Source organism: Sylvia atricapilla, chromosome 6, assembly GCF_009819655.1.
Source record: "Sylvia atricapilla isolate bSylAtr1 chromosome 6, bSylAtr1.pri, whole genome shotgun sequence".
NCBI lineage: Eukaryota > Metazoa > Chordata > Aves > Passeriformes > Sylviidae > Sylvia > Sylvia atricapilla.
The window spans coordinates 25,519,181-25,588,142 of NC_089145.1; the positions used below are offsets into that span (position 1 = coordinate 25,519,181).

Below are 68,962 nucleotides of genomic sequence, written 5' to 3' on the forward strand. Positions count from 1 at the left end.
AGAAATCCCATACAAGATTGCTGACCATCTCAAGTGAGAGTCAACGTTTTGAAAGCTTACAGTTCATATGCAGCATCCCTGGAACTTTCTGCATCTGACTGTGGCCTGCAGAACTATTTGGGATCCGTTATTTTCCTTCTCTCCACTGCAGATACTTGCATCATAATTACAAATACCATCTGTGGACAGTCTTCTCACCTGGCGCATGTGTCAAATCACATCATACCATCCTGCACCTTCCCCAACTACACACAGCATTTGGTGCCCTGTGTTACTGATCCATCACACAAGCAGGATGTAATTTTTGGCTTGAGGCATTTTCTTACAGAGCTCCAAAATTTAGTAGAATTCTTTAAGGCAGCAGCTGTCCCAAGACATTGATAAACTGCAAACAGAACTATCCAAATTCAAGAAAGACTCAAACAAAGCATTCTCATAGTTCAAAAAAACTCCTGCAGAGCTATCAAAATATTTATTTACATTCTGTACACATTACAAAATTCAACTCTGCATTCCACAAAGGACTGGAAGACTTCATAACTGGACGTCTGAAAAACAAAAGGTAAAGTCCTTGATGAAGGCTGCTCTTAAATGGGAAGCTAAGAGTCCTTGCTCTGAAAGACAACTGCTGGGCTCTCATCATCTAGACAGATTAAAACTTTAATGACTTTGACTAAACTTTAATCACATCAAATGCTTTCAAAATAATTAACAACAATTAAAAAATTCCTGTTAGAGCACTGTGCTTTTGTTATTTTACATAATATTGATCTGCTGTAGATAGAAACCACAGATCAAAAGGGAAGAAAAAAAAAAAAAAAAAGAGTGATTGTAAGGAAACACCAGTTCTGCCCATTTCCTCCCTGAAATAAGGGGAAAAACGATGAAACGTACTATTTTCTAGCAACCTAAGAGGAAGGGGACTGGTACACTTAGAAAACTGCCAATACAAAGATAGCATCAGTCACAAATGCCCTAAGCTCTATGTGATTATGCAGGCATTTGAGGGTGCAGAAACACTTGACTGTCAGGTGAAAGAAAGATACTGTATTATGGCTGGACACAAGCTCTTTTCTTTTTGAAGTGCAATGATTCTTTGACTCTGTTAAGTTGCTGTCTGGAATTTGTTTCTTGTATGAACAACTGCAATCATTACAAGTGTGCCAATTAACAGTGATTCACACTCCTGTTGGGACATTCACTGGAGCAAGGTTAGTTACAGGCATGGTTGCTTCAGAGGGAAGCTAGCTTGGCCTCTTTGATAGGTAAAAATAGAGGCTGAGCTCTTCAAATCAGGCATCACCAATAGGAATTTATTCATAAAAACAAAACATCAGAAATCTCTTTAAAAAGTTTTGTTCATATAAATCAGGTTCTCTAAACAAAAGCCTGCCTGAGTGACCATGCAAAAGTATAAAGAAAACATCCAGTGAGATCATATGCCTAGAGTAAATTCCGGACTTGATGTGGCACTTATGGTGAGCCTTTTAGGATTCTGTATTTGCAGCCCTTGTGTCTAAGACTCAATTCAGAATTTGGACGTAGAAATGGGATCAAATTAGACATTTTTAAAATTAGGTTTGAGCTAGGAAACTCCACTTCAAAATTAAAATTGCATTCTCCTCAGAGGGCAACCAATACATATTTTAATTAAACAAGCAGATACTTTTTTTTCCTCTAATGAGGGGTGGTTACTGCCAAGCATTCTGGCCTGCAAAGAAATTATTTTTGATCTTGTTATACATGTAACCAAATTAAGGGAGAAAAACAAGCAGTTTAGAGACCATCCAAAAGACAGCCAAGGGAGGGTATTCAGTGGTTGTACCACTGCACTAGGAACTCATATTTCTTAGAGATCTAACACAATACATCTGTGTTACTGAGTGTATGCATGAAACACTATCTTGGAGAAACTGCTTGTATGTATATGTTAAAAAAACCCTCTCAGGATCAGATTCCTGTGTCACACTGCCACTCTGTTTGCAGGGTATAGTATGGGGGAAGGACCACTCAAAATCCAAGGTACAGAGAAAAGCAATGGAAAGATCTGGAGAAAACAGATATTATCTTGACAACCCAGTTTCCAGCCTGATGGAACAAAACAGCTTTTCCAGTTCCTTCAGTTTATTCAACAGTCCTGTGCCTTTCAGACATATTCTCACCTCCTCTGGGAAGAAGCAGAACAACTTGAAGAAGAATGGAGGAAAACACTCCAACATCCATCACGGAGAGGCCACACACATACATGCTGTCATATCTTGACAACACGTATGTTGTTCTGCAGGGCTGGGAGCATTCTACTAGTGCTTCACTAGGCAAAGATGACAAGAGTGTCCAGGTAAGACACTAAAACCATCTGAACTGCAAGTAGTTTCATCAGTGAAGTATAAACTGAGCCTTTCCACTCTTCACCTTGACCCTCTTCTTGCACAAGTGCTTTGCTATGAGTCTGTTGCTGGTGCATTCTCTGTAATTCCTTTCTGTGTCACTATCTGCAGGTACTTCAGTCGCATGGGAGGAAGATGCTCATAAAGGTCAAATCCCAAAGGACTCTCTGCATTCAGCAGTCTGTAGTACAGCAGGTGCTTTTTCAAGTTCTGAAGAAAGAAAGAAAAAGGTATATAATCTTTTCCACCATCTCCATTACAACACAGTAAATCTGCAAATAGTACAATACCATCATGTCCAAGATATTTAATTACATCATCTTCAATAGAAAAGCTATAAAAGGCAAATGTCTTCCAATAAAATGCACTTCTTTTTGCATGAGAATTCCTCTTCTAAACACAACTCCACCATCTCCTCAACAACCCCTCACAATGACTTCTTGCCAGAAACCCAAGTGGATTTCTAATCTAATAATTTAAAAATAATCACAGAGGCCCAAACAACCCAGCTCTGTTCCACAAAGGACAGATTTTGGCAAGCTCTTTGAAAAAAAGAGAAACCTTACATCTGTCCTCATCTTTTCAGGGGAACCATCAAACTAAGAAATAGGACAGATTATTGCTGACCCCCTATTCATAACTGTGCTACAATTATTCCTCTAGCATCTCTAGCTATCCCAATATAATGCTGCTTGGACAAGAGGCATGGAAATACAGTACAGGAGATTCATCTGGGTTCCAATGGGCTCAGTATTTTGAGGTCAATTACTACAAGATCTAGTTAAACGTATTTACAAATATTTCAGGCCAAAATCTTGCTGCTGATCTCCTCTCATTCTCAAATTAGCAAGATAATTAAACACAAATTTCAAAAGCCAAACACAAGTCTGTAAGAGTTTCCATGTATGGAAAACTTAATTCCCAGCAGCACAAGCTGAATCTTACAAATCCTACCTCATCCACCAACAGCCACGTCTTCCGCAGCATGCTTTTCCGAGCAGCATCTGTCTCCTGGGAAAACATATACTTTCCTTAGTATGGTGCAGTAATACCTTTGCCCAGGGGCATACAGCATTCCAGGATGATTTGTTCATTATAATGATGAGCAGCCTGTTCCAGCAGAAAGTGCTTGAGATGTCTTATCACTTAAATCCTGCCTCTCTGCTCCTTTCCCTGATCTGAATCTCACTGACTTCTCAACCTTCAGGTAGTACTGCAGATCAGAGGTGAAGTGTTGTTAGCACAACTATTCACTGATAGAGGCCTCAAGGCCATAGGAGGCCTTCTGCTTGGTTACTCAAGTGAAGTCAAATAAAAGAGTACTTTGCACCTTAAGACTGCTAAGGCAGAGGCCAAATCCATTACAAGCTCTCTCTGCCTGATCACCTTCGGTATTCTTTCTCCTTATTCTTCCCCCCACACCACAGAACACATAATTGCTGACCTCAAAGATTTAGGTAGGACTAGCTACAATTAATGCAAGTACATTTGGGTATAATGAACAAAAGCTGCTGCCTCGAATGTGGATTCTCAAAAAGCCGACCAGTTCTCAACACATTTGCTTACAATTTTTGTTTGCAAGCCCCAAAGGTCTTTGCAAGCCACAATGGAGTTATAGGGAGAGCAAATGCAAAACCCAAAGACTGCAGCCCTGAAACTCTGCTATCCATTACCCACCTGTGTTGTGCTTTCTTGGGAGAAAATAAAACTGTTCACATGAGCCACAGCCACCACGTAGAGAACAGGGCACCAGGTGTGGCGCAGGGCACCAGTGACCAGTGTTCGGAAGTAGAGTCGCAGGAGGTTCAGGTTATCCTCAGGAGGGGAAGTGTAGCGCTCAAGAGGCACAGGAAACTGTAACAAACCCATCCAGGCAACATTACAATTTTTGTCGGGGTCTAAGTAGTGAAAGGAAGTTCATGATTTCTAGGGTGCTCTTCCTTGTACACGCCCTCCTATAATGCGATGTACCCCAGTGGCATAACCCCATTTGCAGCTGAGCTGTTACAGCCCACCCTGACTAATGTGACTAGTGTTGTCAAGACATCTTGAGCTTTATGGAGAGATGTTTTACTGATCTTATCCCTGCAACTGATTCTTGGCACAGATAAGATGGGTGCTTATAAAATAAGAAGACAGAATTTAGTGATGCTGTCAAAAATATTCAATCTCTTCTGCTCACTCAAAAGAAATGCAGTCTTACACTTGACAGACCAAATTTTCTTGCTGTTACCCAGCAGAGCTCAACTCCAGTATAACTATATGTGGAAAAATGGTTGAGAGGGAAAATTATTATTTGTCTATGCACGGGCAAAGAAAAAGTTCTCACCAAGTTGTGAGAACACTTATTTAAGGGAAAGGTAATTGCTAGCAGAACACAGGGTGCCACCAGCTCTTCCTAGGTACAACCTAAAAATTACAAGTTCTCAATGGTTAAATCAAGCAAGGTTTGGGACAGTTTCCACTTAAGACTGAGCAACTTCACAGCTCCTGCCCTCCACATATACACACAAATCAAGGTTAGAAATTCACAGGCAAGAGCCCAGTAACACAGAAATACAGAGTGACAGGCAATTGGCAATTACCAAAGCCAGGATTACCTGCTGTAATGATACTCCCAGCGCCCGCAGGATATTTGTGTGCTCCCCAAAAACAGAGAGACGCAGGTGAACACTGAAACGCTTCTGTAGAGGTAGAAGAACAAAGACTCCAAAGAGTGGATCTCCAAATGAGACGCCCTCAAATTGCTCCAGGAGATTTATATAGAGATCATGGAAGGATGCTAAACCAGGGAGAGGAGCATCCAAGTTCAGGGAGTCGAGGGCCTTGGGTTGGCAATACACAGAGAGAAGGGCAGCTGTGTAGCGGTGGATTGGTGCTTCTAGAAAGAGGTCACTGCCAGTGAGGAAGACACACATAAGCCGTGCAAGTTTAGCAGCAGTCGGGATGCTCTGAAGGATTTTAGAACGCCAAGTTTCCAGCAACAAGACCCACTGCAGGTTCCAGGTCACAGTATTGATGAGATCGAGTGGGAGAGAGTTCAGTATAGCCCCACGTGTCTCTGCATTAGTCACTTTGTTGTAGAGGCTGATAAGTGGAAAGAATGGCCAGTCTGAAGGCAGGATGGGCCCTTTGACCTCAGGAAGCAGCATTGACTGGATGAGGTAATTCCGCCCTTGGTATGATGCCTGAGAACGCATAAGAGTGGGCTGCAAGTGGACAAAGTGAGAGAGGTAGCAGGAACGAATGGAAGGCAGATTCTGGTATGATTCTTTCAGCAGGGCACCACGAGTAACCTTTGGAAGAAACGCTGCTGCAGAGCCAGGCTGTGCCACTTTGGCACTGGTGCCCAGATGCAGAATATCAGAGAAGTCAGCTGCTTCTGGCCCTCCAGCTTTCCCTTCACTGTAAGGTAAAGACAAACAACAGTTAAAGAAACAAACAAACAAAAACCTGAAATGCCAAACAAACAACACACCACATAAATTCATCTCTACAGTCTTCCTGGAACAGAGCACTCAACACTTTCTACACCATTGAGCTATTCTAATATAGAGGGTCTGTAAAGTATCGGCTGCCTTGGTATTTACAGCAAATTCACAGAACCACATTTGGTTGCTGACTAGCAACACTGAGGCTGTGCCATAAAAACACAATGCCAGTCTAGTGTGAAGGCTGAAACCCCTTGTCCAGAGAGGCAGCCTACTTACCAACACAGCCATGAGAGTGCTGAGATGAAATACTGTGTATTAGATAAGGCCTCAAGAAACCAGTAAGACAATTCTCGGAACAGTAGCTTTGCAGCTGGTAGTGGCAAGCTCAGAGGAACTACACAGACTGATAGAAACTGTGCGTATGGATGGTGTCAAATCCATATGCCACAATCTCAGACCAAAGACTCACCATTCTGCTGGCCCAACAAAAGAACCAAAACACCACCACACAAACAAATCCACTAATAAATTTTCCTTCTTTGAAAGCACAGAGTATCTCCTTAGAGCCCTTCAGTACAACCAGAGATGCATCATGCCTAATTTGAAATGGATTGAGATGAACAGGATAAACTGCTACCATCTTCTTGCCCAGATATGAGAGGATTCATATTTGAGATGCTCACAATTTCTTCCAGTGTGAAGAGACAGGTGGGAGACATGGCATTTGTCAAATCAGCAAATATTTGTGTAAGAACCTGATTAATAAGGGTTTGAGGAAGATTCATTAGGCTTTTCAGGCGATGTCAAATTCTCATTTTCTAGACTCCCTACTCTCAGGATGACAAATACTAGGCCTAAGGGACATTCAGTTCTATCAGAAGTCACACAAGCCTTGTCACAGAGGAAATCAAAAGAAACTGGTCACGTTTCTCAACACTGGTACATCAGAGAAAAATACGCAACCACATCGCTTGCCTGATTAGACGACTCCATGCCTGGAGAATATGCCAATGAGTAAGTAAAATTTAACTACAGGCCCTGTTAAAGGCCAAAAAATTGTAACAAAACTGCACTGTCAAAGTGGTTTTTCCATTTTCCTCATGTTTTCCCACATATCAGACTAGAGAAAGGAAAAAATGCAAAGCTTACGGAAGGAACTCTGGATTAAAGGCAAGATCCAGTAGGACCTCGTGAGCCAGATGCTCACTCCCTGGCAACAGACGGCTTAGCAATGCCATGGCAACACAGTGATGGAGTGAGGCATGCTGGGTGTAATCCGGACAAGTGCCTGCCTGTACAGGAAGGAAAACAACAGATAAAAGCACTCTATCATTTGTCAACAAGACAATCAACAAGAACAGAAGGGTCGAACAAGACACAGATCCTGTTGCAAACTGAAAGACCGAGGCAAGACTGCAAGAGCTGTCAGCATTCCCACCAAGAGATATTTCTACTTCCCCTGACTGCCTTAGATAGTCAGATTTTTTTTAGCAACACAGTTGAAAACTTTGTTCTTACTCTATCTCAAAGAAAGGCAAAAATAGAGTTTTTCTATTCAAAATATTTTGGAACTAAATCCCCACATCAGTAACTGGAAAGGTGTTTTTGCTAATAGGTCATAAAAGTCAGTAGAGTCACCAGACCTAAGTCAGATAAAAGAAAGAACAAGGAAATGAAGACCAGCTGCCAGTGAAGTCAGTTCCTTGAGAGAAAGAAATGAAAGGACTAATAACAATACCATTCTCCGAGCCAACGCTAACACAAAGTACTGCAGGTGATACTCATGGCGTAGGATCCATGCAGATGAGGGAGTCACAGAGGGAGGTCCAGTCTGCCAGCTTTGATGCAGATAATCCTTCAAGCCTCTGAAGCCCAGCACAGAGCTGTACTATAAAGGAATCACAAGTGGAGACAAATAATATTACAATGGTGTTTGGAGGAAAGCAAAACACAGCCCTCTCCAAGGCCCAGCCCTTACCTCCTCTCACATTCTCACATGAGAATTCCTGGTGACTACTCCAAAAGCCATATTTAAGAATAACCTTAAAAATATCTGCTTTTCTCCTCAGGGCACACCCGCATCTATCATGACCATCCTTACCACAGATAGCCAACAGTCACTGCCTACAATTTCCATAGTGTTCTATAAGGCAGAAATCTGGCCAGTGGTTTAAAATGTTTTTCCCTCATCTGGCCAGATATTTCCCTTAGTAGCCAATCAGCTAATACAACACAAGGTGACAAAGGAACACTTTGAGAAAGGTTATGGTAGGTGCTCCATCTTTCTAGGGCTCAGACATTTTCTCTTTACGGTCTGCAATCTTCCATGCTTCACTCATTCTAAAAATTCAGAACAAACCAAAGTAGGAAGGACCCTCTTCAGAAGCACTGTAGCACTCATCTTCCTCTTTAATATTACCCCATTTTTCTTTGTTATATATACTTCAACCATGCTTTTCCTCCAATGACACTCAAGTTTTATATTTTGCTTAGCCAAACAACAGTTATTCAACTCTTCTCAACATTCTTTATAAATCCATCCTTCAAGCATCACCTGCTCTGTAATTCCAGCTTTCTGGTGTCAACTGAATACTGGAATTCAAAGACAAGATACTTTTCTGATCCTTATCCCACTTGTTCAGGAAGTCGGGCTGTTTCTCTCCATAGTACTTCAATATTTTGAAAATAAAAATGCACAACAATTTGATTTTAACAGTCCTTGTAACATCTCTTTTATGCCTGGAAAGGTACAAATACTAATCTACCTCACAAGTATATTACCATTCACCTAGAATTTAAGTGAAAAGGTTGATTCTCACCTTGCTGGTCAGGCCCTTGTGAATGTGAGTGACATTATTGATGAGAAATAGGAGGGCAGTGAGGAAGGGGAAAGGTGACTTGGAGCCAACCAGGCTCAAAGGAGGTTTGCCTCCAGTGCAACTCAGAGATGCAATGCTGCCAACAGATTCCGGCGCCGGGGAACAGGACAGAGGGTTGCACAAAGCAGAACATGGCCTGTGTGAACAAATAAAGAGAGAGGGGTCAAAAGCATTCATAGTGCTGAGGCATTATCTTGTAGCTATCTATCTGAACTGTACCACACACTGCAGCAAAATGGAAGCCCTGAAGACAGTGAAAGCAAAAAGCCAGTCTCTCAGCCAGTACACCAAGCACTACTGCCATAAAAGCTAATGCCAGTGAGCTGTCAGAAACTCTTCAGCTAAATTGGTCATGATGAGCAGAAATACTGATGCAGTGACGCATTTCTGATGTCAAATACTTGAAAGTGTTGGACCTTTGATTTTAAAAAAATACACTGCTCCCCACATACATATGCACACCAGGCTAATAAGGCTGCCCACCCACTCAAGACATTTCAATAATAAACTTGTAGGCAAAAACCAAAAAGATTATACCTAAAACTGACATTGCAAAAATGCTGCCCTTTATGCACTAATGAAATGCGTATTTTTAAATTGTATTCAGAAAGGATGTAGCTTTACTGTACATGAATATGACTGTGCAGACCACTCTCAGCGTGTGTGTTCTCTGTAGGTGGAACTACAAATTCCCACACCAGCAGTGCTTGTGGGACCCAGAGTAGATACATCATGCCTGTATAGGTAAGACCACCACAAAGAAGAGTGACCACAAGCAAGCTGCACAATGGTAATGGGGTAATAGGGCAAACTCTGTCAAAGATTCATATCATTACTCTGTGGCAGAAAACGAATTGCTTAACCGCACTGCTCTTTCTACTGCTGGTATTACATGTAGGAGATGCATAAACACATGGGGGCTCACAAAGTATCCTGAACTCCTGGACCTAAACTGCCCAGAGAGTTTAGACAAAATTGTAAAATTATTAGGGCAGAGATCAGCCAGTATTGAGAAGAATGAAAATTCTTGTGGATGAGCTTTGATAGCCTGACCAAATCCATTGTCTTCAGATCACAAGGACAGGCAGAAAAGGGTCTAATGAGTGCTCTTGTGCTGGAAGCTTTGGTGCCAAGAGCTTCAGATCTCAGTTTCAGTCATGAAAGAACATGGGCCAAACTGTTTGGTGACCATTCAAATACTACTTGAAAACAAAAATTTCAAGTGCCCTTTATATCAGACCTTCTCAGAGGTGGATGGATGCCTCTCTGACTGCAAGTCAGGTGTTTTAGATTCTCCACTCCAGAAGATTAATCACAGCCTAGTAAGGAGGCTCCCTCTACAGCAGAAAGACAGAATATCTGCAGTGCTTAACTGTTCCAGAGCAGAACTTATGTTATTCAAATGTCTGGAAGAACAGTTTGGTATCTGTTCTTGCACTTCTCTGCAGGGGTTTTCAAAGCCATAGTGAAGCTCTGCAGGAGCTTAAAGATGTGAATCTAGTTAAATTCTTTTATATAAGCAGCACCATACAGAGCACATGAACAGTACATGAACTCACACACTCACCTCATGACGTAAGAGGGACTCAACTAACGCTACTGGTACTATTTCTTTTAGACTGGTGAAAAGAAGAATCAAAGCCAAGAGTGACTAAAATAATCTGAAATTGATATGAAAACCCTAGCTACATGGCAAAGCAGAGATGCAGCACCACCAGTAGGAAAGGAGGAGCTGGAAACCTCTGATCCATCACGCCTTTTCTGTGAGGAAAGAGAGGACAAAGCAGGGTGTAGACACAGCCCTACTGCACTCCAATCCCATAGCTGGGGTATATTGCACAGAGAAAAGAGGACAGAAGGTGGGAGAGCTGTCACATGGTACAGTATAGAAATGGGGTTCTCTCAGCTTCTGACAACAGCATCTTAGCAGTGGAATGGTTTTACCTGAGCAAGTCCCACATGCTGTCTATGGCCGGCTGGCTGAGAAGGGGCTGCAGCATCTCCGATGTCAAAACTTCCAGTTCCTCTAAGCAGTCAACTGGATTGACTGATGGCTGTAGAAGCCGTGGAGAATGACAGGAAAAGAGAGTGAATGACCATAGCATCTAGTGATAGCAAAAAAGGTGACAGATTCATTTACTTCCTCTGTTTATTACCCTTTCGCCAGACCCCATCACCCAGTACAAACAGCGGTACTGCTCTAGGCTAGAGCTGGCCTCACTGCTCATAGTGTGGAAGCTGAGAGCTGACACCTCAAAGTGTTCTCACACTCAAGTATTAAAGCGCATCGTAGAGATTCTTAATTGGCTGGAAGCAAGATATGGGATCCTTGGAATCAAGATTCCCTAAATAAAAACTTGGCTAGACCCCCTTCCCCCTACCATCTACATGTTTCTATTTAAATTGCAGATGACACAAAGATGATCAGAACCACCTTGAGAAATCTGAGTGGCACCATTGAGGGTCTCCAAAAAAAAACCCCCAAAAAAATCAGCTGCATAAAGTGTGAGTGACCTACCCATCAAAGCATGACTGTGGATGAACACTGCACAGAGGAGGAACTGTGGCTTTTAGAGAATCATCCAAAATCTTCTGACCCTAGTAACAATATTCCAGGTTGAAGGAATATGCTGGCAAATTTTAACACTTTTATCTTCATTAGAGTGCTGCTTTGGGATACAGAAATACTCATTTCCATTACATAAAATTTGATTTTCATCCAGGTAAAATCCATCTCCAGATATCAGTAAAACCTTTCTGAAGATGTTAACCTTAGTTTTTAATAGTCTAACAAAAATATTCCAAGAAGGTCCCAGTATACACTAATCTAATTACTATAAGAGGGGGTTTTTGGCACTAATCTATTCAGATAATGCTATGTACAATTTTTGTAAAAAATTCAGCTAGCATCTTTTTAAGTGGAAATTCAAAAACCCAGCACACTTCAAGGACTTAAAAAAATGTTTCCTCAATCACTCTTCTAGAATACCTGTAAAGGTTAAAAAGGCGTGTTAACCTCTTGGCTGTCCTGGTTCTCTAATGCTCAGGACATAATCACAGCCTATGAAAGTTATACCAACCTTCAGGACCCTGAAGACATCTTTGAGAGCTACTGCAGTTTCCGCAACTGCAACTCAGTTGCTTTTGGCAAGTTTCAGAGGAGTTGCACAAGTGTGAATAACTACAGCCACTAAATTACCCCCACACCTTCAACACAGATCTCCCAAGTAGGAACTCAGACATGTCAGTTGGGCAGTAAAGAGGAAAATTGCATTCATCTTTAGAACATGAATCTTTAAGGTAGCTAAAGCGTAAGACATTATTTTTCAACAGCATCACACTGACATGTCACCTTCAGAAAACTCACTTTAAAAGATGATCACATACAACAACTGTGTGTTACAGAATTTGACCTTCAATGTCAGTGGGGCAACAAATAAATTTATCTTTACTATTTCCTATCCAAATTCATACGGCATGACCCTTAATGCTCCATCTTCCAGTGAGATGATTGCAGCCTAGGTGTCCACATGTAAGCTCTCAGACCAAAGCAAATGCAAAAATGTATGACTTGAGTTATCCCACTAGGAAAAACGACTGCCAAATAAAATTACATTGCATTTGCTTCATGCTTTGGAGCTCTGTAGTAAATCAGAACAATTGCAGCACTACCAAATACCTTGATTGAGATTCTGATCCCAAAGGATGAAAGGACAAAATAGGAAGACCGATATTTGGCACTGCTAACACATAAGGTTAGCAAACTTAAGTGACCCTGAATGTCATGCAGCCTAGATATGAGGTGTGGTAACAAAATCAGTGCTCAGCTAGATGCCTCAATACCTGTCTTTTTCAGTACTGCCTGTAAGTTCCAGTTTTCAGAGGTAATACACAAGCTGGTGCTGGTGAGATGTGAAGACAGCCTGTGTTTTCAGGCGTTACCTGCTGGCTGTAAGCACTGTAATAAACTCCCAAGAAGATCACACAAGCTGTGGTCAGAGGCTGGAGAGCTTGCCAAGTTTCTGTCTGGGATATCTGCTGAAGGATTTTTTTCAGACTTGTCTCAAGGAAGGGCTGTAAGCCTGACACTTGACTCCATGCTACTGGAGGAGGTGGAATTGGTTCACTATCTTCTGAGTTATTGCTGAAACACAATGGAAGAATGGCACAGGACAGCAAATAAATATCAAACAACTGTCTCTCTAAATCTTCAATTTTAATAGAAAGATGTCTAGAAGATTATATCCAACAGCATAACTAGGAGGAAAGTCTTTGCATAGTCCCACAACCCAGACCACATAATTTAGGCAGAAAGGAAAAATGCAGAATGTACTTACTAAAGCTGAAGTTTCTTCTCCTGCACTACTCTGCCCCTGAGCTATGCTCTAGCTTTACCAGAAATGCTACCTCAGTACTCAGCCTTAGCTAAAAGAGTTTCTTGCTTTCTACCAGAAAAAGTAGTTCTGTCTGCAGCAAATCCTACTGTTTTGATGTCTGTCAAAACCTAACCATCTCTTAATCCTGGACTCATCTTGGTTTCTGCAGAGAGGTTCTCTCCAAACCTCAAGACATTTTCTTTCTTTACTCCCAAGAGAAGTTCAAAGCAGCATCCTAACTCCTCTCAGCAGGGCATTTGACTAACAGTGCCCTTTGTGCCACCTAGCTTAATGTAGGCTTTGACTCCTGCCCCTGGCCATGCTAGCAGGCATACAGTTTTCAGACCACACACTACTTTTGATCTTGTGTCAGAGGGAATACACCTCACCATGCAGGGGCTCACATGTGGGACAGTAAACAACTGAAATGAGGGGGGAAAAAAGTGACAACCAGGTCTCCAAACCAAAGAAAGGGAAGATGGGATGCCAGCTACTGAGATGCACAGAATGGTGACTTAGACAGCCTACCTGCTCAACTTGGCCTGCAGCTCTGCCGTGTATCCTGCTGTTTGTGTCACATGTGTCAACAGAGTAATCACTGCTGCAGCTCGCTGCACAGACAACTCAGCCACGGGGCTCTTCCCACTGAGCAACTCGGGCAGGGACTGCAGTATCCTCACCAGCACAGGGTAGAGATCACTGTAGTATGAATTACGGAAGAGACATCATTGGAAAAGACCTCTGGAGATAATTTGTACTTCAATTCCCTGTTCGAGACAGGCCAGCAAGAGCAAGATTGCACAGGATTATGTCCAGTCATATTTTTAATATCTTCAAGAATGGAGAGTTTAGTATCTTGCTGTGCAACAATGCTCCAGTGTTTGATCACCTTTACAGTAAAGTTAGTAAAGATCACAGTAAAAACACTTCAGTGGAATTTCCTGTATTTTAATTTGTGCCCATTGGCTCTTCATTTTCCACTGGAAGAATCTGGCTTTATCTTCTTTACACTCCCAAATAATTTATTTATAAAGATCTCTAAAATGTGATTATGAGAACCATCACCACAATAACAAAAATAAACTGACATAGAAAAAAGATGACAAAGACTACTGCTATTCCAATTTCATCTGAATGGGATCTAATTATTCCCTGCCTCCAAGCACCCTGATTATCTCTTGAAAAAACAACTCTGATTTTATTCTTGCTGGGGAATACTCAGATTCTCAGCCACACTTACAATCTTGCAACTTTAAGGAATCTTCTGCTGTTTCTTTCCTCAACATTATTTATAATGTTAAAATAGTATACACAGGGTTTGCTCTTTTAAAATCATACATCAGATTGTGCCAAAGAACACAAAATGCTGCTGTAGATGAGAAGCTCCTTTCTGAAACTAAATACTGGCCTCCCTTTTACTCCACCGCAGAGCAACTCCATAGCCGTCTCTCTTCTTCCAATTCAATGTAATTACAGGAAGAAGACTTCATGCTTGAGGTAGGTCAGACCTACACCAGGTGCAGACCTTGGTGGTCAAGCACAAGAACTTGTCCTGACCTGAAAGTTGATGCATCAGGCACTTTGTGTGCATCAGTCTGCCCCACTCAGTGTGGTGACTGCTGCCCACAGACTACCCCCAGGTCAAGCAGATTCAGTCCTGGATCCACTGCAGACCACATGTTTTCATGTCATACAAGCACAGATTATTCAACCCCTCAAGGGGAAAATAAGCAGCCCTAAAAAGCTACAGTGGTTTCCCACTGTAAAGGAGAAACAACAAAATAGCAGTGCTTAAACACAGGAAATAGTGAATAACCAGAAAAAGGCAATACACAGCATGAATACCCTTGGAAACTGAGTTTCCCTGCAGGAGGCAAGAGAAAGTGAGGTAAGACACCCTGAAGAGAACTGAGACTGAGCCTGAAGACCCCCCTGGAGCAGGATGTCTGTTGCCCCTGCGGTGCCCTCCAGCTCTGAGCTGTACCTGTAGAGGTCGCAGGCCTGCCCGTAGCCAGCGGCCACAGCCCACAGCCGGAAGGCTTCGGTGCTCAGCCTCACGGCTTCCTCCCTCGGCAGCTGCACGTCCAGAGGGGCTTCAGCGATAAAGCGACTTAGCCGACTCTTCATTTCAAATTTGTTAAGCTGCAAAACAAACCAAGGGAAAAGGATGAAGAACAAAAAAAGACAAAGGGATAAGGGGCATCAGCTGCATGCAGCATCACCTCTGCTCTGACATGCACGAAGAGCTGCAGATTTCAATTCAGCTCATTCTGAACCCTTCTTGCACTGCTCAAATCTGCTTTTATTTTCTGCAGTCTTAAGGAGCACACGACAAAGGATCACTAAATGGTCAATGGCTGTTAAGAGAGAAGTATTCCTGGAAGGGATGACATGGGATAACTAATCCACTCCTAACACAAACCAACGACACCTAAATAATTTCTGATGGAGGTGTGTCTGCCCTATACACACTCCTGTTTTGGATGCTCTCTGCAGCATTTAACTGATTTTTAAAGATACATATATATATATATATATATAAAACTATCCTTCTTTAAATAGTCATAAATACAACTCTCTTAGTCAAGCTTACATTGAAAGATACACTTTGTGAAAAAAGATGTCTACAAAAGTACTGAACTGATGCTGACTTTCTCCTGGGGAGGTCACACTAGACAGGTTTCAGAAGTTCTACACTCTAATTCAGTGTTTATTTTATGCAAACGGTACCTCCTGCCTATTACTTTCATAAGGTTATGGAATTCTGATGCCTTGGAAATGTTCTGAGGTTATTTTGGTATTGAATTAAGCATGACATGACTCATTTGCAGTTCTCTAGAAATAATTTTTATCCTCCCCTACATCTGGGTATTTTTACTTAACCATAAAAAAGAGCTTCTCTTTCCTTCTCCCACACATACAAAAGCTTCTATGTGCTCTGTCTAAACAAATGAGGCAACAATGTCTTTTTCACAGCACAAGGACATATTATAGGTAATTTAAATTTCAAATGCCTTAGAGGCATCTGGTAGGGAAATCAATGCACACCAGCAAGAAAGCAAAGGTGGTGATGAGTCAAAACTATAAATTCTGACACCTCTCCTACAGAACAGAGGACAAAGTCAAATTTACTTCCAGGTGGAAGATGGAAGAACTTTGTTGTTAGCTAAAATAAATTCCTACATTGATGGTTTTGATTTAGTTTTTTATTATCTTTCACTCCCACATTTAAGTGCATGTAACAGAACATGTAAGAGTGTAACAGTAGCAAAGCCTGAGTGTCAAGAACCTTCAAAGCAGTTTTTGCATGCCTCGAAATACCTGGAGTACACAAAGCCTGAAGTAGAAAAACATTTGAATTTTACTCTGTTATCTTCCTAGTAACACTTACAGTCTTTAAATACCCCACTATCCATCATTATTCTCTATATTTTACAGTACAGACTGGTGTTCTGTTGACAGTAGCAATTTCCTGGGTAGCAATTTGTTAGGTGTTAACAGTGAACCAAACAGCCTAAGAAGTGCTCTTTGCACTGCAATGGGTGCTGCTCTTGGTAGATTTCATGCATTTATAGCACCAGCATGACCAACTATGTGAGGGAATGCAATTATCTCTGAAGTGGAAAACCTGTCCAGAAGTTAAGAGGAGTTGAAAACTCTGATGAATTATCACAGTGTTATTAAGACAAATTAATGGCAGAAAAATTCAGCCAGGGTTGTAAAAGATAAGGATAGTGAATATGTCTCTGGACTTATATAGTCTTCTATGTCTCTGGACTTTATACAGTCTTATGCTGCCTATCTCTGAAAAATGGGAGTGTACAGAGCATTACACACCAATGCATACTCTAAACATCTGTTCCTGGTCAGTATCACCCTGCTCTGCTCTGTGACTTTCACATGAGTGCACTACACAAACCATAAAAAAGCAGAGTAAAGCTTGAGACAGCTCTTTTACCATTATGCAGGAGAAGCATCATTATTATGACGCTGTCAACAATTCCTTCAAAACACACTAATGCACCTTCCTCACCCTGGTTTCTTCAGCTTCAGCTCACAGTCACCTCCAGTTAGCTGTCTTTATTTAGGAAGTAAGGTATAGAGAACAAAGGCCTTTGCAATCAGAAAAGCTCTTCCAGGAATCACTCACCAGCCTGGCTGTTGCATTTCGGCCTCCAGATGCCAATACCCTGATGAACTTCATAGCATTAGCACAAGCAACTCCGTGGAGACTGGTAAGTAAAAACCCTGGTTCAGCCACTTTGGGATCCCATTGAGTAGGGAGAAATTCCCTGACAATGGTCTCAATCAATCGAGGACAGTCAAGCAGCTGCAGAGAAATAGCAGGGAGTACAAATAACTAAAGGTATGCAGTCAGGCAAACAAGCAGAAGACATGCAAAACAGACAAGTTTGTCTCATCTCCTTGCCATAACTGCACCTGATCTTTCTTCTCTTTTCCCAACCTTTCTCTACTGTTCCCAAGCTCTTATACAATGGGAGATTTACCTGGCTGCAAGCTTCAGAGGAGTGCCTTGCGATATGGGTGAGGATGTGCAGTATATCCAGGACTACTGTCGGAACAGGTCGCACCACCTCTAAGATGTACCTCAGCCGGTGCTGGATCCTTGTCTTCAAAAGTCCCTGAAAGGTGTTAAAGAAAAAATTTTAAAAAGGAGAATACATCTTCTTCAGAGACTGTTGCAAATTTAGCAGTCATGAAACAACTAAGTTTCTGTGTATTTGGAACTATGCTGGCAAATGAGCAAGAGTTATCTGAACAGAGCAGAAACAACTTTAGTTTTGTTCTGAATCAGACCACTGGAGGGGTTTGGATACTTGCGTTTACCAGAGTTTAAAACTCTAAGTGACAGGGAAATAACCTTCCATACAAAAGACTGTTAAAACCTACTGCTGGTGAAGAAGGTTCTTGTGGACCTTGAATAATTTTGGCTACACACCACCTCCAGCTAATGCAGCACTCTGTCTGAGAGTACTTGTCACATCAGAGAATATTGACAGAAACAGAGAACAGACAAATTCCAATTTTGCAGTTAGAAAAGAGATGTATAGGGATGATGTGATTTTTTTAATGATCAGTATGGTGCCAGGAAACAAATCATCAGTTTATGTAACAGTGTGATGTATTCCTGGTTCTGAGAAAAGGCAAATCCTCAATACCTGAATTCATATAACTGATACTTTTTAAAAACTGCAGCCGAGCAAGTTGTAGCTCTGGGCTTGACCAAGTTCAGCAGTTAGTTTAAATACTCCTTTTCCAACTATGTGGAACAACTGGGTAACAGACTTACAATAAGCAAGTGTGAAATGGAACTGCACAGCAATGGGAACAGAGGGGAATTTCATCACAAATACCTTCTGAGTTCAGGCTACTCAGATCAAGCTGAATTACGCTGAACACGACACAGTTTACAGAATCACAAACTGATCTCCTGTCTATCTATCACTCTTTTCTGTGTTTTTTCAACAGTGCCACACACCTAGCAGAACACATCTGAAATCATGAAGCCTCTAAACAAGACCAAATATCCAAGTACAGTAATTCATTCACCCAATGATGCTTTTAGACCAAGTGCTGTTTAAACACAAGCTCAAGGATTAAGTGATGTGATCACAGGTTTTAACAACTGCAGCGGCCAAGAGGGGTGCATTGGCTCCACCAAGGCTGAGTTTGAGATAAAGTTTGCTATTTTTAGATCTCATATCCAAAATACAGGATTAGGTTTAAAATGAGGGAGGAATTCCTTCTGAATGCTGTAAAAATCTTAATCTGAGAAATGCAATATGACATTTGGAGAAATAGTAAATAGCCACCTTGTGTCAAATAAAAAAAGATATCACTGTACAAATCTACTAGTTCTGAACTATCGAGCTGTAATATTCTTGTTTAACTTAAAAAGTGCATATAGACATTTTAATAATGGTTGGAATCTTTCCATTTTTAATTCAAGTAAGTGAGCTTGAAAGTCATGTCTGTATGCAGTCTTTGACGAAGTCTTATCAGGTCATCAGTGTGTTTGCTGTTGAATTCCCTAGAGGAAGTTAAGAGATATTAATGATACTGAAACCACATAAGTCAAGTCTCAACATTTTTAGAGACCAATATAATTATCCTTCTCATAATATATGACAGAAACAAAACAACCAACAGCCAGGAAAGAGTTCTAATTCTTGTTCAGAATGTGCTTGTCCAGTATGCACAAGGAAGGTGGATGTTTCAACAGCACACATAGCACTGCGCAGAGCCTATTTTCCTAAGACGATTCTGTGTCTAACTTTGTGATTACCTTTACAACATCATATCGGGCCACATCTGGGTCTGGCTTGTTTTCATCCTTTAATTTTTTATCTTGAGATTTCTCTGCTCCATTTAACTCTTCCTCTTCCTCCTCTTCTTCCTCCTCATTGTTAGGGACAAAGGGGAATGCAGCCATCCCTTGGTACCATGAGAAAGTCCAATCGAGATAGTTCTATAAGGAGAGTTAAGGCATACAGAATAAAATTCTCATAAACACAAAAAGAGACAAAAACTTTCTGGGGATGCTTTAAAATATGGAATGCTTTATTGATTTATTGATTCCTACATAATCCCAAGAAAACATGAAGACAATAAAAGCTATTTTAAACATATACAAGTAGAATTCAATGCTTTTTCAGGGAAATTATTTTGGCCTGAGACACATACAGACTTGGAAAAACCATTAAAAAGAATTACTGTGATGTGAATTAAATTCACTACACAGCTAACAGAAATTCAGTTTAACCGGAAAAAAAAATAGGATTCTAAATAAGTAAATAAATAAATAAAACAACCACCAAGGCTCTAGGCATTAAACGGAAATTTGGTATTTATTGGCTTCCTATTTTTGGACCTGTGTGGAACTTAGGTCACAAATAACAGAGAAAGATCATGCAAAAGTAGTATGATAAAATAAAGACTGGTTAGTCTATTTGTTCATGTTTGCTACATCCCTCAGCCTAAGCAAACAGAAAAGCCTGGGTTGTTTGTTTTTTTTGTCCACAGCTGATGACAGTGTCAGGTAGTCTCCAGTTCTAGGGTAATAGCCCAACTAGGGTAATAGTTTCAATTCTTCAAGAGGGGATTGCTCCCATAACATACCTACTTCCCCCAAAATGTTTTAGAATATGAAAGACAGCCAAATCAAATGCTTGCACTGCCTAATAACTACTAAAATTTTCCATTTCCTGCTCCCACAATCAGAAACACACACCAATTAGTCAGTGGTAGACTTCAATTGCCAAGTACCAAGGAAGCACAAGCTATTACCAGACATTAAATAAACCCCAATGCAATATGAACTAAAGATGGTGAGTGAATGGCATGGTCAGAAGAGGCCTGACTTGAGTGGATGAAGCCATGAGTCCACCTGGAACACAGAGCTTGGGACTATAGTCTTCCTTCCACCAAGAGGAGGAAAAGCATTAAGAAGAGGTAGCTGGGTCATCAAAGGAAATGAAAAGAAAGTTGCTTCCTTCTCATAGCCATTGAAGGATGAACAAAACCTTCAAACAGCATGATTTTCATGTGTGCTGACCTGTGTTTACAGTGCAGATAAATCCTATTTGCCCTACAAATCCTGGAGCAGAGGACCAGGCTTCCAACCCTGTCCCCTTCTCAGAGACATTCTGAAATTCAGTAACACGAGATTCTAGGAAGGACTCTAAGTTAGAAAATATACTGACACAGCATTCACAGTACTGCTTCTGGCAAGAGTCAGCAATCCCTGCTTACACAAGACATCACACCATAAGCTTTGATCTGAAAAATCAAGAGCACTGCAGACACTTTATAAACCAGAGTAACACCAGAAGAGTGAAAAAGCACAATAAGAAGCTGATTCATAGTACTAATTACCTACCATGGGTGGGCAGGACTCATCTAGCAGAACTCCATTAGGCTCATATATAGAAAAGTAGCAAAACATAGAGAAAGCTACCTACTCCTTCATTTCTCTTGCCTCCCACTAAGGAAAGCTCTACAGGCCTGGTGGAAGGCGCAGGTAACTTCTACCCCATCTCTTCTATCACCAGCCCCTTTGCAGTCAAACAGAAAAGCAGCTCTCAAGGAAGGAATTTGTAACACAGTCAACAGCATGCTCTGCCTATAACAGACTGCTTCTGTCCAACCACGAATACATCTTAATCTCGGTGCTCTAGGCTGTCTAGTAGCCCTGAAAATCTAAAAGGAGTGTCAACCTTCTAACAGGCGAAAAATCATCACTGAGAAAATAAACACATGAACAAGCAAAATTAGGTATGTATCAGTGATACAAAAATACACGGGAACAGCAGAAAATGGACAATGAGAGAAAAAGAAAACAGCATTATTACAAGGCATAGGAGAAAGAACGGAGAATATTGAATCTGTTATGAAGCAGAAAAACTATGAAATAAGAAAACAATGTAAGAGGTCATATTAAAAAGATAAATTTTACATATACATTAGTAGTGGCCTGATGTAAATTGCAAAGATATCAAAAGAAGAAGAAACTCAGCAGCATGCACTGAATTTAATCATAGGACAGAGCTAATTCAAACAGGAGGAAAGAAAGATAGCTGAATCTCTCAAATTGGGATAACACACTCCATTGTTTGTCTCAAAGCACAGCAATGACATTCTATCACCATTAAGCTAACACATCCAATAAACCTTTTTTCAAGCTACTTACCATGTCTCCTCATTCTGATCCCTGTAAGCAGCTCAGCATAAAATCAAACCCTGAATGATTATCTTACCTCATCATCAAGTGACACCAGCAGAGCCCGGAGAGCACCAACAGATGCTGCCATGACATTTTCCACTGCATCATCCAGTGAGAAGCGCAGCAAGAAGAGAAAGCCAGCATCAAGCAGCAGACGCAGAACGCTGCCCTTCAATGAGGAAGCAAACTCTCCAGCCCTGGCCTGCAAAATGCCAGACAGAGCCAAGGTTAAGGCTGTCTCATCTCAGCTGGGCATATCTTTGGGCTGTCACATCTCAACATTTTGTGTCTTTGCTTCTTTCCACTTCTACTGCAAACCTGCTACCTGTGTGGAGGTTATTCTTCCTTTATTTTATCCCCCATTCATTCTACAGAAGAACACAACTTCAATTCCTTAGTGCAAGAAACTCTTCTTTCTAAAGTCTGCACTCATCTTTTGACTTCATCCTGTTCTGTCCCATCACTCTTCTCAAAACCACCATGTTTCTTGTTCTCTGTTCCAGGGCCATTAGGGGGAATGTCAGCACTTTCCCCAAAAGTTAGGTGGAAATGTGCACTGAAGTATTCATTTTGGTTTCTCCTCTTGGCACATTGCTCTATGAGTAGGCTTAGCTCTTTCTCACCTCCTACAGAAAATGCATATCATGAAGCTGGCTCAGACAACAGGAGTGAAAGGGTCAATGCCAAGAATAGGTTTGTCACAAAAGTAACACTAAAAAAATCAACTTGCATCCAAATTAACAAGAGAACTGAAATTACACCACTGCCGCTGAACAGCACTTGAAACAACCTGTTGGAAGAATAATACTCTTGAACCATCCAGAGAAATCTGCATCTCAGTGTGTTATATCCCAACACTTAGCTTACCTAACAGTAAGGATCCTCAGTGAAACGGAATGCCCTCTTGGTGACTTTGCTCACCTTCACTGAACAGCAGAAAACAAACAACTAGAACCAGAGAATCCAGACCCTGATCCACCAAAAACCTGAATTATGGGGGAGAAAGTCCTTAAAGTGACTTACCCTTTGAACAATACGACCTAAGACCTGTAGAGCCAGTGTCCTCTGTTGTGTAACTTGGCTGCGAGACAGATGAAAGAGCTCTTGCAGAGAATAACCAGCTCTCTAAATTGCAGAGGGAAACAAAACAAAGAAACCAAAAAACACCCTCAGCTACAGCTAAAAACAGGCCTCTTAAAATAAAATCACCTGTAACATACTGCGTATCAGAAGTTAAACTGCAAGCCAATGCTGTTTGCCACTTCGTGGCAATTGCAGAAGAGATTCTAATCTTAGATGTCACAATAGAAAATTGAACTTCTTAAGCAAAGGAAGTATGTGCACCTTTTCCCAACACCACAGAACTTTAACAGCATTAAAGAGAAAAACCATCGACAGTTTTCTGGAAGTAATGCAGTTCATGCATGCAGACATAATTTGTCTTCAGGAGTTTGTTTCTAAAGAAAAATTGCTGCACTTTTTAAAGGTGCACTAAAAAGATTGACACAAAAGGAATCCACCAAATCAAACACAGAAAACAGAAATGTGTGTACCCTTTCTATTATATTACACCCACCTACCTCTGCCTCTTCTCCATGGTGGTGCAAGCCTAGATGTGTTGGCAAATCAGCATCTGCAGGAATCAATTCTCCTTTTAAACTGAATCGAGCTTGCATTCCCTACAGCAAAAGGGTGGAGGGAGAAAACTATTATTTCTGTTACTGTCCACTCAATTCATTTCTTAAAATAACACTTTTTACATCATCTGCTGGAAGACAACAGTTTAAAAACTCTTCAGGCCTCAACTTCTTAAAAAAACCCAACCTCCTATCTTTCCTTTTTTCTCAGTTTTACACCTGTTTCATCCCAGATTACAATGCCTAGACTCTCACTTCCTAGCTCTCTTGAGTGCTACAGACTGAACTGATCCTCTATCATCCCATCCTGTGAAAGAAAATCGAGAATCTTTCAACCTGATGAAATCCCACAGACTGAGTAGCCAGAGGACTCATTTTTAAAGCCTTCAAAACTGTTACTGCTGAGAAGCATGATCCAGACACAAACATGCTAAGTATAGCTTCTGCTTTCAAACCTTTTTGGTTTTCTTCTGCCGAGGTGATGGCAAATCTTTCATCCATTCCAGCTTCTCAAACTCTACATTGTCCATGTGAATCCACTCCTTCCTGGGCTTCACAGGCAAATCATCATCTTTGTATGTGGAGAAAGAAATGTCAGTCTTACTTTCCAAGTCAGCAATGAAGGAAATACTAGTCCCTCTTTGCCAAGCTGTTTGTCTTAAAGACTGTATTAAATAGAAGATTACGTAAAATAAAAAGAAAACAATTTTCAAACTGACTGTTGTCTGATGCACAAACATCAAAGGTTTAAAGCTAAAAGGTTTAAAGCTTTGAAATTCATCTTTCATGAGAGCAAGAAGAGGAAGTAAACAGCACTGTAATGAAATTCAGACAAGGCTAATTTAGGAGAAGTTGAACAGAAGTCAGGACACGAGTAAGGCAAAATTATCAGCACCAGTGAAGGAAAAACAATATCAGCCCTACTTCTGAGAAAGTAAACTAATATCCATGGAAGAGTGTGTTTGGGGGGACATGAAATTGAAAAGTGTTAATGCAGCATACCAGCAAATTATCGGAATCCAGTAAGATTTTAGCCTAGATACACTGAAGGCAGCACAATATTTGTGCTTTGGTTGCATTTGTGATGCTGCTCTTCAGTATCCCTCCCTTAAGGCTTGAGGAGATCAGCTTGGGAAGAAAAGATCAAAACAGCTGAAAATTTGCACAGCTTTCCAGATACAGCTCAGTGGGAAAACTGGACAGTTAAACAAGAATTTCAAAGGTGCAAGTCCTCAAGGAAGAAATTACTAATTTAACTTTATAAAGAGCTTTGAGCACAAGAATTTGAGAAACAAGACATTTGTACCTGACATCACAAGAGTTGCCTAAGGAAAGAGACAGCTGAGTATGTGGAAGAATCTCACAAGTGAAGAGACCAGAGATATATAATCAGGAAAGGTAAGGCTTTGCTACTAGCATACTACCCCAAATCAGAATGAGCTAAGAAGTCTTTGCTATCTCAAAAGAAGGCACATGTAAGGAAAGTAACAGGCAGTTTAAGGGCATGGAAAGCATTAGCATTACTCCTGCTGGAGCAGCCCAGAACTCATCTGCATTGCAGCTATTAATCCCAGTACTTCAGTCTTCTCTTGCAAGGAATGATGAGTCCCACTGAGATGCTCTTCTTTCATCAGATCTTTTCCTGCTGATAACTGGCCTGAAACCTAACCTTTTACTTTCTTTCAATTAGCCGATAAACTTGCAAGAAGGGCACTCAGCCCCTCCAGAATGAAGCTTCACCCTTATGATCAACGTGGTATTGAATGAGGCAAGGAACCAAGCACAGTTATCTTGCTCAGCCAGAAAGCTGTTCTGCAGAATTTCAGCCAAAGGCTCAGCATGCATTTTAACTGAAGCAAAGGAAAAAGCATCTGAAATGTACGAAAGTGGAATGTTTGTGGGTGGTAGATGCAACATGAGAGGAAATAAAATCAGCAGAAAAATAAAATATATCGACATTCGTAATTTAACAAAATGTTTTCTCCATTAATCACTAAATTGACAGGGTTGAGCTAATCATTCTATTAGTTAGTTATTAGTTATTATGCATGTAACTTGCAGCCCTGAGTACAATGATCTTGTCAACAAGAAAAGATGGATATATATTTCAAGGCATCACCAGTCTGTTACTGAGAAATCCCTTTACAAAAGCACAAGCTGGCAGTGTGAATGTAACACTTGTACTGAACTTTTTCAGACTTGGGTTACATTAAAGGCTACCACTCAACCTCTTCACTTTTTGCTTTGCTTCCCATTTTCTTTCAGTGTCAGGATTAACTTTTCCATTTCACAAGTTTCTGGATAAAGGTTTCGCTATCTTGTTCCTAATAAACAGCAGCCTTTCATGTCATTAGAGAGGCAGGTTTGACTCTTGAGCAATCTTATTGCTTTGTGTCATCACCGGAAATTCAGCATGACCATTTCTGCTGGGCTATTCATGATGCATTTACTTCTGAGTATAAACAGATGCTAAAATTCCAACAATAAGTGCTAATGGCAAATTAATTTTTACATCTCCTATTGGCCAAGATGGGCTGCAGTCATAAACTAAGGTACTGGAAAGGCTTCCCTTGCTTTTTTAACTGTGTTGCAGCTCACCCTTTCTTTATGTTTCAAACATAATGAGAAAACTCCTCTTTTTTCTGCGCTGTCTTCTATAGGAGGCAAAAGATGTCAGCACACAATGTTTTAAACTGAGCAATTCCCAAGAGCATTATTATTACCATTACTATTATTACCATTACAGGCTGAACAACATGCTTCTATGGCTCTCAGGAATGAAAAGATGTCACTTGACCTGGTGTTACTTGTGCACTCAGTCATTCTGGGACTAAAAAGAACTAAAAATAGTCCCTTTGATTAAGATGGATTTGCGGAAAAAGTAAAACTTGGGGAGAAACTGCAAAAGGACTGTTCAGTGAAGTATCTTCCTCAAAGAGGCTGAGCTTTACTTCTGCACATGTACACACACAGATACACACTGAGACACTCATCCCTCTCAGCAAGAAAATGGTAAATGCTTGTTATCTCTTGCAAACATCAAGCTGAAATCCCAAAGTGATTCAGAGACTTCTTTAATCAGTCTGCAGGTTACACTGGAACACAAAGGATGCATTAGGAGAGGATCAAGAGATGGAGAAAGGCAAAACTGTCATGAAATTGTGGGACAAGTATGTTAGGAACGAAAGTGTGAGGAAAATGACAACAGAAGTTAAAAATCACAACAGAGGAAAAGAAAGTGCTAAAGAAAAAATGCAGTGAGAAAAGCAAAAATAAGAGCAGAAGGCTAAGGGGAAAACTCTTCCTTTCTCTGCCATGAGAATGTATGGGGTTCTTCCTAGCTACTGGAGATACAGCAGCTTTCTCCTCATACAGGCATATATTGAGCATTTAAGGGTTGTCATAAGAGGCAATAGATCTGTAGCACTCCACAAAAAGCAGGATATTCTACACCTTAATACCTCTATCCTGTGAAAATCACTGGGTGGCTTCTGAGATACAAGACACAGAGTGGGGCCATCAGGAGCAGTGTCACACTAAGACATAGATGCTCTATATGAGCAATTTGCCTGAAGTGAAAGTGATTGTCATCCCTGTACTATCATGTGAACAAACTGTTAACCCTACCCACCCAACACTCTCTTGTCCCCAACCAGTACCAGTTAAAAGAAATTATTCAGGCACCAGCTGAATCTCACTACTACACTCTTCTGTTTCCTTCTTCACATGACAGAATGAAGAGAAATGATGCCTAGTTTTCCCTTCAGAGGCCTTAGAAAAAATTTCAGAAAGCAAGACCTCCCAATGAACAGGTCACTTCCATTACATAGTGTACCACCTTTCTTATCTGTGGAGCCCATGTAGAGATGTTCTTTTTTGAACCCAAAATACGTATTTTTAAAATATCATGATAAAATTCAGATTTGGATCACTACAAAGTAGCACAACAATCCAATGCAGATTGATGCAAACACCATACTAATCTTGTATTTCTGTTCAGAAAATTAACAATATGCACTTTGTTTCTTACCCGTGATTTCTACCTTCATATTTTCTTCCTTCCTTACATGTTCTTCCAGACCTGACTCCTGCATGGAAAGAGATGATCTTACACCATGCTGAGCCACAGGCAAAGATTCCACAAACTCCTCTGGTCTGTTCAATTCCATTTTTAATTCCTTTTTCTGGCCTTCATTGTTACCACGTTGTGATTTCAAGAAAGCAACTAAACTGGGATCTGCAAGTATTGACAAAGAGACAGACAGAGATGTGACAGAAAGTCTCAAAATACTTCATATGCCTATAGCTCCTGCTATTTATGTTTCAGTCTTTTCTACATGTCCTCTTTCTCTTACCAGCTGTCACTTCTCTTTAAACTGAGCCACTCCACTGCTTTACGACCTCTTAGGCACACTAAGTGGGAGTAACTGACTGGTGAGGAGACAACCAGAGACAGAACTGACAAATGTCTTTCAGGGTAAAGCAACCAGAAAAATTCTATTTTCCCAGCTTACAAATAAAAATGATTGCTTCTTTTCCCCTCACTGCCACTTGAACGGGACATCTAAAAAGGACTATTAACCGTGGAGAGAATTCTGGTGTGTGGTCCCTGCCTGTGGATCACTCAGTAGCATCAATCTGAACACTAGAAGAATACACAGGACAGACACCACAAAAAGAATTACCTGATCTTGCAGTAGAACTGCAAGTCATAGCTCAGGTACTATGTTACAAGGTGACTTTTTTTTTTAACTGACTCCCCCTTCCAATTATGGTCTGACAACACCCAGTAAAAAGACAAAGCCATTCTCTTCACGCTTTGAAAAGAAACATTTGGGAGGTAGACATGTTTTGAAGGATAGATAATGTTCATATGGCTCTAGGATAATCATTTTTCTTTCAGATCTGCTACAGATATCCCACATCCTTTTGGATGGAGTGCGCTGTCTCTGAATACTCTTCTCTAGAAGACTGCGTTTGGGATGCTTATGCCAGAGGTGAACAGTGAGAGATTCTGCATTGTGCCTCAACAGCATACACAAATGCTCCAATAAGCAGTGTCAGAGATACATAAAGTAGAACATAACACCTACAATGGTTATTTATTCTTTGGAGGACAAAGGACAAGCAGTTGAGAAATGCTCTGTACCTGAGATAAGTCATCTCAAAAATTACTCCCATGTCTCTGAAACATCTATCCCACACTCATGACTGCTACACATTCTCCTCAATGATGCAGTTTAAACCATCCTTAGTGAACAACAGGCATTCAGCCCACTCTCATTAAAGTATTCCTATTTTTTCTGAATGCAAGCAGAGCTCTCCCTTTCTTACACTTCACTTTCACAGGAAGGAAATACTGTACTCAATTATTTCATCATTTCACACAGTGACAAAAAAGTCACTGATGTCAATCTGTGCACAGCATGTCACAAACTAAGCCTACTTCTGTCTAGAGTCTCCATGAACAAAACCAGCACAGTTTTAATAATAAGACACTGCCCAACACAGAACTGGAATACCATCTGCTTCATAACTAAGAATTCAGGGACTGGACAGCATTTAAGACACACAAATCATTCACACTCCCAAACAGGGAGAAAAAGTCTCCTTAATTCACAACTCTGTACCTGTCCAGTTCCAAAATCCACCTGTAAGTCAGCAATTTAGTTTAGGAGTTGCTTCATCATGTTTAATTCTCTACTCATAGATATTCTGGGAATTCCAAAATTACTCCCAGTTTATTTAAGGCGTCAAAAGACTAAAATATCTACAGTTGTAATCTACTAGGCATATAAAAAATACACTGCTTCAGAAAACATTGTTCAAAAATACTTAAATACATCCCATCATTTTTAAACTCCTTAAGTAATCTCTTCACTAATATCCCAAAGGATGCAGTGGTGGGGACAAGAAGCAAAGATCACAAATCACCAGAAGCAAATCAGTAATCAGGGTATTTTTCATATACATGCCATTGTTATAAGCAGTGAAGCCAAATAAAATACTCGGGTCTCTGAATGAAAGATGTACCTAAACAATCTGGCTGCAATTATTTTGTGTAGTTCTTTCACCATCTTTCCAGTTATACCCATGTTGCTTGCAATGAAGTCAAGATAATTAATATGATCTTTAAGACGAACCCAGAAGAGACTTACGCATCTAAAATGCCACTCACATCTAAATTCGATGCTAGAGGACCTGAAATCATGAGCATTTAAAAAATCCTTGTCTGCCACCTACATCTGCTCTTCCTGAGCATATAAATTCATCAAATCAATGCCAACAAGGGTTGCAGTGCCCCAGATCACACAAAGTCTTATCAAACACACCATATTCAGTGTTCTCCTCTACCTTGTCATCAGCTGCCAGTGACAGGCATTCCCAGAGCAGCACTGTGGACAGGGCTCCAAACCAGAGACCAGACCCCTGCCAGAATATGCCTGTACCCAACAGCCTGATAATTAAAACACTTTTTCAAAAAGTCAAGGCTAATTGCAAGTTTTTCTGCTTTACAAGTATGGGTTTGAACTGCAATCTCCCACATGCCCATATGTTCTCCTAATCCGGGTATTGACAGTTCTGGCCTGAGTTTTAGGTATTTTGGAGGGGAAGATCAAGGGTTCTCTCTCACCTAAGCATTGCTATGACACTGCTTTCTTATTAGCTTCAGAGAATCACATTTTAGGACCTTAAACATTTATGTGCAACCATGTATTTAGAGTGCAAGGCAATGAAGCACATGAATCATCTTAAACCACAGCAGAGGGGTGACAAGAAAAACAAACCAAATCAACCCTCACTGAAAAATAAACACTCTTGAATTTCTTCACACTTAGCCCTTACTCATAAGCTACTGACATGACATGGAAGTAAGATTTTCCACATATGGAATGAGCAAGAATTCCAAGTTTCCATCATTTATCTGTGAATCTGTTAAGACTTAACTTCTGTTAAGACCTACACATTCAGTAATTGCCTCAGCTCTAGAGGTGACCCTGGGAAGCACATACCCAGCTGAGCCAGAAGCCTCGCTTGCTCCTGCAGGATCTCTTCCTCAGACATGGACTGCAGCTTCTCCAAGTTCTCTTTGTGAATAGCTTGAGCTTCCTGCTCACTCTTTAGGCTTCCAAGACCCTCTCCCGTTATGAGACAAGGACGCTGAGAGATCAAAAAGTCACCATCTTTATCTATAAAAAGCAGCAGAGAAAGCAGTTAGTGATCTGTGTCTACAGCATCATCAATCAATCTCAATTCTGTATTAACAGGCTTGCACAATTTCTCCTTTTGTTTTTTCTTTTACCTTGGTAGTAAAGTTAGAATAGGAGTAAAGAAGTTTAGTTTAGGTTCAAACAAAACTAAAACATTTGTGCTTTCATCCCATGTCACAACAAACATGTTGACATCATTTCCAGCTTTGTTTCTTTGGGAGCTTGAGGAGGGATGGTGGAGGAAAGGAATTCTGTTTCATTAAAGCAAAGCAACAGCACTAAAGGTAAACTGGAGCATAATTCACAACTGATGCATCAGAACATTCTTCCAAGCTAGTGAGTACTAGATTCTTTCTCCACCCAAGAATGCCTGAACCCACATTCATAAGTCAGCTGAACCATTACCTAGTAAGTGTCTGCTGAGTAACACAGAAAATTAGATCAGGTAAACCATCTTTCAGAGTGATACAGGATCAATTCTCAACACAGGCATGTTTGCTTCTAACAATGTCCTGCACTCATCCTCAAGGGTTAAACATATTAGAAATTACAGCAAGTGGCATTCTTCCTATTCTGAATAAAACTGAGTCCCCTTTACAATCTGATCTAAATGTATTTTAAATGCTCATTTCATTTAACCATAGCACCAGGTAACATGCTCTTTTGGTCAGTGTGAGACCCTCTAGCTCTCTGTGACCCACTATACAAGGACCTGACTTGGTGACTTTACTGCTTATGTTTTATTCATATGCTCCATATACTGACTTGGACCATCCCTATGCTCTAAACCAGCCAGCCCTGAAAGCATCCAATCCCTGTTCAAACAGCAGCAATGACTCTCAACATAACACCAGGAAGATTTGATGCCGTTTCCACAGTTGTTTTGCATATTGAGCAGAAAGAGATAATACAGAGTGACCTGGCAAAAGCTTCAGTAAGCTTCCCACCACCAGCAATTAAACTAAGGGCTACAACGGAAAAACACGTTGTTACTACAAGAAATTAAGCTCCTCTTCTCTTGCTTCTAGTGATCCTGCCACAACAGTCTGGCTGGAGAGCCCAAGCCATTTTGTAATCTCTCTGTCATGCTATCACATTTTAGAAGCATTCATGTTCAAAAGGATGACAGCTATAAGGTTACTGTATTTCCCTTTCAGCTTTCTCAGACATAATTATGCTTGTCCAGTTGTAATAGGACATACAGTAAGCACAGTATAGTGACCTGGATGATGGCTTTGTGCACACAAAGCACAGCACATCTGGCAGTTCTCTTACCAATTCTCTGACAGGGAGCAGGGCTAACACAAACCTTAGGGAAATGGTGACAATCTTCGAATAACATCTGGACTCTATTTCAGTAGAGGGTGTCAGGGTAAAACCCAGACACAGGCTGGTCCTAAGCAAACTGGACTGTCCCAAACAACACAAATGAAAAAACGCCTGGAGATATTGGTAACAGTTGAACTAGCTTCATATTTCCTCGTCAAGTTGCTGTCAGACAAGTAACTGCTAGAGGTGACACTGACTCATCAGCACTGCCTCACAACACTCCTTATGGAGCAAAGCCACAGTCTCATGGCAGCAGATCTGGTGATGGAAAACTGAGCTTTCAAACATTTCAGTGGGAGTGACAACCCACATCACAGTGGTCTCAAATGCTTTCAACACAGAACCACCCTCTTCCTAAAATTGTGGAAATCAGTGATGAAATAAGAAAAACTTTACATGTAACCAACAGAAAGGAAAAGGAGGACAAGAACCTTGAAAAATAAATCTACTTCCCTGTGTGAAGCAAAAACGAAACCAGTGGGAAAGCTAACCCCATTTTTAAAATGCATCTCAGAATCTTCTCCTTAGAATTTTTAGTTTGCATCTCAGACCATTTCAAATTATTGCCACAATACAGACATTCCAACTGACCTTGAGATTCCTAAACTGAGGACAACAATGCTACCCTAATTTAATCATATTTCTATATGATGTGCGAACGTTATTGTTACTAAGGCTATGCAAATACGGTCGGCTGGATAAGCAGAACCTTCTCTACTTACCACCCCTGCTGCTGGGGAGCGGTGCCGCTCCCTCGGATCCCACAGGATTCAAAGCACCCGGAGCAGCTGATTTTACTTGCACGCACTCGGCAGCAGAGGGAGCCGTCGCTGCCTTTTCAGCAGCTCTTTTCGCTGCCATCTTCTGTGCAAAGATGCTTTTTTTTCCAGATCCCAGCTGCACCTGCAAACGGGAAAGCCACGTGTCAATTTTTCTCTCCAGAGTCTCCCTGCACACCTGCCACTAACAAATGTATAGTTCTGATCCTAAAGACACCCTCAGATCAGACTTTGGGATGTGATACAGAGAGGCTGCTGGCAGTCACCTGCCCTTTTCTGCGCACGTGTGACTCTTAAAACAGAGTTTACTGCTATGACAGAGAGACAAAGACATGGATGTTTTTGGCACCTAGAGAAGGAAGGTGATAAATTGTAAGTGAATTCAAACAAGGAAAATACACCAACGTCACCAAAATTGTGAAATGTCACCAAACACAATAGTTCCTGCTGCACAACAGTTTTCCTGCTCTTTGGAAGCTCTGCATAGCTGAATACCTCAGATTTTTCAGTATAAATGGGGCTGTACTTCACTGTGCTCACCACATGCTTGGAACAGGCTTCTTATGAAGTGATTAGTGAGCAGCAGGGTGAAGAGATTTACACAATAAGAAGTGGGCACGTAGTGCTAAAATAATCCTGACTAAATTACTGTGTTGCTTGCCTAGGTAAATGAAGAACATGGGTCTGAACAGCCTTGCGCAGGGGATGCACAGAAAATCCAAAGGAGACTAAGGAAAAAATTCTTGCATGTCCACAGTCCAGAGAGGAAACTTAAAAGGCAGTCTGAACATTTGGTAGCTGCTTTGTGCACTTCTGCATCAGATAAACAAAAACTGGTAGTTTAAAAAGTATTACCCTTGCCTTTCAAAAAAGCTGTCCTTCAAAATAAGCTGCCTCCTCAAAGCAACCACAGCTGTCAATCACATATCAATTCCCAGCATCTGACTCCCACTCAGCTAGCAGTCCTTCCTACTACAGTAATGACTGATAATAGCAACCACAGCTTTACAGTTCTACAGCCTCAGAAAAAAAAAAAAAAAGTCAAAATCAAAACCTCTGCAAAAGATAACCTGAGCAACCATACTCAAATGTTATGCCAGGAGAAATCAGCTGCAACTTCAATAAGAAACTGGTGGACAAATTAACAGAGATTGCTCCTCAGAGAAAAACAAGCAGAACAGGATTAATTCTGTTACAGCACTGCAGATTTGATCCATCTCAGTGAAGTTAGCTGAAGAATGCTAAACAAAGAAGATTCCAATGTTACTTAACTGCAAGGTATGGAGTAGCTAGTTGACGGCAGCTTAGTAGAAGAACTCTCCTTCACTCAGGTGGCAATGCCACATACATGCTGAACTAGCTCCTAATCTCTAGCATACCAAATTGGTTATTTTGAGCCCGACCAAGCCCCACTAAGCATTAGGCTTTAACGGGAGAAAGGGCAATTGTTAATGAAGATAGCACAAAACATCTGCTCCAAATCTTACCTCACTTTTTATCTCAGACCGGTGAAATGTCCTTGGAAATGGATCTCCCGTGGGCACTGGCATGGTCACTGCTACTGCACTTGTGTCTCGTTCCTGAAGAAAAATATTCAGACTCTGTAAAACCATTGCAGCAGCCAGACATGTTTGTATCATTTAACTGAGAGCAGGCTCAAAATCTCTCAGCTCTGCAGCTCACATCATCAGGCTCAGAACACTTTGTGCTTATTTAGAGACAAAGTAAAGCTATTTTCCAAAAGACTTTGCTGCCAAACTCCATGCATCACTGAAAGAATCAGATAAAGGAAAACCTAGGCCAGTGCAAAACAAGGAGAACATCCCCAGAAGAGTCCAGAAACTCATCCAAATTCACACTACAGCACATGCCTGCATGCAATCAGTGTTACCTGTAGGCAGCCAGGGCTGGAAGACAGATACAAATCTATATTTAACTGAGAGCAAAAATACACCCAAAGAACTTTTTTCTTTCAAGGTGCTCCAAGACACTGGTCTACAATACTGCCTCATTACACTGTAGAAATAAAAAGCAGCCACAGAGCCCTTCATCCTCCTTAGTTCACAGCACTCAAATAAACAAACACTAGATCATCACATAAAAAACAGACATACAATAATTTTGCTGAAGACTGCTGTAATGTGTCGATCATGACTCTCCAGTCTTTCCTCTGCATCTTCATCCTCAAAGTGAACACTAGCACTTTTGATCTTGGACTTTTTTGGAGGAGCTGGAGTTAGAGCTGGGAGAGTATCAGGAAAATCTAAAGAGGAGAAGCAACAGAAAGAAAAAAAAAAGCAGTCAAGGTATTGCTGTATAACCACTGTGCAATAGGTACCAGATCAAGACCTCCTAACAGCATCTTCTATTCCTCTGATGAGAAATAAAGATAAGGAAGCAATAAAACAATTAAGCATCCCCTGTCTCTAACTTGAAGTGTGTACTAGAGAGAAACTAGAATACTTAAAGACTCTATTTACTTATTGGCACAAGTCTTTACAAAGAGCTCCATAAGGAGGAGAGGGTACTGAGGTCTGACTGGAAGTATTAAGGCAAGAAGCAAGGCTGTATGGAAACAAATATTGTCCTTGCAGGTTGTGTTGAGGCATAAAAAAAGCACATTTCTGCTGCTAACTGTTTAAAGTGAGGGATTTGTATGATCATGAACAAACTCCTTTCTACCTGCTATGAACAGATCATATTTCCTCTGCCTAGAACAAAGTACTGCAAGATTTGTATCGTTACTTTAGAAAAGTACCTCGTACTTCTGATATCAAGCACATGACAAAAGTGTTACAGCTACTCTTGACGGAGAAATCAAAAGCAAGCAAGATCTGCTGGCTGAAAACTAGAGCTGCTAGGAGAGGTAAATCTCAAAGACACTGGGTCTGGATAGCTGGCAAAATAAGTAGTGAGTGTCCAAACAGTACAAATTACAGAAATCTTGCTGGCATGGTACCACAGACCGCTGGTACATGTGGACTAAGGCACCAAAGGTGGTTCTACTGGATGCTAGTAGCACTGGACAAGCCAATTTCCAAGGCTAAGGAGTAAATAATACTGCAATAAGGGCATAAATGCAAGGGAAAAGCAACACTGGGTTGAGAGAAAGAATCTTAGTAATTCAAAAAACAAACTAATTTACCATCCAACATGACTACATCTTTGCTGTCCTGTAGCAGGGGTGTCTCAGCATCTGTGCTCCCTTCCTTCCCTTTCCTCTTGTCTGCTTTCTTCACAATCTTCACTGCAGGTGAAGCTCTGGCTGCCAGGAACTGGTCCTGAAAGCGCAGTAGGTCTGCCTCGGACTCCCCAGGCTTTGGTCTTGACAACATCCTGCCTTCTTGCTCTTGCAGCCCAGCCACACGTGCTTTTCACACAGGACTTGAACACATGGAAAACTGGTAACAGAACTGGATTTCCTGGAGATAGGATGGGAATAGCATGGGGAAACTAGTAATTTTTGTCCCACTCTTATATTTCTGTACATACTACAGATCCCAGATCCCCTACTCCAGGATCACTCAGATACAAACACTTAAACGGGAGTCCCACACGAATTAAATCCTATTCTTCATCACTGAACAAAAGACTACTTGACAAGCCTGCACAAGGTCTGACAGTCAGCTAGGAGGAGAATGGCATCCATCCAGCAAAAAGCCAGACAAAAATTGCATCACTGCCAGAATGCCAACAACATGGCCTTGGATTTGTAAAGTGAGAGTAACATCTCAGGTAAGACAACTAATTTGACTTGCTTAATAACCAATACCAACCAAGAATCTTTGAGACATAGTATCACATAAGTTGCACTCCAGCATACCACCTTCTCCAGATCCTAGCACTAACATCCCTGGCAGGATGCAAGAGCCTGTCCACATAGATCTGGACAATGCACTCCCTGACTCTGTCTGCTCTCCATCTCACTCAGATCACCCAAGTGAAAAACGTCTTTCTTCCTGATATGGACCTCCTGCTTTAGTTCTCTTTCACTGGCCCCTTCCTGGCAGAAGCTGTGCTACTGCCAAGCATCTTCATTTGCTGCCCAGGCCACTTTGGGGCTGAGAAACAAGAGTGAGATTTGTACACACTTTTTCACTCTGTGCACATGGCAACTCAGCAGGAAGGCAACTACTCCACCGCCCATCTACCAGGCAGGAAAATATTGGTGGCTATTGCTCCTCACCTCTGATTCCCAGAGGCTGGGACCAGCAATCCACTTCTCACAGGGAGCAAGTAAACTGTTTGCAAATACTTGTCATTGTACTCCTAGCATGAGCCCACACCTACTGGCTATTTATTTATGGAGCTTGTTTCCACAACGAGGCTCCCACGGGCAGAATTCGCTTGCTTGGACCCTCTTTGATATCCATAAGGAGCAGAACACGCATCCCAAGCCAAGTGTTCCCTGCCCTGTCATCACAGGCTTCAAAGCCCTTCAAAGAGGAGGATGCCTGCTTGAACAGGCACAAAACACACAGTTGGAAGCAAAGGGTGCTGCTTAGCTCTCTGCAAGAAGCCTCCTCCACACACAGCTCTACATAAACTTGGCCAACTCTCTCCCTACCAAAACACTCAAGAAATACAGCGCGTCTTCAAACTGCTTCTCTGGGGAACTCTCAGCACAACAAGACAACTAAGCAGCCATTGCTAAGGAGGTTGCATGTTCTTCCAGGAACCCTTTCCTCAAAGCCTTGCCTTCAATACACGTGGGACCTGCAGACACAACCAATGTAAGGAAAACACTTTGCTCTCTTCTTAGGGCACCTTTTCCCATGTCCCTTGCAAGCCCTTGCAGCACATCAGCAACAGCCCCTTGGCCATCAGGAGTCATCATTCCTACCCACCAGAGCTCAGAAAAAACATGCAGGACAACTCACAAACTCCTGAGGATCAGCACTAACCCCAGCATCCTGCAGCCTGCAACTGGCTACTTGAAAGCTCCCCTACACCACCCGTTTGCCCACAGAGAGCACCGGCCAGCCAGCATGAACAACACACTGAGACATTGTCCTAGGAACACAGGTAAGGGATTGGGAATGCTGCCCAAGATCTTTCAGCACTTCTGCACTGCACAACATAGCAATGTGTGGACACATTATCATCTTACTTGATAAAATCCAACACTTGTAGGCTTTTTTATTTCTTCTGGTTCATCTGCATTTACAGTGCATTTTTCTTCCATAGCAGCAGAGCCAAATATGCAAAGGGAGACAAGTAACATCTATGAACCAGACACAGTGAAAAGAGAAAAAATTTACGTGTTGAAGCAAAAAAATCATTTCTGACTGCTACTGTCATTTGTGAACCCTGGGGAAGGCCTTTTTACCATTCTCAAGTCTACAACTTTCCATTGTTTTGATAAAGTTATCAGATTTGAGCAAAAGAGGAATACAAGGTCCTGCTGTAACAATTAGCGCCTCAAATTAACCTCTTTCTTTAGACCTTGTTGGTTGTGGTAAGAACTTAAAAGGAGAAGCAGAGAGTCAAATCTCAGTCTCTCCTGGGCAGCCCAGCAGCCAGTGGAAAAGTACAATTTCCCCACTTGAGATCAGCAAGCAATGAAAGCCTCACTCAGGATTATTCACTCCTTTGCAAAATGGATATGTGCATTCTCTGCTCTGCCACAAAAATGCTTTCTGCACACAATGCTGTAATGGCCAATACTCTTCCTGACACTTTTACTTGCTACGGAGAAGGCAGACACTGGAAAGTCACTCCTCTCAGATGAAAAGCCCCATCCACAAACGTCAACAGCTGCAAGAAATTCTCCTCAAAGAGGGTCCACATCTCATGCTGGTCACAGAAGACTCCGAGACTGTGACTCTGCCTGTCAGGCACACACTGTGTGCATGCACACAGCACCTTGCCAACAGCACCGCTGCTGTCCCAGCTTGTCTCTAGAGACTCTGCAATAAACAGGCAGCAGAACAGCGCAAAATAAAACTAAAAAAACCACAAGCTGCTATTAACACACTGAAGAGCCGATGCGTCCCGGCGTTCCCACCGCGTTCACAGCCCTCACGGACTTTCACAAACGACTCTGAACCAAGGCTTAAACAGGCCATGGAGACTCGGCCTGGCAAGGCCTCTCTGATGGGGGGAGGGAAGGAGAGAGGGAGGCACACAGCGGCACAGATCCCGCAGCATCTCCCTGCACGGCGGGCACGGCCACTGGACCGGGGACCGCGCGGCGCCCGCAGCCGCGCTCCTCTTTACACCAGGGTAAAGGCGAAGTGCTGGGCCCCTGCCGGCGAGACCGAGCCAGGCCAGGCCGGGCCTGCCCCGCCGCCGCCCCGGGGAATCCCGCCGGCAGGAGAGGCCCCGCAGCCGCCACAGCTCGGGCGCCACTCACCTGCGCGGCGCCGCCGCTCCCGCCGGCACTTCCGCCCGGCCGCCGCTTCCGGCCGCCGCTTCCGCCCGGCCGCCGCCGCTTCCGCCCGGCCGCCGCCGCTTCCGCCCGGCCGCCGCCGCTTCCGCCCGGCCGCCGCCGCTTCCGCCCGGCCCGGCGCTCCGGAGCCGCGGTCCGCCCTGCGCTTGTGCGGCCCACGGCAGCTGCCACAGCATGTGGGGCATCCTCAGCGAGTGTCCGCACACACACAGACGCGTTCGGGTCCACGCAGGAGCTGCGCCTTGTCATTGTCGGAGGGCGTGGCCGTGCCCCAGGCCGGAGGTGTTTCGGGAGAGCGGATACATAAAGCTCTGTGAACGTGGCTGTAATTTATTATGCGTTGCTTGTTTGTAGTGCGTGCCAAACTTCGTAAGGAACTATTGGGAGAGCTGTCGGAACTTGCAGGAGTTTTGATTTTAATGTTGGTTATTGATTTTAGTGCTTTGTCAACTTTCAGCCTTTTTACAGAACGAGTCAAGTTGGAAGGGAGCACAGTTGGTCATCTGGTCCAACCTCCCTGCTAAAGGAGGGTCCTCCTCGAGCACAGGATTGCATCCGGGTTCTTGAATATCTCCAGTTAGGGAGACTCCACAGCTCTCTGGACAACCTGTTCCAGTGCTCGGTCACAAGTACAATAAAGGAATTCTCCTTTATGCGCAGGTGGAACTTCCTGTGCATCAGTTTCTGCCCCTTATTTGTCCTATTTCTTGGCACCATCAAGAAGAGCCGGGCTCCATCCTCTGACACCCTCCCCTGAGATACTGATAGTCACCAGTGAAATGAATAAAGATGACAGACATGGGAAAAGAATCCTCTGAGCATGTGAACAGGCACAAATCCTCACTGGGTCTTGGACTGGACCAGGTGGGCTCAGTGTTTGGGAAGGACTCACCACAAATGCCCTGATGCTGTAAAAAATTTAAGCACTTTATCACTGATTGGGGTTTTTTATATACCTTTAGAAAGCTGCAATATTACTGAAAAATTATAGCCAGAAATAAATTTTATCCCTTATGATCACTGAAAGCACTTAAATCTCTACATTTCTGTTCATCTTCAGGCCAGGCATCAGAGCACCACTGGTTTTACAAAAGGGTGAGGCAGATGCAGTGGTGCAAGTAGAAGACTTCTCTCTCCCACTTCAAGGCTTTCCTGGGGCTGAACTTAGGAATGGTTTCCCAGGCACCCCATGTACAGGGTTCAGTTCTCCCACCTGCACAGTAAGGCAGGGAGCCCGTGGCAGTGGTTGTGTTGGAAAGTGTTTGGGTGAAGTGTTGGGAAAACTGCTCAGACTCTCTGACAACTGCTTATGGTTCTGATTCAAGACAGCCATGAGCATTTTCCCTCCCTGATGCTTCTCGCACTGGCTGCACAGCTTCTGTGGCCACACACAGTGTCTCTAAGCATGCAGGTGAAAGGAGGAAATATTCTTTTTTTTGCCAGAAAGACATACAAATAGAATAGATTTGATTTTAATTACCGCAAGACAGGGATGCTTCCCACCAAAACTGCCAGAGTTTTATGTGTATCCTTCCTTCATTCCATTAATTATTTACCTTCAGCTTTAATAATACAGTTAAAGGCACTATATATAGCTTCTGCTCTATCAATAAATCATGCTTGTGTGTCTTCATATTTATCCCATAAAATTGTAAGTACCAATATGTTTGCATGGATTTGCTAAGCAATTCTAGCAACAAAATTCCCAGTAGTGCATCTCTTGGAGTCTTTGGTGGTGAACTCAAATATTCCTCACTCAATGACAGCTATTTGATGAGACCTTTTATGAGATTTTTTTTTGAGGTCACCAGTCTTTTCACAAGTCTCAACAATCTCCTTCATCCTCTTCTTATAGCTCTGTGCTGATTTAAAACCCAGTGGTAATATTAAATCTACACGAGCTGCTCCCTTTCCCCTGCCCCCTTCCAGTAGTGAAGGAAACACTAGCACATATTATAAATTGCAATCAGTTTACTGAAAAACTGCAATAACCACAATATTAATAAAAGAGTGTACAAAAGAGAGATTCTTTTACCCACGAAAGGGTGTTCGCCACCAAACTAATAAAAACACTTCCCAAAGACCACACCCAGTGTGGTTTTCCATGACAAAGGCAAAATGATGACCGGCCCTGTGCTGGGCAGCATGCTGTATGGGAAAACAAAAGCAGAATGTTGGAAAGGCTTGCAACATACCTTTCCCCCCTCAGACCAAAAACACTGGAAGAACGGGGACAAGGCAAAACCTGGTGGGACCTGACAGGGCTCTGAAGCAGGTCAGAGGACCCTCCTCCCAGGCCTGACTTTGTGGAAATGGGATTGGAGAGCTTGGCGGTTCCAGCGGCAGCTCCAGTGGCTGCTGCAGTCACAGCAGCTATAGCCTGGGCTCCACATGCCTCAGCTGGGCTCTACCATGCTGCTGCTTTCTCTCTTTTTTTTCCTCTCGGAGCAGCTCACCAGCTCTTGGGTTCACTGGCGTGTCTTTGAGCACCAAACCAGAAAAGCCGCATCCCCGAGCATAGCAAAAGATGCCCACCCTTCCACTTCCAGCCCGACTTCCTCCGGCTTCTACCATGTTCTTGCCCTGACATGAATGGTATGGAATTATACAGTGCTAGAAACTCTATCCCTTTCCTCTATAACCATAATGAACTCATCACAGTTTGATGTGACTTCTTGACCTATCATCAAACCCAAGAATACACACAGTATCATAAGGGCAATGCACACAAGCCACCTTCCCCATCCCATAAATCCAAGGCACTTTGGTACATGTGATCCACAATTCAGGCTCAGTCCAACAAACTAGTCTTTGGGTTGCATTGCTTGAAACAGTTCTCCCATTTGTTCAGCAATCTCCTTCATCTTCTGACGTGCCTCTTCTATGGTGGTGGTGGCATTATGGACAGTGATGCAGCATTCCCCATCCGTTAGGTTTAGCATCCCACACACTCCATTCTCTTTCAGCAACAACATATCTAGGGCTAATTGGTTCTGCAAAGCCATTTTCGATGCCTGCTGGGCGTGCACATTTGGTTCCCTGAGTGAACGTCCGGTCCAGTTGCTTAAGACATGGACTTGCCTAGTTAAGTTCTCCAAGACATATTTGTGTCGTTGGGTAACTCCACTGGACACAAAAAATGATTCTAAGTCTAAAGCAACATTTTGTCCCCAGGTATAATAGTCGGGGACTTGAATCCCCTGAATCCACCCTTTTGCATCTGTTGGATTGTGGATTTCTCTCCGCACTTTGCTGTTATGATAAAGTGTATAATTGAATGTTTTAGATGGACACATGGTAGGAAATCCAATAGTACACTGGAGTCCAGCCATATCATACATGTTCAAGTGGGAATACATTTTCCCATCTGAACATGCCCATACTGTTCCCCGTGGAGCCGGATATTTTGCTTGTGAACACTGATACAGGTCACCTTGGGGAACTTCCTGTGCTTCGCTACTTGAATTCCAGACCCTTCTTCGGTCAGGGCCATGTGTAATGGGAATGCCACAGGACAGTGCTGTCTCCGAATTTTCATAAGACCCATTGCATCTGGTGTCTTGGTTTAGATAGCCATAGTTGGGATAATCCCAACAGGTACACATGTCCCGGATAAAAGTTCTCAGCTCCGAGAGGTACCAGGTTTCTATAGGCTCACCTGCTCCTGTGGTACAATCTAATACACGGGAACAATTCAGAAAGGAGGTCTCTGATGTACTTTGGGTAAAGCTTCTACGGTTCCTCACTTTCCAGCAGATGCTCTCTCCATTAGGTAGTGTGGTCTGATAGTCCTTACAGTCTGATTTCTCCACTTCCCATTCTACTATTTTCCCTGTGGGGGCCCTGGAAGCCCATTGTAGGGTAGATATAGGGTCAAAGATTTGTTTCAGAGACCAGGCCCACTCATAATTTGTTCGGTTAACTTGGTGTGCTGTTCCTGGGCTATCAGGGATTTGTATACACCATCCTGCATCCCAGTGTAAATTGTACTCATGTTCGAAAAACCCACCCTCAGCAGGGGAGTCCCACCATGGGACCACTGTGCAAGGAATAGAAGTGACATTTTGCCATGTCTCAGTAGAGTTGGTGTCTAATGACCGATAGCATGTTTGATTCCATAAATGGCTCCAGGTGGAGTCTCGTGGGAGTTGGTAAAAGGCGTTCTTGTATTCTACCCATGTCCCATTTGCATCCCATTGTTGTCCTTTCTGGTCTAGGAACCGGGATTCAACCATTCCCCAGGTAGCATTTCCTCCTGTTTTTTTAAGATTATCCAGTTCTCTTGTTAATATTTCTGAAAAATTTAACCAAATCATCATGAACCTAAACCCCTCTGATGCAGAGTTGGGGAGGTTAATACATATTCCTTGATTTGTATGATTCCAAATATGCATAAATCCTTGTATCAATTCCCAAGCTAAATTTGGTTCAGTACTCTGATTCTCAGTCGCTTGAGACAAAATCATACATCCATAACATAAGAGTAAAAACTTTTCCCATACCATTTTTTTTCTAGTAAAAAGGCAAAATAGGCTTAGCAAAATCAAACTAAAAAATACACAAAATGATCCGTCCACTCAACAGTTGAAAGCATAGGTCCAGCAGTGGATTTCAGATAATCTGTAAAACATATACATGCATAAAAACAAAACATAATTAAAAGTAGGGAACAATCCACCACCTGGCACACAAGTTAAATGGCTTTTTTAAGGTCGGGGTATCAATCCCACTCTTGGTAATTCTGCCAAAACCAACTGTGCTAGGTAATAGAGAGGATTTGCAGGGTCTTTAGCATCTTTTGTACCAGGAAGCTGGGTGGGGCCTGAAGACAAAATGCTGTGAGTTATGGACATCCATTAACTCCCCAGCAGCTACTGAATCTACTTATCCCATTTGACACCCTCTTGCCCATTTGGGTTCATGAGCTTTCAGGTTCCTCTTCAAGAGTCCACTGGTGCATGCAACAACTTCATTTGCCTGGGGGTAGTATGGAGTGTGAAAGAGCCATCTGATTCCTTCATCCTGTGCCCACTCTTGAACCACCCCAGCAGTTAAGTGACAACTTTTGGATTGGAGGGATTTGGGCCACGACAAATAATTAAACCACAGCTTCAGTCCCTTTACAGTGCTGTGCACTGCTGCTCTTGCTACTGCCTCAGCTTAAGTGAGTTCTGACATTACTTCCACCCTGACTTCAGGAAAGGGCCTATACAGTCCACCTGCCAGGTCTCCCAGAGGCCTTTTCCATATCGTTAGTGAAGGGATGCCTCCTGCAAGGGGTGTTGTTTCTCTAGCCCTGTACAACACAGGTCACAGACTGAGGTGACAGTGCTACACAGCCCCCAAGTGACAGGCCACCCTGTGTTACCAGCTCCCTTAAAAAGATCCTTAAACCCTGAATAGTCTTCCTTGACATGTAACCGCTCTAGCAGATATTTCCATTTTTCTTCTCCCTTTATTGCCATATCCGCCACAGGGGTCAGTGAATCTACCTGATTATTCAACAGGTGTCCCAGATTATCCCTCTTCTGGTGGGCAGGATTCCATCCCACCAAGGAACACTTTTGCTTAACAAGTTTAGGAAGTCTTCCCATTTCTCTCACTGCCATACTGGCAACTCAATAGATTGCCCACTGGTTTTGTTGGCAAAATAGGATCCAATTGGTGCATCCCTTAAAAACAGCATAGGGGTTTGTGTAAATAAACACCAGTTCTTTAGTGTCAGCCTCTAACAATCACCCTGCACATGGCTACCAATTCTCCCATCTGGGCACCTTCTTCTCTCCTTGTCACAATTCTGTCCCCTGAATCAACACTCAGGAACACTGCTCAGTATTTCCCTGTCTTTTAGAGGATGCTTCAGTGAACTACACATTTTTCAGGCGGGGCTTACCTTGAGGAGTAGGTTTTATATAAGAAGGGAGGCTCCTGGTTCAGTAGACTGTCAGGCAATTCCTGTATTTGGAGCACTCTGGGTGCTCCCTCCTCTATCTGAGGCATATGGCAGTGATGACATAACTGCTCATACCACCTTCTTACTGCTTCTCCCTGTGCAACCCCCACACCAGGTGAGGTTCTGACCAGTATGGGTTTCAAGACCTTGAAAGGTCCCACTAGAATAATTGGTCTTGATATACAACCCTTTTTTGGCTCCCTGTAGAGCTAGACTAGCCATAGAGGCACTTCTACCAAACTGAATAAAGTTTTTTTGCATCTTTAGAGCTGTGTAAATAAAATCTGACAGGGCAAGTTGGACCTTCAGGTCCCCATTGCCAAATATGCATTGATAATCCATGAATTGCAAAGCCTCATTTGATATAAAGTGGATCTCTTGGATGCATTGGTCCTAAAACATGATATAACCCAGCCTCAAATACTAACAATTTTAAGATTTCTGCATGGGCAGGGGTCCAGTCACAAGTGATCCTCTGGTATGTTAAATCATGATGAGGGTGGGCTATGATGGAGAAAACGAGAATGTGTTTTCTCCAAATTACCAGCAGGGCAAGGGCATGTTGTAGCTCCTTCTTCTATCCAGGAATTTTAATTTGCTCAAGGAAAGTAAAAGTTTTGGGGTGAACACACACTGTTCCTCCACCATACTTCCAGAAACTTCAGAAGATGGGGGTTGCACCTTTTCTGCTGAAATCTGAAAGCCTAAATTTTCATTGTAAGTAATTATCTCTGTTTGGGCTTATCCTACTATTGTGGCATTGGGGCTGCCCACCAATATATTGTGCATGTATTGATCTGCACTTTAACTCCCTCCACAGGCATCACTGCAGAGCATACCACCTTCTCCAGATCCCAGCACTAACATCCCTGGCAGGATGCAAGAGCCTGTCCACATAGATCTGGACAATGCACTCCCTGACTCTGTCTGCTCTCCATCTCACTCAGATCACCCAAGTGAAAAATGTCTTTCTTCCTGATATGGACCTCCTGCTTTAGTTCTCTTTCACTGGCCCCTTCCTGGCAGAAGCTGTGCTACTGCCAAGCATCTTCATTTGCTGCCCAGGCCACTTTGGGGCTGAGAAACAAGGGTGAGATTTGTACACACTTTTTCACTCTGTGCACATGGCAACTCAGCAGGAAGGCAACTACTCCACCTCCCATCTACCAGGCAGGAAAATATTGGTGACTATTGCTCCTCACCTCTGATTCCCAGAGGCTGGGACCAGCAATCCACTTCTCACAGGGAGCAAGTAAATTGTTTGCAAGTACATTTCACGCTAATTTCAGTCACTGATCAGTGCTAATGCTGCAGACTTGGCACCCTCCCACCCTTGGTATGTTGAAATAGTTCGTGCATATTAGATTTCTTCCACTTTTAAAAACCCAGCAGAACTCAGGCATGATTTATTGAGAAGCTGGAAAGGACTTGGATTTTTAAAACCACAGTTATCTGCCATAGGGATAGGCAGAACACATGAGAAAATGCAATGTGTGGAAGTAAATCTCTGGCCCAATCTCCGAAAAAAACCGAGTTCAACCACTGTGCAGGCACAGCCACACAGTGGTTTCTCTTATACTACTACTATAATTGATTGTAAAATACATGGCAAGAAATGTGGAGAGAAACCTTGTGGGAAAGATACTCAGACACAAGAGTTACTGCCTCTAGAATTTGTGACCTACATTTGGAATATTTATACCGTTTTCAGGGTATCTCATTCTTGACCAAGGCTGGTTAAGTGAGATGCTCTTGGTTCTAAGAGAAAAAAGGGGGCCAGGATGTTTTACATTTGTTTATTGGCTTTATGCAAGGTATTGGTGTAAAACCATCAACCAAAGGCCACTTCAGGGCAAGAAGGCAGGAAGGAGCACCCTGCTATGGTACCTTCAGCGAAGGGAAGCTACTGTCAGGGAAGGGACTAGCACAAAAACACCTGGGATCTCACTGAGGCTCTGACTGATGCTGAGAATGCAGAAATGCTCCCTTCCAGCCCACTTCCCTCGCAACTGCACAGCAAAAACTGAAACCTCCACAGACATCTCCTTCTTTTTGTGCACTCCTAGCATGAGCCCACACCTACTGGCTATTTATTTATGGAGCTTGTTTCCACAACGAGGCTCCCACGGGCAGAATTCGCTTGCTTGGACCCTCTTTGATATCCATAAAGAGCAGAACACGCATCCCAAGCCAAGTGTTCCCTGCCCTGTCATCACAGGCTTCAAAGCCCTTCAAAGAGGAGGATGCCTGCTTGAACAGGCACAAAACACACAGTTGGAAGCAAAGGGTGCTGCTTAGCTCTCTGCAAGAAGCCTCCTCCACACACAGCTCTACATAAACTTGGCCAACTCTCTCCCTACCAAAACACTCAAGAAATACAGCGCGTCTTCAAACTGCTTCTCTGGGGAACTCTCAGCACAACAAGACAACTAAGCAGCCATTGCTAAGGAGGTTGCATGTTCTTCCAGGAACCCTTTCCTCAAAGCCTTGCCTTCAATACACGTGGGACCTGCAGACACAACCAATGTAAGGAAAACACTTTGCTCTCTTCTTAGGGCACCTTTTCCCATGTCCCTTGCAAGCCCTTGCAGCACATCAGCAACAGCCCCTTGGCCATCAGGAGTCATCATTCCTACCCACCAGAGCTCAGAGAAAACATGCAGGACAACTCACAGACTCCTGAGGATCAGCACTAACCCCAGCATCCTGCAGCCTGCAACTGGCTACTTGAAAGCTCCCCTACACCACCCGTTTGCCCACAGGGAGCACCGGCCAGCCAGCATGAACAACACACTGAGACATTGTCCTAGGAACACAGGTAAGGGATTGGGAATGCTGCCCAGCATCTTTCAGCACTTCTGCACTGCACAACACATCGACTCTTCTATGGCCACACTATTTTCTGCTGTTATACACCCTATCTATATTAGAAGTCTCACAAAAAAGTTTTCTGTCATGGTCTGGATTTGCCGTGGACACTGTATGAAAAGTCCACCAGCTCTGCAGGAAGTTTTACAGGCGTGGTTGGGTGGAGAGATTTCAGTCAGACTAAAAGAAAACACAAGAGCACAGAACGTAATAAAGCCACAGACTGTTTCGAGGGCCAAGATCCACTTCTGAATCAACCAACTTTAGTGCAAGTGTGAGCCTGGGCAGAGGCTCAGTTTTGACAGTGAGGAACCCCAAGCACCGGTGCCACACCAGTGTGTCACGGCAAAAGGCGCTTCCTTTACAGAGAAATGGAGCTCCACAAAGCTCTCGCAGATGCTCTCCAGCAGCAGCGTTTAAGCTTTGAGGCCAAGGCCGCCCCGCTGGGCCGCTCTCGGCAGCTCGGGCCGCCACTCACCTGCGCCAGCGCCGCGCCGCTCCCGGCAGCTCCGCGCGCCCCGGGCGCCGCTTCCGCCCCGCCGCCGTCACTTCCGCGGCCGCGCCCCGGGGCCTTGCCCTCAGCTGATCGGGTTTTCATTGCTGCTCTTGACGCCTTAAGCACGGCCCTGGTTCCCGGCACTGTGGTTACGGCTGCCTGCTGTTCCCGCCCGGCCCGGGGCTCCTGGAGTCCCGCCTTGGGCCGCGGCTGTGGGTCCGCCCTGCGCTTGTGCGGCCCACGGCAGCGGCCACAGCATGTGGGGCATCCTCAGCGAGTGTCCGCACACACACAGACGCGTTCGAGTCCACGCAGCAGCTGCGCCTTGTCATTGTCGGAGGGCGTGGCCGTGCCCCAGGCCGGAGGTGTTTCGGGAGAGCGGATACATAAAGCTCTGTGAACGTGGCTGTAATTTATTATGCGTTGCTTGTTTGTAGTGCGTGCCAAACTTCGTAAGGAACTGTTGGGAGAGCTGTCGGAACTTGCAGGAGTTTTGATTTTAATGTTGGTTATTGATTTTAGTGCTTGGTCAACTTTCAGCCTCTTTAGCTGGGCAATGAATTCTCTGAGCTTGAGAACAGGCACAATTCCCCACTGGGGCTTGGGCTGGAGCTGGTGGGCTCACTGTTTGGGAAGGGCTCACTGCAAGGTCTCTCATGTCATAAGCATTGAAGCACTGGGGGTTTTTATCCCTTCAGAAAACTGTGATACTAAAGCAAAATTACAGTCAGGAACGAGTTTTATCTATTATGGCCATTGAAATCACTTATATCTATGGAAATAGATAGACCGCCTTAAGTATATTGTCAGGGAAACAGGACTGTGATTAACTCACAAAAGATTGGAATGAAAATTTCAATTTTGTTAAGTGGTGGACAGCAAACATCTCCCTCAGCTTCATGTCTTCTGATGAGCAACCATGTTCTTGACATGATAAAGTTCCCAACTGCACTAATTTAGGTCATTGAGTGCTCCTTGAAGTAGGAATCAATTTGAAGATGCCCCATTAGGCATACTACATAACCAAGAGTGACTGTGATTCTAACCTTATGATCAGACACATGATTCTGGCAGCGATGTTTGACCAGTTTCTGCTGTTAGATCTAGTGTGCTTACAGATGCTCCTAACAGGAGGAGTAAATAGATCTACTCTGAATTACATTTGGAGATAGGCAGAACAGAGCCTTAAGAGTGTTTGGAGTGCTTTTCCAGTGCTGCCCTGCCAGACTGCAGTTCTTCAGCTGGTGGAGCTCTGCTTTGTGCTCTCTGAAGCAAAAGAAATCATATTAAAGTCAAACCTAGTTCAGGAATAGCAGTGCCTGCTGAGAAATGGAGTGTCAAATTCTCCATTTCACTGAAAATAACTGCTACCCTACCACCACCATCTGCCGCTTAATATTGTTGTTCCCAATTTGTGCTGGTTTGGAATGCAAGAAACATTTTGAAATAATTGTGCAGGTTGCTTGCAGTTAAACTTCAAGAGCGGCAGCTTCTCAGCCTTTTTCTGTGGAACCACCCACTATCCTGATGGCTCCAGGGCTCTGTTGCTACCACAGGTCTGGCTAGTTGGAGTTTAACGTTTCCTTTGGCACCTTGTTGCCTTTTGTGAACATTGTTTCTGGGGCAGTGAAGGTCAGATGGGACTGCTCCGCAGTCTATTGAAATCAACAGATTGTGCCTCTGATTGAAGCAAAATGAGAAAGCAAGGTTTTAGTTTTTGCACTACTCATCTTCAGGCCAGGCATCAGAGCACCACTGGTTTTACAAAAGGGTGAGGCAGATGCAGTGGTGCAAGTAGAAGACTTCTCTCTCCCACTTCAAGGCTTTCCTGGGGCTGAACTTAGGAATGGTTTCCCAGGCACCCCATGTACACGGTTCAGTTCTCCCACCCGCACAGTAAGGCAGGGAGCCCGTGGCAGTGGTTGTGTTGGAAAGTGTTTGGGTGAAGTGTTGGGAAAACTGCTCAGACTCTCTGACAACTGCTTATGGTTCTGATTCAAGACAGCCATGAGCATTTTCCCTCCCTGATGCTTCTCGCACTGGCTGCACAGCTTCTGTGGCCACACACAGTGTCTCTAAGCATGCAGGTGAAAGGAGGAAATATTCTTTTTTTTTGCCAGAAAGACATACAAATAGAATAGATTTGATTTTAATTACCGCAAGACAGGGATGCTTCCCATCAAAACTGCCAGAGTTTTATGTGTATCCTTCCTTCATTCCATTAATTATTTACCTTCAGCTTTAAAAATACAGTTAAAGGCACTATATATAGCTTCTGCTCTATCAATAAATCATGCTTGTGTGTCTTCATATTTATCCCATAAAATTGTAAGTACCAACATATTTGCATGGATTTGCTAAGCAATTCTAGCAACAAAATTCCCAGTAGTGCATCTCTTGGAGTCTTTGGTGGTGAACTCAAATATTCCTCACTCAATGACAGCTATTTGATGAGATTTTAAAAGATTGTCAGTCTTCTCACAAGCTGTGAAAATCTCTCTAGTCCCTTTCGTCTAGCTTGACACATCAGTTTCATATGACTTTCTAACAGGTGGTTTTGGTCTTCTAAAGCAGAGAGAAGCAGGAGTGCCTACAGCTGGATGCTTTCTCCTTGGATTATAAAAGGGAAGGGATCAGAACTACAAAAACAATATGGCAGTGGCCTTGGTGGGATTAGAAAGGTAAATCTGCAAATGTAGCAGTTTTATCAGAGGTGATAAATAGTAAGATGAGTTATTTAAAGAGCAGGTGATCATGGAAGCAGATAATTCTTCTGCTGAGAAGACAGAAACTGAAGTTAAGAACAGGGTAGCCAGAGAGAAGTGTGGTGGGCAGCACACATGTCTGCTGGTGAATGGAAAACAAATTATCATAAGTGATCAGTCCAAGATAAAAATCTTACTTTTGTTACCTTTTTTTGTAAAGCAAATGTACTTTTGAGGTGGAACCCTAGCATTCCATGCCAGCAACATCCCACTGATTAAAGGGCATCCCTGGGACTAGGTGAAGCAGGGATATTTAAAATCAAATCTCTGCTTTTTCACCAATGAAAACTACACATCCATGCTCAATGTGAAGTGATTTAACCATGCAAGTGAGAGGAAAGGATTGTGTATTTTAAAAACCCAAAACAGCAGAGTATTTACTCATGCATCTGCCAAACATTATGTTGTCTTTTGACAGTTAGCATGGGGTTTCCTCTTTGTTGTTTTTTTCATCAGTTGTTTCTATAGAAATGCCATTTTTATCAGACTAGATGAAAATATCCTGAAACAACACACCTTTTCAGCAAATACAGATACTTCTTGCTCAGTCTGTGTATTTTATCCCTATCATACTGGGTTTTCCTCTCTTCATTACAGCACCCAAATGAAAAACAGTTAAAAGCAAGTCACAGTATAGCTGGGACTCCAGAGAACAGACTCCTGTGGAAATTGGAATGGGCAGTCAAGCAAACGTATTTCTCAAGTCAGATCATTCAAACACTGCCTCTAAAGTGTGTTGCAGGTGAAAATCCATATTTGCACAGATGGTGAATTCATTGTCTTCGACAGTCACTGCTTCACAGAAGGCTCAAATGAAAGTGGTCTTGAGCTGACCCTGCCTGACAATGCCCTCTACCCTTGCTATCAATGAGGAAAACAACATTTCTGAAATTCAGCTTCTCTGGACTGAGGACAGTGTCTCCCTTGGCTGCTGCTGTAAGATCTATCTGACAAAATCTGAGTGATGTAGTCAATGCATTCAAATCCACTGTCATAGACTATAAAGGAAGCCTGTCAAAGTCCCTGAGCCTAAGATTTCAAGTGATTTGAGACAGTTTAAAGCACTGGATATGCTCACATGATTACCCTCCATGGCAAATCTCTTGAAGAACTGGCTGTGTTATGGGCCTTAGAATTTGTTCCTTTCTTCTTTTCAGGTTATCTACTGTTGTATCATGGGAAAAAACTTATACCTTTGCACCTGAACAGGATGAGAGTGATGTGTACATGCTTTATCCAAAATCCATCTGTACTGGTAAGCATATGTACTGAAAGGAGTGCCAGGGGAAGCTCATCTCTCACAGGCTTCAACTCTCACACCTCGGGAGCAGAAAGCATGGCCCCTGCAAAGCTCTTGCTTTACGGAGGGCTTTCTGTGAGGCCAGGTAATGATAGGACAAGGTGAAATTGCTTTAAACTGACAGGAGATATCTTTAGATTAGCTATTAGGAAAAACTTATCCACCATGAGAGTGGTGAGGCATTGGAACAGGTTGCCCAGCAACCCAGCAACTCATCTGTGGATGCCCCAGATTGGATGAAGCTTTAAGCAACCTACTTTTGTGGAAGGTGTCTCTGCCCATGGCAGGACAGGTGGAACTCAGTAATCCTTAAAGACCCTTCCAGCCCAAAGCCTACAATGATTCTGTGAATATTTGAGATAGATGTCTGCACAGCAGCAGTTACTACTGCCAGTGGACCCAAGCCTGATGTACTCAACTCTAAATAGCTGTGCTAATGCAGTTAGATCTGCCAAGAGTTTTTAACAGCGATGATCATGATGTCCTGATGATTTAAGTGATCTGGCAGAACTAACTGCAGTCACACTGTGAAGTGAAGGTTTTCACCTTCATCTTTAGAAATGAAAAGGGCTGTGATGGGTAGCTGTGCCTCATCTTCTGAAATACTTTTCCATGAGTCTTTACTAGGCCAGAGCAGGTTTCCCAAATCCTTAGGAATGATATGAAAAGCTGTGGGTTCCCAGAGGAGCGTGGCTGTGGCATGCATTTCTGCTTCTCACAAGGCAACACACTGCTTCACCTAGCTTTCTGGTAGGGACAGACAAGCAGCCTAATGACAAACAAAAGGATAGCTCAACAAAGTGAAAGAGATACCTGGAAAAGCGGTATTCTAAGGAAGCTACCAGAACTATTTGTTATCACATGAAATATTTAATGCTGAGAGGTGGCTCTGATACATAGTGCTGCATCACTTTAAAATTCTCTTGCCATCATATAAATAGAAGAAATTACTTTGCCAGTCTTCCACAGGATAGGAGCTTGTGCCCTGTATTTCCAGAGGCTCATTGCTTGTGAGACTTGGTATATGCATGGCAGCAGGACAGGACTGTTCTCTCACTAGTGGTCTTTGGTGATGGAAGTGAAGTCAGCCGAAAGTTTCACCTGTAAACGCTATTCTACCAGGCTGACATGTAGGCATCTTTCTATAGTACTCTCTCATGCTTATTTTTTGCCTGACAAGTTCTCTTCAGTGTTGTGGGTTGTTTTTTTAAAATTTATTTTCAGAGGTATTTATAGTTATTGTGATCTCTCATAACAGTCGCCTAAAAAAGGAGCAAAGAAGATGACAGTGACCAAAGTAAAGCTGACTGGCAGAGAATGCCCCTCCTGTTAGTGGCAAGTAGTACCGTCCCATTTGCAACAGTGATATTTAAAAGCCATTTTCTTCTGCAGCACAGAAACAGGAAAATCGGCAGAGATCACTGTAGGTGAATCCGTGGACGGCTGGGACAAGGAATTCTGCTGACCTGTATATTCTAGAACATGTGGTTTTATTGCAAGGGTCGTGGGTAAAAGGGCCTTGCCTTCAGCCACCAGCCTTGGCTGAAGGGAAGTCCCAAAGAAAGAGGGAGAAAGAACAGCAGGGTGAGAGCTAAGAGAGAAGGGAGTGAGAGAGCAAGGTGGCAGGGGGAAGAGAGCAAGAGAGAGCAAGAGTAGGGGGAAGAGGAAGGGTAAGTTAAGAGGAGAGGTAAGAGTAAGAGTTAAGAGCTAAGAGGTAAGAGAGAGCTAAGAGTTAAGAGCTAAGAGAGTTAAGAGGTAAAAGCTAAGAAGTAAGAAGCAAGAGGGAGAGGTCCTTGTTACAATACATTTTATCTCCTTTTGTGATGAATATTCTAACTTACAGCGACCAACCAATACAAGACACAAAATCCTATAGAATCTACATACAGCCTATAAGGACTACTATGTTACCGCACTGTGTTATATTTTAAACTCTAAAATCTACTCTTTAGACTTCTGTTTTGCTACATTGACCTTTGGATCCCTTAGCCAGCAGAAAGGTATTGTTCAATCAAAAAGGATTCTCCTTCAGCTAGCTAGGCTATTGTTTTCAGGTTATATAGTGACTAAGACTCAATATCCTACAACTCAAAGTAAGCTTTCATTTCTATTTCGATTATAGATTTCATATTTTCAGAATCTTTTGCAAAGCAATCATATTTATAAAGTTTCCCTGATTCATCTTCCCCAACAGATCACTGCAGTGCTTGCTCAGTGTTACCGTGTTGGAGCATTGATTGCTCAGGTGCATGTGCTGCACCTTTCCGTTACGGTTTGCCACTGAGGGCCATGCTTTTTAAAAGTCTATTTGGCACTGGACAGCAGCCCTGAGTGCTGGCAGACTGCCTTCTAGAGACATACAGCAGCAGCAACTGCCCAGCTTTCTTCCCATGGGAAAATGTTGGTGACTTTCCAAATTATCGACTTGGCTGTGGAACGACACTGACCAGATGGTTATTTTGCATCAGAAGTCATGAGCTGTGGAGGTTAATGGATGGTTTTGGGTTTCTGAGTTCAATTTGGGAAGAAAGTTTATCAAGCCCCATGATAATTAAGTATTTCCTGATAGGAATGAAAGGTATTTCCTCATCTTCCAGCCACACATGCAGTATTTTGGTGCTTGGAGCTGTTGGTGATTTGCCTAGCCTAGGATTGCTCCTCTGATCAGCCACTGTGCCTGAGAACCTCTCTTTCTTATAAAAGGTAATAAAAATATTCTTTCATTGATATTCCCATTGATTTACAAAGCCCCGCAGTGCTGTGGAGGAAAAATCTGGGGGCTCAAATTTTTCATGACTGTTGAAAGCACCCCCTTAATATTGAGATGCCTTTACAGTATTTGTAAAAAGAGGTTTTTCCTCATTTTCTCCAAAACTTTTTTTGTGCAGAACCTGGCTAGCATTAGGCTGAGCTACCAAGTCCCACTGAAAAGCAGGATGCATCAGCTCAGGCTTGGAATGACATGAATAGTAAGCACCAGCCTCAGAGGATGCTGGTGGACTTATCATAGACATGACCTTTTGCTGCTTCCTGTCTCTCGGAACATCTGTCCAGTTTTGTGCAGGTCTGTTCAGCACACCTGGAACAGGAAATGTCAATGCCTGCAGGAAACAACACCCTTGTGCACAGAGAAGGGTAGAGGCACGTCTAGATCCCTCAAGGTTGCCCATGGCCCTTCCTGTCCTATGTGGGATTGAGAGTATCTGTTCCATCAGCAAAAGGTGGATAAAGCAGAAGAAAAGAGATGTTGGATTCTGCTTCAATACAGCAGAGGAATAGTCTTTGCCTACTCCTAAATGCTTCTTGGGAACAACTCAGGACAATGCTGAGAGGGAAAATGAAGCTCTTGCTGATAGTGATAGAGAGAGAACTAAGAAAAACTTCTCAGGACATAGATGTTGAAAATCTGGGAAACAAGTTTTGGGGGGTATTGATTGTTCAGGTATTGGAAATAGCACCTCAGAAGGAGTAAGATAAGGGAAAGAGAGAAATAGGAGACAGGTGCCAAATTTGAAAGACACAAGCCAGAGAAATAGATTAGAGGAGAGAACATTTCATTCTGAAAAGAAAGAGCAAATGTCACTGCAAATTCTGGCATATCTCTGCAATGTGGCAGTTACATTACTAAATCTAAAGACTGAGCATACACATCACTGCCACCAGGAAAGAGATGGCAGGTGACAGGGCACAGACATCTGAGAGAACAGGAGGGAAGCAAAAAGCCTGAAGTGCAGAGATGGGCTGTTAAAACTCAGGCCCCTCGGAACACCAAGCCTGCTCTTTACAGCAGGGGTGCCCCTGTGCCAGGGTGGTACCAATACCAAGTGGCTCGTTTTGTGCTGGTAATCGGAAAGGCACCACATGACAACGGGCTGGTGGCTCAAACCACTGTGATCCTCGGAGCTGTGATCATCGCAGTCATTGTCAATATGCTCCTCGATAAACGGCATCCTTTGTCAGCACCAACAGATCAGAGCATGCGAAGACTTTACAGCCTAAGAGCCAGTATTGCCTTTGTCTTCTTTTCCTTCAAGAAGGCAGCAAACTACAAGCCCTGGAGGATGTAATCCAAGTGCTAATAAATTATTGATGTGTCCCTTCAGCATTTTACTTACTAAAAGGATATCAAAGCTCATTTTGTGAATGGTATAGACAGATTCTCTTTTGCTATATCCCCAATTTGATTCACAAATACTTCACTAAGCGTTAATATTGAAACAACATAGTGTTCTCTCTTTACAGCTTTAGCAAAAGTTAATAGACATGTTTTGGATTACACAGGCTCATAAATAGATACACTGATATGACACTTGTAACTGCAATAGATGTTTGATTTTGTAATTTTAAAAAGGCAGAGCTTATTATTAACTAGGAATACACATGGGGTTTTTTAGTATTGAAAGCCTGTTGAGATCACTCTATTTAGTCCTTACAGATAATCTGCATAGTTCTTTGGCAGGACATACAAGTCATAGGATGGGAAGACTTACTTTATATTTAGCAATAGTTCCTCTCTTCCAATATGCCTCTTTGCATAAGTGAACTAACAAACCGTCTGCACTGGAAATAGTCTTTACATTACCGTCAGCTTTGGGGCAGTATGTGCCAGTTCCTTAACAGCATATATTAATTTATGCTGTTTTTGGAGCAGCAGAGATGTAATTTGAAGCCCTCATACTGCAGTTTGCTGGGTAGGAGTGTGGCCAGAACAGACGACTTAGTTTTTCTCTTTCAATAAAGTTTTGATGGCCAGAAATGCTACGGATCTTCACAGTTGTATCATCTTAAAGACAGACACCTCACTTCCAGGTATATCTTAAAAATGGTACCAGATCTTGGCAAATTTAGCCCAAATACCATCTCTCACTAAACAGCAGAGCAAAATTCTGCCTGCTAAGTCAGTGCAATGGCCCTGCTGAGCTCAGAGAAAGGATTATCAACATTTTTACAGTGGCATGCTCTGAATGACAGGGTGCTGATCTTAAGCTGACACAAACTGCAGTTCCTGACTGCACCAGTTTCTTCTTGCTCTGAATAGAGGCAGCAAAGCTACACATGCATGTTGTCTCTGTTCCTTGCTGGCTGTTTAGAAAGATTGAGTGACCAGGCAAAAAGCCCAGAAGAGAGAGCTGATTTTTTTGCAATATGATGTACATATTTTGCAAGCCAGTTCACAAACTGCTTATCACATTTCTGGTGCTATATACATAAATATTCATAATTAATCTGTGTTAGAATAGAGTATAAAGCTTCTAAAGAACAAAAATAGCCCCTTCAGGCATCTCATAGCAGTGACACTGATCCGCTGCATTTCTGAAATTAAAAAATGAGCTTCTTTGCATGGATTTTGCAGTAGTCTCTGGAGTTCAAGCTTCCTTTTTTTGTCCTGATCCTTCAGTTTGTGAGGGCGACCTTGACAGCAGAGCTTGATACCGTGAATCTGGAGCTACAGAGGTGGAAACAAAGGCACCTGGTGAGAGATGATATTTCCAAAGCTTAAATCTCAGGGATAGTAACCTTCATTTTCCCTTCTCCAGATCTCTTTCATCTCTAGGCTTTTCTCCCATGTTTTGGCTTCAGGTACCAGCAGAATTCTGATGGTATGGCAGGTGGGAAGATGTATGTGCATGTGCCTTCCAGATCGAAAGCATAAATTCAACTGATGCTACATATCCTCAGAGACAATTTCGTCTCTTGAAGGTGGAAGGGCCAATTAGCTAGTCCTTGGAACTGCTGGCAACTGTAGCCAAACAGCCAGGACTGGTTTAGATGAAATAAATCACAGTTTATTCAACATCAAAAACAGAGCAACTGTGGAAATGAAAATAAATTCATGAAGCTGTTCAGGCAGCACTGAAGTCCAGTGGGTATTAGATGTATTTAATAAATAAAAGCAACCATTTGGACTGGGATAGCAGACAAATCTGACAGGCTGAGCTTTGCCAGGTCTTTGTTTTCTGTCCTTGTCTGACTCAGCTTTTGAATATGATGCTCTTACTCTGGGCTGTGTGGCTTGCCAAGCTGACACCTTTCTGGTGAACAGCCTCACCCTGCTATCCGTACAAATGGGGGCCCCATCTTCTGAAAATTGTCAGCCTTTTTCCTAGCTGAATGGGGGTGCTTCTTCATGCTGCCTTGTGATAAACTAAAACCCATTTTTTTCTATCTCCTTTCATGCTGCCTTTCATTAGGGCTTTTAAACAATCCTTACAAATAGAAATTTGTAAATATATTAAGTATATATAAACAAATATAAAGTTCATTCCTAGTATCTCAGTGCACTGTTTTCTGGCTTGGCACATTTCCCTTCTAACCACAACACCTCATCATGCCCCAGTACCCATTCCATAGCATATTTAAGGGTCACTAAAATCACCTAGACAAACAGGTATGAGCTGACAATAAAGAACACTTTTAATATCTCTCTTGGTCTATAGATCTTGGTGGGTATGTCACAGGCAAATGCATTTTTTTTGGCTCCTTTCTTTGTCCTAGATATGACCGACTCTCTGTCTATCTACTGACTATCTTATCCTCCAGAGATTTCCCATTGTACCACTTACAGAGAGGAAATTGGGTATTTTAAATGTGCATTCTCATGTGGTTTATAAACCTGCACTGTAGTCCCTTCCACTGTGCATCTCACAGCTCCTCTCCAGGTCTGAGAGAAGTAAAAGCCAGACTGCTTTGGACATGTATATTGGATTAAGCCAAACAAATGCCATTTCTGCCAGGAGGAGACGTCATCAGGGGAGGACAAGGCACATGTACCTGTAGCCACTGTGGCAGTCACTGTGCTGCAGTGTAAGCCAGAGACATGTGAGGCAAAGGGAGTTTGTTAATTGTCTCTCATGAACATCTTGCACCCCCATGAATGGGTAGGTTTCTCAACTTGGCATCAGCCAAAACTTCTCCAATGCAATTACTATCCTATAATTCAGATTTAGCAGAGCCCAGTTCTTTTGGAAAATCCAAGTTTTGGGGTTTTTTGCTTTTACATTTACACACCAAGCACCATTCTCTGCTCTGCAGTCCTTCTAAACAATCTCTTATGCAGCCTGAATGCCTTGAACCTGGAGTGGCATTTTCCAGAGCAGCATGCCCAAAAAAGCAGCAAGCATGTTGTGACAGGAGTTGAAGTACAAATATTAAAGTCAAGGTTGATGCTTCAAGAGTGTTCGCTTGTCTGTTTGTAAGATTTTTTATGAAAGATTTAAAATATATGCTGCTCTAAGGCACACAGAAATGGATCAAATGAGATGAGCCTCACGAGAGTGTAATGAAACATGAAGCAAACATGCCAAGGTAAGATGGTGCAGTACACCAGTCCTGATCAGCAAGAGAGCCAATCATGACTGGATGCGCTGAGCACAGGATGCAAGCAGGAGGAAGAAATACCGGCAGGGCAGGGAGTTTGCAGGAGACTGCAGCTGTGGGGGAAAGCCTGTGCAGGAGGCAGATAAAACCAGAGAAGAGGCTCAGGCCGCAAGGAGGGTAGGAAGGGGCAGGAGCAGCTGGATGCCTTCCTTTCTACTGGCAGCTACTTATCCGAGAATAAGGTGGTGAAGCAGGGCCGGGGTGCGGGGGCAGCCCCACAGCTCCGTGCCGACAGCGTTGCCCTCTGTTGCCGGTGCGCAGGACCAGCGACCAGGGAGGGGAGTGAGGCATCGTCGGGCTGCTCCGTGAGGGAGCGCCTCGGCGGAGCAACCTTCTTCCTCCTCCTCCTCGTGCCCCTTCTGCTGCTGCTGCCGGGTCGCGTCCCGCGAAGTGTGGGCGCTGGGGAAAAGCGGGGGAAGCGGCCGAGGCTGAGCTGCGGGCGGCGGAGGCGTGAAGAAGCGCTGAGAGGGGGGTGCTCGGCGGCTGGGGTGCACCCGGGGATGGGGAGTGGGGTTCACCCTGAGAAGAAGACAAGAAGAGGGCACCCCGGAAGGGTAGGGATTGCGAGGTCGTATCCCGGGAAGGGGGCACACCCGGCAGCTCCCAGGCGCCCGCAGAGGCGCGTCGGGAGCCGCCGGGCAGTCGCCTGCCCACCTGGGGGGGCCGGGAGCGGCCGGGGCATCCCCCCACTCCGCCTCGTCTTTCTCTCCTCCCCTCCGCCGCCTCCTTCCCTCCCTCCCTGCCCGCCTGCCTGGGATGGTGGAAGGAGTCGGGAGCACCCCGCAGGGCGGCCCTGGGCGCGGGGGGCGGCTCGCCCCAGCCCCGGCCACGGCGCGGGGCGCGGTCCGCGGGGGGCTCCGCCGTCTCGGGGTCCCGCAGCCCCCGCCGCCGCCGCCGCGACTGCCGGTGATGGCCAAGGATGTCCTCGGAGGGGGAAGCCGAGGCGGCTGCTGAGAGCGGGCCGGGCAGCACCCCCGCGCCGGGGGCCGCCGCCGCCGAGCGGGAGGAGGTGAGCGGCGGCGGGGGCGTCCGCCCCGGGCCGGGGGAGACTGAGGGGCAAAGGCAGCCCCGCCGCGGGGCCGGGGTGCAGGACCGTGGGGCGCGGGGAGCCGCGGCGGAGGAGGGTGCCCCGGCCGGGGGTGTTTGCGACGCGGGGAGAGCGGGGGAGCGCAGCTCCAGCCCGCCCGGGTACCTGCGGCCGCGGTGCGCCGCGGTGCTGCCCCGCCGCGCCCTGCAGTGCCGGGGCCGCCGGCGGGACCCCCGCGGCCGCGCCGAGCCCCCGCGCCGGCGGGGCGGCCGCTGCTTGGGGGTTTTACCGACGGGCCCCCGGCGCCCAGCCCTGCGCCGGCTGCCGGGCTCGGGGCGGCGGCTGGGCCGGCGGCTCTGCACCGGAACGATGCGGCGGGGGCGAAAGGGGGCCTGCCCAGTGGAAGTTTGGCCAAATGAGCCCCTTGGGGTTTGGCCTAGGAGAGCCTGCCTCTTACCTGGGACTTGTGAAATGGTCAAGGAGGACTGCAGCTCTGAGGGGCACTGGTGGAGGCGGCCAGAGGGGCACACGGAGCATGAGAACGGGCTTGCAGTCTGGGGCTCTGTAGCTTTCAGGTGTTTGGGGGCGAAGGAGGAGGTCATGTCTCTTCCCTTGGGGCCTAGGCATTCCTGTTGCCTAACCTGCAAGAAAACAGTAGAGAAAATACAGCGTAATATGTTTCTTCAGATCATCTATGAAGCACTTACTGTGGCCTTGCACATCATAGAGAGGGAATAATGGATGTGTCTGAGTGTTGACACGGAATCCTGAGCCACAAGGTGTTGGCCAGACAGAACTGCAGGGCTGTGTGACAGTAGGCGACAATGTGTGCGTGCTATCCTGTACACTTGGGACAGCAAGCTGTCCTGTTTAGAAATACCTGGAATTTTCTTCTACGCTTAACGTAGCCTTTGTTTCCAACAGTTTTGACAGGTCTGCCACTTATGTCATGTAATCCATGTGCAGTTCACGGAAGTGAGTGAACTCTTTTCATAATATGGAGTTAAAAACAAATGTACCTGCTCCTAGGAATGCAGAGAGCAGCCTTGAAACAGGCTTAGAGAAGAGAAAATTGGAAACAGAAGTGAAATCAGCCCTGGAACATTGCTGTGTGCAGTTAGTCTGCTTAAAGCTTTTTTAACAGGTCCCGTGGCTCATCAACAGTCACATAATCGTGTAGTCAAAATCCAGTAGCCTCAATAAAGCCTATGTGAAGCTGAAGGATACTTAGCTGAAAACCAAACAGCAGTTTAAACTACCTATAATTGAAAATTGGCTTTGCAGCTCAGGTTGAAAAAACTGTCATCCATGGGTGAAAATTAGGGTTTTCACCTGTTTGACTGCTTTTTAAACACCTGCGACACAGTTCACCATGAAGAGCTGTGGCTGGATCCAGGATACAGCTGGTGTTCCAGCAGTAGAGCACACCAATGTAATTACAACCCTGCAGATGATCAATAGATATTTAATGCTGGAAGGGATTTTTAAATTTATTTGGTCTAGGACCAGAAGCTACTGAAGGCTTTCCAATGTATTAAGTCCGCCATAAAAACATCTAAGCCATTTGTAGAAAGAAAGCACTTGATCTCTCTGCTAAGCACTATCTGTATCTTCCTTCATTCATCCTGTTCTCAGTTTTTCTTCTGTGCCAACACACATATTTGCACATTTGAGTCTATGTCTCAAACGCCTGTGATATCTTAACCCTGCAGTCCTGCAATGTTGGTCTTTCCTCATGCCTACCCCATCACCATGCAAATAGTCTTTTTACACCTGGGCCTGGAGTTGGATGTAAATGCCCTGTATTGGTATTAAATGGGCATTTAATGGGCTCCTCTGTTAAGCCTTGTTGTCTATGGATTTCACTTAGATCAAATGCATGGACCTAATGGTAACAAAGACCGAAAATTGCCTTTATTGGGTATTAAATCAATACAACCCTGAGCTAGTGACAGAGAATGTGTCTGAAGTCTTTTTATTCTTGAAAGAAGGACAAGCAAAGCTGCAGCTGCAGAGCAGGAGGAAGAGCAGCAGTTCAGTTACCTGCCTCGGCCCTTGTCCTCTACTGCCAAGGACCTCAAAGGTTTCTTGCTGACTTTGCTGAGTGTCAGAACAAGCCCTCAGATTACCTGACAGTGCTCTGGTTTGGGTTTTTTGTGAAGAAACATTAATTGCTTGATCTGAATGACCTAGAACAGATGTGCTTTTGTTATTAGTGTAGGATTCTACCATTCCACTAACTCTTGTGAAGAGGAATCAAGATCTTTCAGGGGAGAGTATGCAAAGGATTCCATTTTCCAAATGTTTCCTCAGTTATTGCTGAAGATTGATTCTCTGGAGATACTTGCCTTTGCTTTCCTCTCTGAAACGGCAGAACCTGCTGCTCTGTACTGCCCTGGTTAAGCAGTAGGCTGGCTGCTTTTCTTGTTACTGTGACAGCCTATGCTTACACCAAAGAGTTGATAGTGACTTTTCTTAATTTCTGCTAATTTATAACTCAATTGGGAAATGGTCTTAAATATTAAAATCTTCAAAACTTAGTTGGAAATCAAGAGGGTTTTTTTCAGGAAAACAAAGCTGGTGAGTAGAAACCTCATTTTTTGTTTCCAAAGCCAAGTAATCACTGAAGAAAGCTGAAAGCAGCAGCCACTTGACATTTTGAAATATGTATTTGTCTTGTCTGCACTGGCAAAGTCAAACAGCAGTTGTCCATGCCTGTTTTTATCTTCTCTTCCATATTTAAAAACTTAAATTGGGTATGACATAACGTAATCAGTTAAGCTATTTAAATAAAAGGGAGAACCTCATGACTCAATGTTCCTGAAACCCACGGTCATTGGCTTTCTGATGAAAATTTTACCAAAAAGAGGAGCCGCTTAAAACTGCCTCATTTGTGTCCTGTTGCTACTGCAAAATGCAACAGGAGCTAATTTGTAAAGTGCTGCTTGTGGTCACAACAATGCCAAAGGGGTGCTGGAAGTTAAGAAACCATACACAGTGCTTGTTGGCAGGCTACAGCTTTACATGCTCTTGGGTCAGAAGGGTAGCTGAGACCTTTCCTCTTCAGTGTGCCCCTGGAGAGACACCCTCTGCTTGGGGCATTGACTCCATTTAGTTCTCCAACTTTTTTATCCTTTTCCCCAAGATTTATTTTATTTGTCAAGGCTTGTTTTGTGGCGTTGAAAACACCAGGCATAAAGCCCATCCTAACAGACCAGTTAGTTTTAAATTGTTCCCACCTATGGGCTGAGTTGTATCCAGATGGATGAGAGGTTAAGCAAAAGCTGCTGAGATACCATTGAGTATCAATCTCCAGAGAGGGGCTATTTCCTTTTAAACCTCCCCTTTCAAAAGCTGCCCAGGGCACTCACACAATAGACACTGCACAGAGAAGGGTAGGAAATGAGTGAGATGTGATTCCCAGGAAAACTCTTTTCCTTCTCTTTGGCTCTTCCAAACTTGATGCAAAAACCTGATCAGCTAATCCCCTGAATGACAGGTGCAGGTTAGCCTGGTGGAAGGCTGTCACCATCCCAAGAGAGTATGGCTGACCAAACAGTTATCTTTTTAAGGCAAAGTGCATGATATTCCCTCTCTTGCGTGAGGGTCAAATAGGACAGGCCCCTTTCTTCCCTTCTTGCCCTTGATCTATTCAGCAGACATAAACCAAACCTCATTCCTTGTTCCAAATTATTTCCCTCGTAGAGACAAAGGAAAAAGTCCATCAGGAGTGGCAGTATTTTTCATGATCCTGCAGTTTCAGGCAGTATTTGCATTGCAGATTCTGTCACAAGAAAATCCATACTGAGCCATCACATCTTTTTTCTGCTTTTGTTCTTTTTGTTGTCCCACTTATCTTCTAATCACATGTCTGTTCTTGGGGCCCTGGAGTTGGCTGTCCTCTCTGCATTTCACAGAGTTTTAAAAAAATAGATAGGATATACCAGATGAGTGTGTCTGAGCTCTGAAGGGCAGCCTGGTCTCCAGTTGTGTGGGCCACTACAGACAGCCTTCTGCTCCTCACCACCATGGCTGAGAATGAAGTGCATTGCTCCTTCAGGCTGATTTTTCCAATCCCTCCAGCAAGGGAATTTTCTCAGTTAAGCACTGGCCTGTAGCAACTGTGGAGCTCGTGGAGTTCTGCTACTGGAGGGTTACAAGGACAGTTTAGGCAAATGGCTGTTAAATGTGTAGATGTCACTTCATGGGAAATGGACAGACTAGGTGACTTGGTGATAGGTCGTTTTCAGACTTGGTTTCTAATGCTGTTCTTTCAGGTGGACACAGTCACCTGATATTGGTGGAAGAGCAATGGGTCCGCACACCTTTTGGAAGCCCCAAATACCCTCCTTGTTCTCCCTTTCTTGCTTCAGAGACCCCAGAGATGATCTCCCCCCTAAGAAAGGAAGTGTGGATACCAAAGATGCTTTGCAATCAGTGCAAGCCATTGCAAGAGTGAGGTAGGAGGTATCTTCTCCCTGGAAATGCAGCACTTTCCTTCCTTTCATCTATTTCTACGCCATGGAAGAAAATAGCTCAGATCATTGCCAGTGAACAGGGACTTTGTGGAAACAGAGTGTAAAAGGAGTGAAGTATCCCCAAGTAATCCACAGTGAGTAGGGTTTTTTTCTCCATGCGTCCTAACACATTGTCATGAATTGACACCAAAAGTAGTGGCTGCTGAGCTATCACCAGCACCGTAAGGCCCTTCAGTTGTTACAGTGACACTGTTGTGGCACAGCAGATGAGGCTGTGTCTGAGTTTTCACAAGTTATACTTTTTGGATAAAGTATGCCTACTTAGTTAATTAGTTTTTAAGTTCTAATAATGGAAAATGTAGTTCACTTTCAGCCTCCAATCACTCATTGTGCTCCTCAGAGCTTAAGACCAGTAAAGTTAAAAATAGCACATAGTGAAACTTTTCGAGGTCACGGTTGCTGTAACAGCTTTGTTAACTCCCCAAAACTCTGAGGGGGCAGCTTCATTTCAGCAGCCCTCTGCAGAGGGGCCAGCCATGTGTTACAGTGAGGATGCTGCTGCAGTGGGGCTGGACAGTGCCAGCAGCATCACACTGCTGGGGCAGGGGTTGAGCTGCTTTTGACAGGCGCCCATGCCAGCTCCTCCCTGAGCACTGGCTGCTCTGCCCACAGCACATCTCCCCTGCAGTAAAGGCAAGGAAGACAAGTGCCTGAAACAGGCGGGACAGATGATGAGTGGGAAGGGTGGAAGAGCCTGGCTGCACGTGGCACAGGAGGCTGGCAGCCTTCCCAGTGTGGAGTTCAGGTTGTGAAGCAGTGTCTGATGTAGCTGGCAGCCTCTCCCAAGGTGCCACACGTGCCACTGGGAGAGGATGAAGGGGCTCACACCCCCTGAAATGTGTGAACTTCTGGCCTCTGTGGTTTTACATCAAGTGAATAGCGCACAGAGAATCCCAGCTCACACATGGCATCGTTCCTATACAGATGAGGTGTTGCACATCCCAGTTCAGCATTCAGCCACCAGAGGCCTTGGTCAGGGAAGATTGGTAGTACTGGGGCCCAGAGAAGACAGGCTGGAAACAGCCACCAGCTGGTGAGAGCAAGGCCTGGCAAGGTAGGAGCTGACAGCAAAGGGCAAAGAGCAGGTCATGAAGGGTCCTGCTCCTTGCAAGAAAACCAAGGGTAGGTAATTCAGATGGCTGGCAAATGAGGAGTCTGAATAAGGTGACCTTACCAGGGAAGAGAGTGGCATCAGCCAGGGACTTCTGCAGGTCATGGCTTTGGGAGAGAAGTGATTTGTGATGATGGATTTATGGATTCATACTTGTGTGATTGATTGCCCTTGGGAGATGGCCCGAGAAATTTGGAGTACAACACTCCCACAGGAATGTCTTGTCAACTGCAATGGGCAGAGGGAGCACAGAGCACTGCAGAGGCTAGGATGGTAGCACCTGCCAGGAGAGTCCTGCCAGCATTAGGGTCCCTCTAAACACCAAAATAAAGAAAACAACTCTGTCATGGCTTCCTAGAGGTGAGGTGGCCAGGCAGAAAGGCCAGTACCTGGTAGAAAAGGAGTGTAGTGAGGGCATGTTCTGAAAGGGTGGGGATGACAGTCAGTCTTCAGGCCTGAGGTGTTCCATGGTTCTCTGCAGGGGACTGCCTGTCAGCAGAGCAGGCCAAGGAGGTGAATCCTCTGCTTCCCACCAGCTGCTACTCAGAGTGGCAGGGTGCAACAGCATGCATGCAGATGATGTACCTTCCTGGAGCGTGCTGCTGCAATGCTCATGTGGAATCATTTTATAAGTGCTGTTTTTTCAGTGTCTTCAGGAGGTGTAAGAAAGTGTGCTGACAGCATGCCATGGGTCAAAGTCAAAGCAAGAAATAGAAGCCAGGTGTCCTTGCTTTCAGGATGCCTTTTAACCATTAGGTTTTTAAATGAATTTTCAGTGAAGTTTTCACCTGCTGTGCTGTCACATATTGCTGCAGAAAGTGTCACAGAGAAGCAAGAGGGAGAGAGAAATGATATTTATAATGAAAACTTGTTTCTCCCAGGGAAGCATTAGCTGCTGGGATACTCCCTTATCTTAACCAGAGCACTGTTATAAAAACCTGGCAGTGCTGAGGTCACAGTTGTGTTCAGCAAGGTGCAGAGGTGGAAACACACTCCCCAAATCTGACAGAGCAACTAAAGCCTGAGTAGTGGCTGGGTGTTACTGTGAGGGATGCTCAGCTCAGCAGCACGTAGGACCTGGCACTGACCAGCCTGAGCTGCAGCAGCCCAGCACTGTGGGGCTGGCACTGCCTCTGCTGAGCTGTGGCTGAAGGCTCTGGCTGGGAAGTCACACATGGGAAGGCTGGAAGTTGACAGCTCAAATCACAGAACCATGTTCTTCTGGTTTAGCTAGATAAAAAGATGGCATTGCAAATAAGTGAGAATAAAAATAAAATTACATGGTTCTGGGCAAGCTTTCATTCACAAGTCCCTTTGAACGACTTCCTCAGACTTCACTGGAGCTTGGATCAGTCCTGGATCATATTTCTCCTGAGAACTTGAGAGCTGTTTCTATATCCTTCATTTAAATCTCAAGGTGTTCCTTTAAACTGAGTAAAGATTAAAAGGGATTCATAATAATGAACTATTTTTCTCATTTATGAAATCTCTAAACAGAGGCATCCATTGACTAAGCTGCAAACTAGAGAACTGGTGTGGAACTAACACCTCTCTGGCTTCCTCCTCACAAGGATGTCTTTACTGGCTCTCTGCTTTTTCCCCCAGGGAAGCTAGTCCATAGAGTTGTCCAGCTTGGCTTCAGATCAGTCCCTCACTTCCCCATGTTGAGGCTGAGGGAAGATTGGGCAGGACACAAGACCTGTGGCAGTGGTGAAAACACTAAGGCACAGGACATGCTCCTCAAGCATGAGGAGAGCACCAGCGACCCTAGGAACCAGGGATTGGGAAGGAACAAGCTTCTGTACACCACTGGACTATGGCACTTAGATCCCCTGCTGCAGGCTGATGGTGTGCACAGCACAGGAGAACACACGCCTGCTGGAGCACAGCCAGCCTCCTCTCCCTGCTTGCCCCTCTCTCACCCCTGGGGAGCTGCATCTCCTGTGTAAAGGTGGGAGCAAAGCAAGCATTACAGGATTCCTGTTGAACCCAGATGAAACTTGGTCAAGCACAGAGGCTGGCAGATAGCTGCTCTCCTCCCTTCCCTGCTGTTCCCATCCCTCAAGGACTGAAGCAGTGGGAGCTTGTCCCACTATCCCTTCTGTTTTCCCTTGGCTAGTGTCAATTTTCCCTTTACCTCAGCAAAGCCACTGAGTGGGCACCAGTCAGCAAGCTGCACCTGGCTGATCCCCGGGGGCCATGGTGCTTTTGTGCTGCCGGTGGCATGCCAGGGGTAGAGGGAGCTGGGTCTGGCTTTCACAGGCTGGAGCACTGCTGAGGATTGCTCCACTATGCAGCCACAGCACAAACAGATGGATGGATGCTCCCATCAGCCCTTTTTTTAGTATGTCCCTGCAGTGT

General features: G+C 43.8%; 1 protein-coding gene across 1 annotated transcript; it reads right to left on the bottom strand.

Moving 5' to 3' along the window:
• Window positions 1-430: 430 nt before the first annotated feature.
• On the bottom strand, window positions 431-39,166 carry RPAP1 (RNA polymerase II associated protein 1). Its single transcript, XM_066321235.1, has 25 exons — window positions 39,131-39,166; window positions 35,921-36,197; window positions 34,890-35,038; window positions 34,263-34,355; window positions 32,719-32,899; window positions 30,470-30,646; window positions 27,487-27,693; window positions 23,912-24,027; window positions 23,400-23,498; window positions 22,843-22,944; window positions 21,854-22,021; window positions 19,384-19,566; window positions 17,585-17,719; window positions 17,227-17,406; window positions 15,061-15,218; window positions 13,605-13,775; window positions 12,643-12,844; window positions 10,645-10,754; window positions 8,641-8,836; window positions 7,560-7,709; window positions 6,971-7,113; window positions 4,988-5,792; window positions 4,065-4,241; window positions 3,342-3,398; window positions 431-2,597 (listed from the first exon to the last, which is right to left on the bottom strand). The coding sequence occupies exons 2-25, from the start codon at window positions 36,108-36,110 to the stop codon at window positions 2,442-2,444; spliced, it is 4,305 nt and encodes a 1,434-aa protein (XP_066177332.1). The 5' UTR covers window positions 36,111-36,197; window positions 39,131-39,166; the 3' UTR covers window positions 431-2,441.
• Between the last annotated feature and the right edge of the window lie 29,796 nt (window positions 39,167-68,962).

Excerpts from the sequence above, each read along its gene's own strand:
- RPAP1 (XM_066321235.1), bottom strand. The coding sequence starts at position 36,110 with ATGTTGTCAAGACCAAAGCCTGGGGAGTCCGAGGCAGACCTACTGCGC. Across the intron at positions 23,499-23,911 it reads GGCAGAAGAAAACCAAAAAG|GGAATGCAAGCTCGATTCAG; the intron begins GTTTGAAAGCAG and ends CTTTTGCTGTAG. Across the intron at positions 17,407-17,584 it reads CCTCTGAAGCTTGCAGCCAG|CTGCTTGACTGTCCTCGATT; the intron begins GTAAATCTCCCA and ends ATTTCTCTGCAG.